We start from the raw sequence: 72,089 nt of genomic DNA on the forward strand, positions 1-72,089 counted from the left end.
GCTAGTTATTTGCTGTTTTGTTTTCTACAGGACAGTATTTGTGTCCTTTTTTGTTTGTTATTTCTTTTGAAAGATTATTATTCTTAAGATTTTTCAAAGCATTTTTATTTATGTTTACTTAACTGTCAAGAGTAACAAATACAAAGAAATTTGTTTGAGGCCTCCTATTTGGAAAATCTTCTCTCCGCTTGTTTCAGTCTTTATAAATATTATGTCAGGCTTTAAGTCCAAATTTTCATCATAACAGTATTATATTTTATGTTTATATCTATCTTTTGAAGAGAAATTTTTACATCTTATCCTATCCTTCAGTTTTTTACAAACTTACACTATCTTAAATAGCTCTAAGACACACTGACTGTGTTTTCACACTGTGATCACTCCACCAATCTCTTAATTTTCATCACTTTCATTCTTGTATTGGCAAGAAAACATCTTCAAAGTTATAAATTACCTTGACATTTGAAATATGGTGGACCTGTGTAAAACTTTCTAAGTTCACATGACAGCAGACATCACATTAGTAACAATTAACGCTAAAATCTCATGGAATGAAATGACATAAAGTGTTACGGTAAAATAATTGAAACTCTAAATTTTACATTCACCTAAAATATCATCCAAGAGTTGTAGCCTAATAAAGATATTTTCAAATAATCAAACCCTTAGACTATACCATTCTGGTAAAAACACAAACAAAAACCACACAAAGATAGATAGATGATAGATCAATAGCGATTAAAATAAAAGTACTAGTAATTGAAAAGTAACTGAAAAAAAAAGAAAACTGAAACCAGAAGGGAAAAAGTGATGGTGCAAAACGCAAGGATTTCTACTTCCAGCCAGGTGGATTAAGAAGGAGGGATTTACCTTCTACCTTAAACAGCTAGAAAACCAGACAAAACGTGTGATATGCAGTTTTAAACATTGTATGACAGGGAAACACAGGAAGTGAATCTTAAAATTTTCCCAGCTTACTGCCTGGGAAAACTTCCAAGCTGCAGCACAGGCAGGAGACACCCAAACAGATCCCCATACCCTTGCTGAGTTAAGGACACTATGCAGAAATGAGGGAGAATAAGCAGGCTAGGATTTGGGGCCTGATATCAAAGAAGGAACTAGACAGAGAAAGAGCTCCCTCTAGAGATCAGCGAAGGACCCCCTAAAGATTTTGTCTAAGAACTGATCTGTGGATAAGTGTGAGAATGTTAGGCAAGGCCAGGGAAAGGCTCACCTGTAAGGCCCAGGAAGAACTACCCCCTGAGGCTCAAAGAGGGCTTGGACTAGTTCATTTTCTCAGTAGCCAATGGGAAAGACATCCCAAAACACAAGGCATTAGGTAAAGTCCTAAATATGGTATTGCATTAGGAGTGAGGGCAAATTAACCCCAGAGCAATGATTTATATGGACCAACCCTAAAAACCTTGAAGGTAAGCGTAGAAATAGCAAAACTCTTTCAAAGTCACTTAATTTCATCCCAGAACAAATCCCAGGAATATTTAGTAAAAGATTTAAAAAATAAACATCAACAAACACGAAATTCATATTGTCCAATATCCAATAAAAAATTATCCATCATGCTTTCTGGTTCTGGGATAAGATATAATAGACACTTCTTCCTATTCTTCCAACAGGATGCAGCTTAAAATAAAACCCTAAACATTATTTATACAAAGAGTCTGAAATGTAGAGAGAAGAAGGCAGACCAGCTTGGGACCTAAGGGGCAATGTACCAGAGAGGCCCATAGGTTTTCCTTTTGCTTAATATATCAAGACGAGGTGAGGGAGAAGCCAGCAAACCAGAAATAATGCCAACAAGTGCAAGCAGACAACAACAACAACAAAAGTGCCAAGAAAACCCTGCTCTTCTTCTCTAGCCAAAGGATCGGGAAAGTGACAGCCTAGTAAAAATACCTTTATACAACCACCACTCTATTCTAGCTAAACACGACAGAAAAAACAACAACAACAACAAAAACCCCTCAGTTTCACATTCACCCTTAGCAAATGCTCAGTTCGAGTCAAGTCTTCCATCTTCACTTGACTGTAATGAGGCCAGGATGCTGTTAGAATTTCTGACTGGGGAGCCAAAAATTTCATCACTGGCTAGCAGTAATGGGTCTCTATTTCCCCATGGTATCAGTAGAGGCCACCTGGAGGGTGGAATTATTTGAGAAAGATTATTTATATTCCTTTTCTTCTTTAAAATGTTGTGAGTAAAGAAGTATGAGAGGAAAAATATAGATATAAATGAGGCATTCCAATATGAATCTAATGTTTTAATATCAATTTTGGTCAGATCAACGATTTCCACCTTTTCAGAGTGAGAACATTCTACTGATATTCTTTAATTTTTAGGAGCTTCATGATGTTTTAAAAATTAAATTCTATAAAGATCAATTTGTTTTAATTTCTAAAAAATGATAATGCATGTAAAGAAGTAGGAAAATGTGACCTGTAAACAAAAAAAAAATAAAATCAATACAACAAAACACAGAAATGACACAGGTGACAGAATAGCATAAAATGAGTTTAAAACAGATACCATAAATATGCTCTATATGTGCAAGAAGGTAGAGGGATCCACAACATGATAAAAAGAGAAATGAAGGATATAAAAAAGACCCAAGTGGAACCTCTGGAGATGAGAAATACAGTAAGTAAAATGGAAAATATACTAGATGGGATTATACTAGATGGGATTAGCTAAAATGGAAAATATACTAGATGGGATTAACATCAGATTATACACTGGAGAAAAAAAATTTATTGAACCTGAATACATAACAATAAAAACTATCCAAAGCCACAGAGAGAAAAAGAATTAAATAAAGTTAACAGAGCATCAGTGATCTGTTACTGATGAACAGATCTGTATCAGTGAACAATATTCAGCAGTGTTAACATCTGTGGAAATGGAATCCCAGAATAGACAGGGAAATAGGTAATATTTTTGGAGAAACAATGAACAAAAAATTGCCAAATATTATTAAAATTAAAAACCAACATATCCAAGGCTCAATGAAGCACAAGCAGAAGAAAAATGAAAAACAGTATGCCAGGGTACATCATAATCAAATTTCTGAAAACCAGTGATAAATTTTTTTTTAAAAGAAGTTAGAGAAAAAAGAGGCATTATATACAGACGAACTACTGAAAGAATGAAAATAGACTTCTTGTCAGAAATGATACAAGGCAAAGACAATGGAGAGATATCTTTAAAGTATTAAGAGAAAAACTTTCCAGAATTCTATACACATTAAAAATAATTTTCAAAACTAAAGATGAAAGAAATAATTTTCAGACAAACAGAAGCTGAGTGAAATCATCACCAGCAGTTCTGCACTACAAGAAATGTTAAAGGAACTTCTTCAGGCAAAAATAAAGTGAAACCACATGGAAATTTGGATCTAAACAAAGGAATGAACAGCGGAAATGATAAATATGTGGTACATATAAAAGACATTTTCTTGTTTCTTTTTAAATCTCATTAAAAGATAATTGATGGTTTAATGAAAAAAATAAAAATGAACTGTGAGATTTATAATATGTAGAAATAAAATGTATAACAGTAGTACAAAGGACTATAGAGTATAAATGGAAGTAACAGTGTTGTAAGACTCTTAGACTATATGTAAAGTAATGTAATATATCTAAAGGTAGAATGCGATACATTAAAAATGTATACTGTAAACTCAAAAGCAGCCACACATACACACACACACACACACACACACACACACACACTAAGGTAATAAGTCAATATTAGTGAGGAACAGAATCATAAAAAAATCTACTAATTCAAAAGAAGGTAAATAAGAGGGGGAAAGGAGCAAAAGTATAGCTCTATCAAATAGAAAACAAACAGAAAGAAGGCACATTTAAACCTAACAGAGACAATGATCAAAATAAATATAAATGGTCTAAATAATCCACATAAAAGGTAGAGATTATCAGATTAGATTTTAAAAATGAGGTCATTTATATGATGTCTACAAGAAAGCCACTTTAAATATAAAGAAGCAGATACAAAAACAAAAGATGGGGTTAACTTCCCCGGTTGTCAGTATCCATGTGAATTGTCAGACATTGACATCAGGAGGGTAACAAATCCTGAGGGCAATGGAAGCTCCACATTTGGAATCCTCCCAGACATTGCCTTATACACCTCTTCTTTCAGCTGATTTAATGTATCCTTTCCCTTTAATAAATCTTAACTGTGAGCGTAATAGCTTTCAGTGAGTTATGTGAGTTCTAGCAATTATAAAACCTGCAGTTGATTCTGGGGATCCCCTCAAACTTTCAGATGGTGTTGGAAGTCTTGGGAAGACTTGGAAGTACAGAGGGTTGTGCTTTCAAACCTCACAATCTGACAACTCCAGGTAACAACTGAGAAGGAAAGGACGGACCAATATTCCTAATGAATATATATGCAAAAATCTTTAACAAAATGTTAGCAAATAGTCTTAAACATATATGGTGAATTGATTTTCAGTAAGGGCACCAAGGCAATTCAATGAAGAGAGAAAATTTTTTTCAACATAAGGTGCTGGAATGATTGAAGCTATTTGCATGAACAAATAAACAAATGCAACATTATCTTTCAGAAGTGAACTTAAATTGTGCCAGATAATCTAATATAAAAGCTAAAACTATATAAAGTCTAGAAGAACACATGGGAGAAAATATTTTTGAATTTACAAAGCATAAACCTATAAAATTGATATATTAAACTTTATCAAAATTAAAGTCACCTGCTCTTCCAAAGACAACAAATGAAAAGACAAGCACATACTGAGAGAAAATACTTGCAAATTATATACTGACAGAGGGCTTGTATCCAGAATATTAAAAAACAATTACAATTTAACAATAAGAAGATGAACAACCCATTTCAAAATATAGGCCAAAAAAATTGAACTGATACTTCACCAAAGCAAATATATGGATGGTAAATAAGCACATAACAATACTATTAATAGGGAAATGAAAATCAAAACAGAATTCAATACTACTACATACACATTAGAATAGATAAAATTGAAAGTCTGACAATACCGAGCATTATTGAGGACCTTGAGCACCTGGAACTGTATTCATACTGTTGTGTAAATGCAAACTGGTACAAACACTTCAGAAAACTGCATAACAATGTTTTATAAATTTAAACATATACTTTACAGGCTAGTTATCAATTTACTGCTTCTTAATTTCAAACTCATCCCTCAGAACCTGCTCTGCAATAGTGGACTGCACTCTTTAAGCATTTCTCCTTTACAGTGAGCCAATGTTAAGCTTGGTCAGTAGAGAGCACTAGAGAAACACTACAGGAACAAGGGGCTTCACTGTTCTGGTCTGATGTGTTTTGTTTTGTTTTGTTTATTCTTGCCTCACAACCCATCAACAGTATTCAGTGGTGTACGTCCCGGCTGCTTGCCCAGAACATGCAACCCCTTAGCAACAGCCAAGGCCCTCCTGAGGTGGACACCATGTTCTGAAGACCTTGTGCTCACAACGGCACTACTGCTTCTGTGTACCTGCCCCACATCTTCAGCTCACTTGTATTCCAGAGCATTGTTTCCTGCTTGCCTGGCAACTATGGACAAGTTCTGGGCACAGGAACCCAGGGAAGTTTCCCACCAATCAGTAGGCTGCAACGATACCTTCTCCGGTGAGATCTAGCTCCAGCTTTGGGAAAGGCCCCCCTCTTCCAACTATATCATCCTGTGGGTATTCTTCCTCAGTCCTAGAGTAGCCTTTAGAGTTCCCTTTACATCTATATATTCCCTCTCCTATCGCAGCTTAATAATTCTTTGTATTATACTTCCACAGCTTAAATTACTATGGTTTCTTCTCCTGACTGAGCCCTGCCTGATATACAACATGACTAGTTCACCCACTCCTAAGTATTTGTCCCATGAAAGAACTGGTCCAGAGTTTTCAGGCTTCTTGAACCTGCATATATTATATGAGTCTTCAGCTAATCTGGACATTTTTAACCATAAAAATCTTCCAACATTTTTTCTGACACATCCTCTTTCTCCTCTGCCTCCTGAACTCCAATTATATATATTTTAGACATTTTGATATTGTTTCTGTAATATGAATATGTTCCATTTTATAACATTTAACTGCTGACAGCTTTTAAACCAAGTTCTTTCCTCTTCCCCTTCTGCCCTACAGATGGCAAAGCTGATAAGAAAGCTTCTCTATAGACACCAGCAACTGATTCAGAGCATTAACCTTTCCTTACTCTATTTAGTCTTTTTCAGATCAGTTCCAGAGGCCTGCTCAGCTCTCCCAAACAGCCTTGTCATGTGAGTAATAAACTTTTTCATATCCTCTTGCTGTGTGTGTGGCAGGGGGGGTATCATCAGTCTTGATATCTGAACCACATTGGGGGTGGGGGGTGTCCATCTATTACTTCAAGATGGCTACAACAGCCTCATAAAGTCTTGTTCATTTTTTTTCTTTCTTTTTTTTCCTCTCTGAGTTGCAGATGATAAAATTTATATTAATCAGTTTTCAAGTAAGCTGACATGTTTTAATTCATATATATGTTGTTAAGACCCTTAAGGGAATATTTTTAATCCAAATATTGTTATTTTTTTCTGTTCTAGATGTTCCATTTAGTTCTTTTTCATAGTTTATAGTTCTTTCTGGAGATTTACTACATTTTCATTCATTGTGAGCATGTTGTCTTTTACTGTCAACATACAGTTCTGTACCGGGTCAAGCTATCTTTCAAAAATGAGGGATAAATAAAGACCTTATCAGTATACAAATATTAAATCATTATGTTGTATATCTGAAACTAATATAATGTTATGTGTCAATTATACATCAATAAAATAAATAAATAAAACTCAGAGATATCTGGGGGAAAAAATCAAAAAAAGTAGAGAGTTTATCACCAGAAGACTTTCAACAAAGAAAAACTTTATAAATTTATGAACAGAAGGGAAATAATCCTAGAAAAAACTCTACAAGAATTACCAATAAGCAAAAATATTAGAAAGTATGTGAAAAAAAAATATTTTAAAAACTGACAAAATGAAGAATAATAATAACTTAACACTTAGTGAGAACTAAAATACTTGTCAACAATTGAATGTAATTTTAGAAGGGGTTGATCATTAATATATTCTAAGATGCTCACATGATTCAGAATTAAAGAATAATTATTAACTAACTTTAGGTTTTGTTAAGAATGCATGTTAAAATAGGTAATGTACTAAAAAAATAGACATAGAATAAGTAATTTCCAAACACGTTGAGGAGAAAATAATTGAATGAAAATAAACAAAAGGAATTAATCAAAAAGAAGGCAAGGAAGTGGAGTTACAACAATAGAAATAGAAAGGAAAAGATGGCTTAATCCAATTTAATATATCAATAGTACAATAAATGTAAATGGACTATACCCTCCAAATCAAAGACAAAGACAGCCAAATAAGATTAAAATTCAAAATATTATATGCTGCATAAAAAAGACATACCTAAAACATAAGGACACAGAAAATTAGAAAGTCTAGTAATGGAAAAAAGATATATCAAGCAAATATTAGTTAAAAGAAGGCTGACATAATCATAGTAACACCAAACAAAACAGACTATAAACACAATACCAGAGATTTAAAAAGTTGCTCAATATTGGTAAGAGGTTCAGTTCACCAAGAAGATATAAAATGTACAAACCTGTGTAAATACTAATAATAAGGCTTCCAAATACATAAATTAAATAATTTTGGTGGATAAAAATATCAACACAGAAATTCAATTGCAAATCTTTGTACCAGTAACAATCAAAAACTGTGATTTTTAAAACATGTCAATAAAATAAATTATACAAGAAACAAAAATGAATTGTACTTTAGAAATAAATCCAACAAAATATATGCATGCTCTTTAGGGTTAAAATTATAAAGTTCTATTGAAACACATTTAAGATTCCTAAGTAGATAAGATATTCCATATTCCTCAAGAGAGTCAGTAACATAACAATGTATGTTTTCCCACAATTAATCTATAAAGGATCCAATCCAAATCCCAACTGGATTTCTTATTGCTGTTGTTACTGTTAAAGTTACAAGTTGATTTTACAATTTATTTAGTAGAGCAAAAGCCCCAAAATAGCCACCAAGTTGGGGAGGAGTCTTAAGCTAGTGGACTTGAAGACTTATCATTGAGCTATATAATTAAGACCCTGTGGTATAAGCAGATAAATAGACATGAACAGAATAGAAAGTCTAGAACCAAATCCATGCAAAATGGATTATAATGATTTATAACAGAGCTGGAACTTTTTATGAGTGGGAAAAGGATGGGCTATTCAAAAAGGTGCTGGCATTTTAGATATTCCTATTAAAAACTGTTATTAGATTTCTTGTATCATACCACACACACGCACACACACATGCACACACACAAATTAGTTACTGGTTGATTGAAAATCAATGTGAGAGACAAAAGCATAAAACTTTTAAAAGGTAATATAAGAAAGTATCTTTACGACCCACAGTAAGAAATATTTCTCAAACAAGATACAAAAAGTATAGTCTACAAAGAAAAATATTTATAAATTGAGCTACATTAAAACTGAATAAGTCTGATGACTAAAATTTACCAAGGAGTAAAAAGATAAGCTCCAAGCTAGGAGAAAATATCTGTAATACACACATAACTGAAAAAGAACTTATACTGAGAATACACAAAGGACTTCTATGAATCAAGGTATAAAAGGTAAGCAACACAATATGAAAAGATGTGGACAGGCACTTTACAGAAGAAAAAAGCAATAGAATATATATAAATATACATATATATTTACTAATAATCAGAGAAACAAAACTTAGCCACAATGTAATATTGTTTTATACCTATGAACAGAAAAACATTTAAGGTCAGACAACACAGGGTTGGCAAAATGTAGAGGAACAAAAACTCCCACATACTGCTGACAGGCAAATAGACTGATATAACTACTCTGGAAAACAGTCTGACGTACCTCATAAATTTGAACGTGTGCCTACCCTGTGATTCAGCAACACCACTAATTAGTGTATACTTGAGAGAAACCGTTGCACATGCATACCAGAACGTGTGTATAAGCATGGTCACAGCAGCATTGCTCATAACTGCAAAACCTGAAATGGGTGTAATATCAATCAACGGTAGAATAGAAAAATAATTTGTTATACAGGCATACCTCGGAGATCCTGCGGGGTCAGTTCCAGAACACAGCAATAAAGCAAATATCGCGATAAAGTGAGTCACATGAATTTTTTGGTTTCCCAGTGCATATAAAAATTATGTGTACACTATATCATAGTCTATTAAGTGTGCAATAGCATCGTGTCTAAAAAAACAATATACATACTGTAATTTTAAAATCTTATTGCTAAACATGTTAACCATCCTCAGATCCTTCAGCAAGTTGTAATCTTTTCGCAGTAGTAACATCAAAGATCACTGACCCCAGATCACCATAAAAAATAGAATAATAATGAAAAAGTTTGGAACAATATGAGAATCACCAAAATGTGACACAGAGACGTGAAGTGTGGAAAAATGACACCAATAGATTTGCTCAACACAGCGTTGTCACAAAACTTCCATTTATTAAAAAAAAAACAATGTCTGGGAAGGGCAATAAAGCAAATTGCAATAAAATAAGGTATGCCTGTATTCATATAATGGAAAATTATACAACAGTAAAAATAAATTAACTACAGCTACTTACATCAACATGGATAAATCTCGAAAACACAACATGGAAAAAATAACCAAGTCTTAGACAATTATATACAATTTGTTTTCATTCTATAAGTGTCATAAACAGATAAACCAATAACATGTTATTGATGTAGATAGAAAAACTATAAAGACAAGCAAGGGAAAGATGAACACCAAAACTTTGACCCTGTTACCTCTGGAAGAAGGAAGAGGTTGGGAGGAGAATGAAATCAAGGAGGATCTAATGAGAATTAAATCAAAGCAATATTTTATTTCATGACCTGAATAACAGGTTCATGATGGCTTTTTATTTTTATTCTTTACACTGGACATAAATTTTTATGTATTCTTTTGTGTGCATAATAAATTTCGCAATAAAAAATACTTTTAAAGATGTAGGAGCTAAGAAGAGAAAACACATTTTGAATAAGAAAAAGGAGAGACTCACCCAATCAGACATTAGAAATGTTATAAAATTATAGCCACTAAAACAGCATAGGAATAGGGTAGGAACAGACAAACCAAAGGAATAGTACAGATTACCTAGGAATAAAACAGAGCCTAGAAATTGTTTCCTATGTATGTGGGAACTTGTTATATGATGGAGGGGCATTGTAAATTTCTGGGGAAAGGATTCAATAATCAGAGGTGAGCAATAAATAGACAAAAAGGGTGGTTAGTTCCTACTCTGAATAACCTGTGTCTCATCCTGCAGAACGGGGAGAGGGAGTGGTGAAGTGCCCCAGCACTGAACTCCGGTGGCCGCATTCCAATCCCCCCTAGGTGGTACACCAGAAGGATGGCCTGGGCAGGTGCCCTGGCCTCTCTGTAACTCACCTCCACATCAGTAAAAAGGGGATGATACAACGATGGTGCTTGCCACGCAGCCTTGTGCTGATTAAGTAAAATAATCCATTTCAAGCGCTTAATGAAGTACCTCCCCTTGGACGAAAGCTAAATAAAAGGTTAGCTTCCAAAATTATTCAACTTCAAGCTCCTGAAATTAAAGATTTTGTGTGAGAAGGGGGCAAGAAGGGTTTTAAAAATCGTCATGTGTTACTTTTCTGTCTCAATTGACAGACTTTGACTTTGAACCGCTTGAGAGTAGCACGTATGCCAATTCAAGTCCGTACCTGACACAGAACCGCCATGTAATGGATGCTTAATAAATATATATTGTGTTGCATTGATTTAAATTAAGAAGGGAAGGGAAAGTAGCATTGTTAGAAAAAGGGAGTCAGTGTGGGTGCTGGAAAATGCCACAGCTTTTCACTACTGTGTGGGGAAAAATAAAGCAGTGTTTTAAAGGCCAAAATTAATGGATTCCCAAGGTTGTGCAACTGTGAAATTATACTACTGTGAAACAGGAATTAGAATCAGTCAATCCAAAATGTAAAATACCATGGAAGATAAGGTAATAAAACATAGTATACTTCAAGTGAATAGTCCAATTAGCCAAACACCAGGGAGAGCTTGAATCAGAATATGTGACTTTACATGAGCAGAACAAGGAGCAGATTAACACCAATGAGTAAAATGGACCAAAAAAATAAGGAGAGCAGTACACTACTTATGTGGTAATATGCCATCTCATAGCCAACTTCATCACTAAAGAAATAATCGAATGCATCAACATAATTCTTTTGTTAGATACTTAAGTATATATATATATCCATAATTAATCCATAATTAAAATAATCGAATCACTAGAAATCAAACCTGATGAAAAAACTATATATTGTCCACCTTCAAAGAATAATATCTGTGCCAAATTAGCAAGTTTTAGAGCAGAATAAGGTTCAGGAACTGCTTGATTCTATATTATATTGGTTATCACTGATTTGAGGTTTCATCAAAATAAAATATAGAAGAAATATACGACTTAATTGGTATTATTGTTACCAAAAACACTTAAGAAAATATATTTTATTTTGAAATCTACATCAGAAACGCTTTCAGGTGACATTAAAAAGTTTCATAATTTTTCACATAAAAAATGTGATATATTCTATATAAAAATGTATGGCAAAATTTTCAAAATACTTTGTCTTCTTTTAGAAATATATAGCCAAGAGGTTTAAATGTCAGGGGAATTATGATGAGATACTTCTTTAGCCTCCAAAAAAGTATATTTTCAATTTCATGACCAAAGAAGTGAATTTGAGGGCTTCCCTGGTGGCGCAGTGGTTGAGAGTCCACCTGCCGATGCAGGGGATGCGGGTTCGTGCCCCAGTCCAGGAAGATCCCACATTCCGCAGAGCGGCTGGGCCCTTGAACCATGGCCGCTGAGCCTGCGCGTCCGGAGCCTGTGCTCCGCAACGGGAGAGGCCCCAACAGTGAGAGGCCCGCGTACCGCAAAAAAAAAAAAAGTGAATTTGAAAAGCTCTGATCCTTTTTGCTTTTTCATTATCATTTCAGAAGTGACTGTATATCAAAACTGGATCTCCCAAGCTATTACATTTCACCATCTGGTTTACCTTGCCAGGAAAGCACTAGAAAACAAACCTCACACATTAGAATTTCATCCACTCTGCAGAGTTATCCTGATATAAAGAGTTGCCCAAAACTGAGATGAATTATTATGGAGACTAGAAGAGGGCTACATTAACTGAATGTGATTGAATTCAGCTAGAACTGCACCTACAACAAACCCTAAGGTATAATACTGCTGGTACATGTGCAGGACAGAAGTGCTGGCTGTTCAGCTCATGTTCACCCAAACAGCATAATATTATATATCCAGACACAAGGACATTTAGAGTTTCTGAGTTTTTAACAATAACTGTGCTTGATTCACAAGGACATCTCAATGTCCTATAACACCTTTCATATATTTCTCCAATGTTTCTGGACCAAATCAGATCTGATGCAAAAATTATCATGATCCTAAAATTATGACAAAATCATTGACCCATAAGTAAAAGAAAAAACTCATGGAAATTGTAGAAGTGAACTGAGATTTAGGGCAAGAACCCAAAGGACTATGCAAACAACAGTCATAGGAAATATACAATCCAGACTGAGAATTTATAAAATGGTCCCAGAAGATGTTACTGGAATTAAGTGGAAGATAGTACCCACCATACGTATACCCTTTTCATCTTTGCCTGTATTACGTGCAGGAAAGAAGTGGTCTTACAAGTGAAAGGTGGCACAAAGAAATTATTTGTGGCCTAAAATATTTGGGGGTAAAACACAAAGAAGGTAAGGTGCAAATGTGATAATAAATACTCACGATGTTTACTTTGGAGAATGTAATTATCGTGGCTGTGGCTTCGACTTTTGGTAGTCTAGAAACTACCTTGTCATTTCCCTACACACAATATGAAATTAAGTTTGGTGCTCTGCCTACAAGAGTACTCCATGTCACTCCTATTACAGCTTTGCCTTTCATTCCCACAGAATGCCAAGAACTTCCAAAACGCATTACCATGCAAATGCCTTGGGTGACTTTACTACACACATTTATATTGCAAGGTAATCAATAAATTATTATTTCAATATTTATTGGAATCTCAGAATAAGAAAGAAGATAGATTATACAAATTCATCTTCTGTGATTAATGGATGTTCCAGCAGAAGGCATACACTGATGGAGTAGGTCAGTATGCAGACTATATTACTGAATATTTCAACCTGGGTTGTAAATATAGTATCTGTTTCTCTTAGGGACTGTCACACTGAGTGCAGTATAAAAGGCAATAAATTTCAACAGATTAATTAACTCTTTGGTTACTGGGGCTGTGTGTCACCTATCCTGGCACCTAATAAAAATTCCTTTAATGCCAAGCCATAAAGAAGGGCCTCTTTGGAAATGAGTTATTAACAGCATTTCGTGAATAGATGGAGAAATTGTAGCCAAGCCATTTAAGTGTCATGAAGTACGGCAAAGGCTGCTGGAGGCCTCTGAGGGACGCCAGGCAATACCATAACAATCAAATCTGAGACGGAAGAGGGATTGAGCTGTCCGCTCAGAATTTTTATATTGTCAAAGAGCAGCGAGGAAATAATGTGATCAAGAAGTGAATTAACCTTGTGTGTGAAAGAAAGGGGATGATCTGATGGAAAAGGCAGTAAAGTAAAAATCACTCCATAATGCCCACATCGCAGGCGAGTCATGAGGGGCTCCTAATGTCTGCAGGCTGTCAGAGAGCTGATCCAGACCTCTAAGCACCATAAACCCATTCCCTGCATTAGCCTGTAATTGGAATACATTTATTCATGCTTTTTTAGTTCTTCAGGGTCTCCGTGTTGTATACCCACCGAGCATTAATTCCCATAAATGTTCTATCTTTGCAGACTCCTGCAAGCCGCTAGACACTGTAGGGTGGGAATTAACGTTCAGCGAGGGAGGAAGAAGGTGCTGTGCACGTAGTACAAGATTTGAATCCATCTCCCATTTTGTACTATGTTGTTTAATTTAGCACCTTGACTGCCTCCCCCCAAATATCCTTTGGATGCTTTTGATGAATGTCTAGTGATCATGTTTTGTCAAGTTTTATATTTCAAGGCAAGAGATCCTACAAGAAGAAAATAATAAAGACTAACCAGTTGATTTTAATGATGCTAGGATAACGATCTTTCAAAATGTAAATTTCACTTTTTTATTTGAGGTTGCATCTCAATATATGATACTTTTCTACGCATAACCCCCATATCATGTAAAAAATAATAATAAAATTTAAATCAATATTTTTTTCCTGGTAACAGTACCTTTAGCCTAAATCACTTAGTAGAACCAAACCCAGCAAATACTATCAAGTAGGTGCCTAGCATACAGAGCATCTACCATAGACGAAGCACTGCTTTAAATGCTTTATGTACATTAACTAAGGTGACCTTGATGACAACCCTATGAGGTGGGTACTTTTACTACTATCTCCATTTTATAAAAATTAGGGAGGTGGAGCACAGAGAGGTTAAGTAAATTCCTCAAGGTCACACAGCTGATTTGAAACCACAAAAATCTGGCTCTAGCAGTCTGGATTTTTAGCCACTTTGCAAATTGTTTCTCCGAGAAATAGTTAATAGATCCAACATACTGCTTAAATTACTCTCCCTAAACAATGGATATTTTATTTGTACTCTAATAATTAAAGTTACACAGGAATGTGCATAAATGTGTGCACTGTTCTCAGGGATTTTACACCTTGGGCTGTCCCTCATTTCTCCTGTATTGTCAATCATTCTCTTCTTCTATGAGGGAAAGTTCCCATTAGCATAGAGATGTGCTCTGGTGTCCTCTGACTTTAGCCTCCATCTCCTGATCCTACATCCCCTTATAGCTACCCTTACCGCCTCAGGGCCAGACTCCAAGGAGTTGTATTTGCATGCTGTCTCTAATCACTCAGGCCCCATGAATCCTTTGTCCTCTTATGAATCCACCTCCTTCCTCGGCATCCTGTGCGAAACCCAAAGGTCACTTATACATCTTCATTTAGTTCAACCTTTTGGCAAAAAGGACACAGTTAACCGCTCCCTCCTTGAAAAATGCTGCCTTTGCGGCTTCCAGGATGCCATCTTCTGCCTGCCCTCCTCTCCCCTACTTACCCGGGTTTCCCTTCACTGGCTCCTCTTGTACCCAGATCTGAGATGTTGAGGTTCTTCAGATTTGGCTGTGGGCCTGCTGTCACCTCTCATCCACTCCCCTGTGGTCAAGTCATCAACTACATGGATTCAAAAACCATCTTTTTGCTGATGACGCTTATATTTTTATCTCTTTTTGCTCCAAATGTAAATAGCCAACTGCTCCCTGACGTCTCAGTGTGTATGTCTTAAAGACATCTCAGATTTAACATATACAGAATGGAACTCTTGATTTTCCCCACATGACCTAAAAAAGAAAAAACAAAAACAAAAAAAACCCAGTACCTTCCAGCTAGTGGCTTAAGCCAGAAATCAAGGTGTCATCCAAAGCCCCTGCCATCTCATCTGCCAGATACTGGTTTATGTGTGATATTTTATTCAGTTCTGGCCACCAACTGTGAGGGAGAGATATTCCTTATCTGTAGAAACACACACAGGAGGAAATGCCTCTCTCGTCCGGGTAATGACTGAAAACTGCTGCTACAATTTTGTGGTCCTGTGAGGGGACATCGCCGACATGGTACAGAGGGCAGAACAGAAAGTGCCCAGCACCTGGGGATGTGACTGCACCACAGAACTGACCAAGCCCCACCTATGGACTTCTTAGTAAGGGCGCCAATAAACTCTTCACTGTAAGATGCTTTTCACTGGGTCTTATGCTATTTGAAGCCAAAAGCAATCTGCCTGACACATCTCTTTTCTATCAGTTATCAGCACAACAAATTATCTCAAAACTTAGCGGTTCCGAACAGCAATAAATGTGGTAGGTCTTAAAGTTTCTGGGGGTCACGAACTCCGAAGTGGATTAGCTGGGTGGTCCTGGTTTGGGGTCTCTCAGGAGGCCGTGGATACTATGTTGACTGCGGCTGAGTCAACTGGAGGCTTGACGGGGCAGGTGGACCCACTTCCAAAATGGCTCATTCCCATGGGTCCTTCACAGGCACAGCCTGGCGCTTGCTCGGGGGTGGGGGGGGGGGTCTCAGTTCCCTCCCACAAGGGATTCTCCACAGGCTCCTAGCTCATGACATGGCAGCTGACCTCTCTCCAAATGATCGATCCAAGGGAGAGCAAACCAAGTGGAAGCTATTTTTTTTTTTATGACCATGCCTCAGAAGTCAGAGCATCACCTCTGCCACGTTCCATTCATTAGAAGAGAATCACGAATTCCAGCCCAGATTTAAGGGGCGGAAATTAGTCTCCATCTTAGGAAAAGATGCGCAGACATATTTTAAAACCATCACATGCACCTTTTCTTACTGCATTCTAATGCCAGTGATCTTTCAGCTTCTAGAATTTGAAGTCCTTTCCACCTCAGAGCTCTAGCACATATGACCACGATTACCTGGATCGTTCCTCCTTTGATTTTCTCTCCTTCAGTCTGGTCCTCCCTCAACACCTTTCTGAAGTTGCTTCCCCACCCCATACATTTCCGTCTTGGCCCCTTGTTTCTTTCCTTCATCACAATTTATTGTTACTTGATCTTACTTTTTTGCTGGTCTGTATTCACCCCTTGGAAATACGTTTCATCTTTTTTTTGTCCACGCAGCATATGGGACCTAAGTTCCCTGACCAAGGATCAAACCCATGCCCAGTGCAGTGGAAGCGCGAAGTCTTAACCACGGGACCGCCAGGGAAGTGGTTACCATTACATCCCCAGCATCTAACAAAGTCTGTCAGGTAGCAGGCACTCAAAAACAGAGCAGATGAATGAATGAGAAAAACTTGGGCATGCGTCCACAAAATGGTTTTGAACAGTGGCATCTACACAACCATTCAGGGGAATATATCTAAGATGATAAGGAGCTCAGGAAGTTCGATATGCAGAGAGATATTATAGCTATCTTTAGCTATAATAAAGCTAAAGATTATATTCATTTGAATATTCAAAGGACTATCCTTGGGAAAAAAGATTAAATTTCTTCTTTCTGATTCATGGAGTAGAATTAGAATGAATGGGTAAAAACTATGGGAAAACAGTTTAGTTCAATAAAAGGAAGACTTTTCGAATGATTAGAGTTACCTAAAAAAAATGAAACCCATTGATCTGTAAGAGAGTAAGCTTCCTATCATTTAAACATATGCTCTAAGACCACCTGCCTTCAATGTCAGAGAAGAAATTCAGATATTGGCGACTGACTGGACCAGAGGACTCTAAGCTCCCTTTGTACATTCTAGGACTCTATAATATAAGCCTTAACAAAATATACATTAAAAACTTTCCTACCAAAAAAATTTTTGAGATGTAATAATGAGATAAACATCCATAAGAAAAGATTTCTCTCTATACTCTCATGCTCTTAGAGATTTTGATTACACAGAAAATGAAATTAAAATAATTTTTTTTACGATTACAAAAGGAGTGCGTTTATTTTCAAAATCTAAATCCTGTCATATATTGATAAAATATTGACTTCAGAGCTAAAGAGGTTTTAATTGAATGTTTCACCATGAGGCATATTTTCTAATATCCTTTGTTTCTGGAAATAATAAACTATATTAGCTACAGTTTTTACTTCTGCATTTACTTAGTCTTTTAAACATCACATAAGGGAAAAAATTATTCTTCAGAAAATAACATAAATGACCTTCAAAATGTGAATGGATAAACAAGCTGTGGTACATTCATACACTAGAATATGATTCAGCAATAAAAAGAAATGAGTTATCAAGCCATGAAAAGATCTGAAAGAACTTTAAATGCATATTGCTAAAGAAAATAAGTCAATCTGAAAAGGCTACATACTGTATGATTCCAGCTACACAACTTCTAGAAAAAGTAAAACAATGAAGACAGTAGAAGATCAGTGGTTGCCAGGGGTTCGTGGGGGAGGGAGGGAAGGATGAATAGATAGGTAGGTGGAGCACAGGGGATCTTTAGGGCAGTGAAACTGCTATGTTAGACGCTTTAAATGGTGGATACAGGATATGTCTTTATACATTTGTCCAAGTCCACAGACACCAAGAGTGAATCCTAATGCAAACTATGGACTTTAGTTAATGATAATGTATCTATATTGGTTCATCAATTGTAATACCTATACCACTCTAATACAAATGTTAATATAGGGGAAACTGGGTGGGGCATATGGGAACTCTTTGTACATCTGCAAAAGTGGATAATAAGAGACTGTGATAATTTGGTGTAACCCATATGGCATTAAGCATTAAGGTATGTAAAGACAGAGAATGGGGAGGAGAATGAAACAATAATGAGGTTAAAACGTATATCCAAAATTTGAAGGATTATAGAATTTGTAAAAAAAAAATTGTAGAAGAGGATACAATCCAGCCTAGTGAAACCAAATGACCGAAGATTCAGAAAAAGAAACACATTAGGGAGTGTATTGCCACTAATAATGAGTATTATAAATATTCATGTAAGATAGCCTTAGCTGAGCTTATGATTTACTGAAATATTGGCCTTAGCTGAGCTTATGATTTACTGAAATATTCAACACATATTTGCTTGGGTAAAACACTGTGATAATTAGACATCAACCCTGCTCTCAAGAAGCTTGCTGGAAACTGAGAATTACATGATTTCATAAAATAAAAAACAGATAAGGAAACTGATCTGGAAATATATTAAGATACCGCTAACATTGGCTGTCTTAGGAGAGGGGAAACTAAACTAGATGAGACCAGGGGTATGTGATCAACTTTTCATCACATGTGCTTCTGCAACTCCTGAATTTTTAACTATGTGGATATATTTCATAATCATAAAGAACATTAAAACTTAAAGAAGACAGTAAACTTAAAATTCTGTAAATATTTAAATAAAGAATCCCGAAATACCAGAATAAAACATGTCTGGGGCATTTTCTCTGACCAGTAGTCTGAAGCATAGCCTATTAATTAAGCACAAAAGAAAAGGAAACAATTCAAGTTGAGTTCAATCCTCAAATTGCTGACTTTCTTCCAAGGTTCAGATCCAGATGAAGACCCACCCGTACATTTACATGAAAGTGGAGGACTAAAATAATCCTTTTGTTTGAGTCTCAAAATCACATTTCTATATTAAATATCACTACCTCTAAATTTGCATACCTTTAGATATTTCAACCATGCAGAATTACATTGTGCATGTATGTTCTCATTGGAGCTTTCAAGAAAATTTAAAAGTATGGCATCGCTGCCCATTTTAGCAATATCAGTAACTAATGTGCTCCAAGATCTAAAGAGATTAATACTCAGAAATCCATTTTTAAAGGTAAGACAAAATAGCTTTCAGACTGTACTCTTTCGTGAACAGCCATAAAAAGTGTTTCTTCCATTGTTGAGGTTCATAATGTGACTGAATGACTGAAAAATTCCAATTATTCTTAATAAGTCACAAACCAATGAATAACACACCTCAGATGTCCAAGGCAAACCCAGCCAATCTGGGAACTTGTAATCTGGTATAATCCCAATGGTAGCTTTGGCAATCATTCACTCAACTAAATTTATTACAGATCATTTGTATTAAATAACGGTACCAACTATCAAGTTACGAACAGAATTGAGTTATTCAAGATACTCTATTCCAACTCCCTCACATACAAATCCGTTCGTTCAGCTCATATGCGTTAAGTGCCCCTTATACAGAAAGTACTACATAAGACAGTAAAGGTAGACAGAAAACATGGTCACTGCCTTCCTAGAGCTCACAGACCAGTAAAAGGAGAGAGAGAGAAGCATGGAAACTGGAAAACACTGTGATTAGTGTTCTAATAGAAGCAAACAGAAGTGAGTATAAAAACTGTGGTGGCACACGAGATGGGATTGTTAACCTACTCAGCAAGGGGACAATGGTCAGGGCTCTTGGGAAGGATGCTACTTCTCAGTTATAGAGCGTGACAGTGGCAGAGCCTTGCTAGAATTCAGATCTCTGGATTTCCAGGCAGTATTCATTTTGCTACCCTTGTTCCCTAACAACTTGATCAAAGGTCATCAATACTGTAGCTATAGCACACAAGTACATGAGGGAGTAATTTAAGCAATGTTTTAAAGCCGTGTCTTGCTAACAATCACCTACTACACAGAGTGAAAACGGATCTTTTAAACAACTCTAACCTTGTACCAAAAGCATTTAACACTCACACACAGGTATAGCGTGATATATATGTGTGTGTACATGTAGTTTCACATAGAAGTTAATAAAAACACATAGCTAGTAAGAAGTGTTATTTCCAAACCACAAGTCCAATTCAGTCTATTCACGATCACTTTGGTACTGAGAGTTTGTTAACTAACCAGCTGTCAGACTGTATTGCTACAAAACTCTTTATCCCAGCAGGATACTTAAATTAGAAGCGAGGATGAATCTTTTCCATATTGGCATCTCTTATTCAACAGAATGTGTTTCAGAGGGATTACCTGGCTTAATGCAGCTAATTCAATACAAAACTGAGTTTGCTACTCAGACTGTCCAAATACCCTATCCTCCTCAAATGTGTGCAAAGCAGTTAAAACCTCTGATGTTATGTTTGATAAGAATTAAAGTACTCCAGCACACCAAATGTTAATTCCCAACGGGTAGCAAAAGACCAAATTTGGCAATGTAATAGATAACTCTCACTATTTCAGATAACTGGAAATTCTGTGTCAATCCACTGGCTTTTAAGGAATGACGACACTGTACTTCCGTCCCAGAACCAGTAGCAATAATAATGGATGATAATCAGTGGGTATTACCCCCAAACCATTTTAATGAGAAGATGCAGCTTGTGTACAACTCTTGGTATTCTCAAAACTCTTTTGAATAATGACCTTTAATATAATATGAGAATGCCACTTTATTTTTTTAAATGGCTTTAAGATAATTCGAGTCTTATCTGCAGGGTGATGTGTACTACATCTCCCCAGAATCGGGTGTTCTTCACCGAGGTTATATTCAGTAGCGTGCCCTTGGAAACAGAGCCTGTGTCTCATGTTTAAGTGCATGTGGTGTCAGCTATTCCCCGGTCCCTATATTGCCACACATGTGAATGGAATTTCTCCTGTTATCGCATAAGCCTGAGAAATACACTGTTTTTATTCCATTCTTCCTAGCAAACTTAAGACAAAAAAATTAGGGGAGAAAGGTAAGGGAAAACACCATCTTCTACATGATAGCATGCCAAAGAGGAATAAATCAAAATGCTACAATTTTTCTCCAAGTAGTTAGTCCCCAGCCTTTTTCCCCTGATGCATCCAGTAGACTATTGTTACAAGATGTTTTAAGTAATATTTCTCTTTCCATTTTAGTCCTATTGCAGATAATTTAAACGTCTAAGTGAATGAAAGCTAGCCATTCTTCTTCAAAAAGAATTTACATTGCAGTTAAGACCTAAATCACATTAAAATAATCACACATAGTATAAACAGAGTAACAGAGCCTTTGTTCGAATTAGATAATCAAATAAATGGATATATATATATCCAAAGAAATGAGAAGCTTATTTTATGAAAGGCTGTTGTGATGAAATTAAACTAAAGGCAGCTGAATCATGGTCACATATTATATAGTTGTAATGAAAACTGATTAAGAGAATTTCAGAGGTGAGGAGGGATTTGCTAAGAGGGTATTGGGGAAAGAGACTTTTTAAATCCAACAGTTCTATTAGCAATTTATGGACTTGATTATACCTTCAAACTGAACACTAACCCAGTAAGAACTCCAGTAGAAAGACTCTAAAATTTTGTGATATGGGGTAATCAGGGTGGCAACCATCAGCATAATAGACATGATCCAAAGAACCAGCAATTCATGGTAAACATAGCTGAGTAACACATTTCTCATAAGAAAAGACAAAATCTCATTCTTAAGACTAATTCAAAGAACGGAGAAAATCCTTCACATTAAACCACATCCTTGATTTATTGGTCATTGATTACAATATTTCAGTTTCAGGACTTTAGCTTTGAAGCTGAAAGAAGTAATTTCCTTAAAACTTATATACAATATCTTAAAAGATTAAAGAAAACAGCCACATCATTTACCTATCCAGGTTTTATTTAACTGTATTTATTCAACTGTAGAAACTTCTCTAGAGTACAGAGAAAACAGAAATAGGTAAAAACCTACCTTTCTGTCATGAATTGGTCCAATATTAGTTACAAAGAGAAATAGAACAGAACAAATTTCCTCCTGGTTCTTTGATTCTTTGTTTCTTTGAAATGCAAAAGTACAATGTATTTAGAAAGCAGTTTCTATGTCAAGTAATGAATATTATTTTACATATTAAGTATATCTATATATTACGCTATTAATTTCTTGGAAGAGTTTCATTATGCATTTTGTAAGCGATTTGAGATTTTTACCTACTTTCTAGTATTAAATATAACACATTGCCTCAACTGCAATTTTAACTAACCAAATATTAGAGTGACTTCCACAAATCAGGCTAATATTGTAATAAAAGCTTGCACCTTATCAGAAGTCAGTAAAAAAAAAAATCTAAAAAACAAACAATAATGTATTTTATGGTCAAATGAAAGCTTCGATACTAACTATAAATTTTTAATTTATTTAATTGTATCAATGAATCAAAACTTATCATTTGCATAAAAGCATCTTGGGCAAAATTTCCTGACAGAGAATTCCTTTTAATATTTCTCCCCTTAGAATAGGTACAAGACTGATTTGCCAGGCACTAGGTTCTGCTAAGTGGTGACTGTTTTATTCCAAAGATGCAGAGTAGCCATCTAACCACTGCTGCAAGGTTGTCTCCTAAGACACCAATGTGAGAGGCCCTGAAGATGTACAGTGTGGTGCCCTGGCTAAGGACATACCCAAAATTATGTCTCTGGAGGACCATTTCTATTGATTTCATTTGAAAATACAAGCAATCAATTTTATTGAGGAATTTAAGTTTAGCTTGCTTTAAAATAATGTACTTCTAACTGTTAAATGGTCACAATCTATGTCCTGAAGACACATGAACAATAAGAGCAAAACTCCACAAGAATAATGTTCACTTTTGGTAGGTCCTAAGCAGCAGATTTCTCATTGGAAACAATGCAAGCAGAAAGAGCCTCTGCCGAAACATCTTTAAAGTATTGAATGGAAAACATCTATCATCCTAAAATTCAAAATCCAACAAAAATAACTTGCAAAAACAAAGGCGAACTAAAAATTTCATCAAAAAAGCAAAAATTAACCCAAAATGGGATCACAGATCTAAATGTAGAACCTAAACTATAAAACTTCTCAAGGAAAACAGAAGAAAATCTTTGTGACTTCGGGTTAGGCAAAGATTAATCAGCTATGACACAAAAAGCATATCCACCAAAAAAATTATAAATTGAACCACATTAAAATTAAGAACTTCTACTCTATAAAAGACGCTGTAAAGAAAATGATAAAGGAAACCTCAACATGGAACCTCAACATATGTTCAGGAACATATTTCAAAATCTCATTTCTGATCGAAGGATTTGCATGTATATAGTATAGATACACATAACTGTAACTATATATAACTATGGATATATAACTATATATATATATATATATATATATATATAACTCCCAAAATGAATAGTAAGAAAACAAGCAAACCAATTTTTTTAATGGGCAAAATATTTGAGCAGACACTTCACCAAGAAATACAGATGATATACAGGATGATATAGGATGCCAATAAGCATATGAAAAGATGTTTGATATCATTAATCATTAGGAAATTGCAAATTAAAACCACAGTGAGATAATACTACACACCTACTAAAATGGCTAAAATTCAAATGACTGACCACACCAAGTGTTTGCAAGGATGGGGAGCAACCAGAATTCTTACGTGTTGCTGGCGGGAACGTGAGATGGTACAACTACTTTGCAACAGTTTAGCAGTTTCTTAAAAAGTTAAATAAACACCTACTATATGACCCAACCATTCCACTTCTAGATATTTACCCAAGAGATATTTACCTCTGTCTACACAAAGACTTGTACATGAAGGCTCAAAAGCAACTTGATGAATAACAGCCAAACCTGGAAACCCGAACAGTCCATGAACAAGTGGAATGATAAAGTGTACAATGCATGCAACTGAATATTACTTAGCAGTAAAAAGGAATTAACTATTGATAAATACAACAACATAGGTGAACAGCAAAATAATTAATCTCAGTGGAAAAAGGCAGACAAAAAATGTATATAAGATAGGTTTCCACTTATTTAAAATTCTTAAAATTTCAGACTAATGGATAGTGATATAAAGCAAATTAATGGTTGCTTGCAGAAAGGGTAGCAGCAGGGTTGGGTCGGGGGGACAGAATATAAACAGACAGGAGGAACCTTTGGAGGTACTAGGTATGCTCATTACCTTGATTTTGGAGATGTCTGTATGTATCTACATACATCAAAACATCAAATTGTGCACCTTAAGAACATGCAGATTGTCGATTATTCTTCAATAAAGTTGTCAAAAAGTATACCATCAATCAAATTGGTCATGGTTCTGAATTGCTCGTATTCTTGCTTTATAACCGTAAATTATTTTGACTTGATTTGTCCTTATTGATTTCATTGCTGTGTGTCTATTTTAATCCTACTGCATGCAGTAATGGATATTTTTGCAACAGTATGTTTAGGCTAAATTTTTAAAACAGTAACATGAGTCTATACATGCACTGCAATTCCAATATTAATCATTCATATCCACAGTTAAATATTGATATGGGGGTTCTAGCTCTCATGGTGAGCCCTGAGTTGACAGCTAGCTGACCATGAAAGTTTAAAAAAAAAAAAGCCAAGAAAATCCCCCAGCCTTATAAATACAATTGTCCCTTTCCCATTCGAGTGCCAGAGCGACCACGAAGATGAATGATTCATCTTCATATTCAATCCACCACAGGTAGGAAGCGCCTTAGTAGCCCTGATGCCATAGCACACCAGGAGGTATCCCTGTCGCCACCTGACTGGTAAGCGACCCAGTTCCAGAGAACTGAGAGGCTGCATTTGAGACTTTCTTCTTACACCAACCTTCCTAGCTTGGTTTTCCCCCAAAGCTTAACCTAAGACAACTGCTTGTGTGCAGCCAGGTCATTTGGGAGGCGATCCTAGTAAGAAGCAGTAAGGGAATGGGGAGAAAGATATAGAAGATGATAACAGAGTGTGTTATTGAAGTTGCTGCTGTAGGCAACCAGAACTCAATTTCCCCAGGACCTCTGAAGAAGCATGGAGAATGGTCTTACAAAACTATCTTGTTACAGGCTGAAAGACAAGAACCTTTACCCATTGGCTACTGTCTCCTGATTGAAAGCTGACCCAGGAGTGTTAACTCACCAACACTTCAAAGCTGTGCATGGCGTGAGCTGAGAGAGCTACTGCTGGCCTCCGGTAGGCAAAGTCAGAAGAGCCTCGGGGCAGAAAGCAGAGCAGCCTGGCAAAATGCAGAGGAGAGAAGCTGTCAGGGAGAAGAGTGGAAGCTTGCGTGAAACTGTCCCCCCAGTGAGTCAGAAACTAGAAAGGATGCTGAGCATATGAGTCAGGACACCAAAGGCTTTTGACACAACAGGACTATGAATTTCTTAGAAGTTATAACCAATTCATAGCTGCACATCTTTAATTTTGTTTGGCAACAAGGGTTATCACAGGGGGAAATGGGCAGCAATGTACCAGTCAGTATTGGTTAAATGCCTCCTCTATAACAAGTACTTCTCCAGATCATCTCTCATACAGCTCATATGTGACCTGTAAAAATATGTCACTGACTGTATTACTTCGCCAGGACTGCCACAACAAAATACCAGATTGGGTGGCTTAAACAACAGAATTTATTTCCTCACAATTCCAGAGGCTAGAAGTTCGAGACCAAGGTGTTGGCTGTGTCTTCACATGGTCTCCCCTCTGTACATGTCTGTATCCACATTTCCTCTTTTTATGGGGCCACAAATCAGATTGGATTAGAGTCCACCCTCGTTATTTCATTTTAACTTAATTACCTCTTTAATGAGCCTATCTTCAAATACAGTCACATCCTAGGGCATTGGAGGCTAGAACTCAACATATGAATTTTGTGGGAGATACAACATTGTCCATTACATTGACCTTTATATTAAAAAATATTTATAATATTTAATTAAAGTACTACTCATTTGATTTAATAAAAAGTTTACCCCGGATTCCTAAAGAGCAATTCCCATAATAAATAAACTCTTTGATTATCAAAAGACAATAGTCATGCTAATCTTTATGATTAGGTTTATGAAAATTACTGATGACTAGTACCCACTTATATATTTATATATATAATTTATTTTATTTCTTGTCTATATATATATATATATGTATGTATGTAGTGGTTTAAAACCTTATGGCAAAGAATTAAATAAACATAACTTTATAATGAAGCACTGTCATAGTTGAAATTGGGATAGTTTTAGAAAGTGAAACTATTCAATTTTCTTCTTTCTTCGTACATAATACCTTTGGACTTCCAACGGGAATTGCAGGGACATTTAATCCAGCTGGTTCTCTGTGCCCTATTATTTTCTTTGTCCTTCATGTATATGAGAAAACTTAAAATGTGTGTGTCACTTATGCTTTATTTAAACATTTAATTCTCTGCTATTTTCGATATTTTCTTTCTCATGGTTTAAAACAAATTCCAACTATTCTCTAAATATATTTCCCAGTCAGTCTGGAATTGACAGTATCTGATGGATACAATCTAAGAAGGATGGGATTTGCTGGTAAAGAGGGAAAGATAAACTAGCCTCGATGAGGCAAAGTGAATTTTCAGAGATGTGCTATTAGCAGTTTCCTATTTTGGTTATACTTTTAGAGGTCAGCATCTAGAACTAATGTAGACTTGATTACTGCCTTGTCTAGTGTCTCTGTTTACTTTGGTTGACTCTGCTCGGACTACCCTTCCCCTCCCTTTCCCCCTTTCCAAACAGCCCCCACCCACCCAGTGTGAATCCTCATCATCATTTAAATTCCATCGTCTAAAGGAAGCTTTCACAGACCACTCCAGGCAACATGTGACTTCTTCTGAATTTCCTTATTACTATCCTAACACTCATTTGGCACTTATTCATTCACCAAGTATTTACTGAGTGCTGACTGTGTACTGCAGCGCTCTGTTCTAGATGATGGCAGTACCGCTGTGAATAAATGAGACAAAAGTCCTGCTCTCATGGGACATTCCAGTAGAGCCAAAGAGGTAAGGGAGACACAGACAACAAATGTGTGGAAAGTGATCATAACTGCTGTGAAGGTATGTAAAGCAGTGGGAGGACAGTGTGTGTGTGTGTGTGTGTGTGTGTGTGTGTGTGTGTATGTGTGTGTGTAGGGTTAGCTCTCCATCTTAGATGGACAGTCTGGGAAGAACTGTCAGGTCAAGTTACATTTCAGCAGCTACGGAGGAAAGTGACAGGGCACGTTCCGTGGGTACCTGGGAGGGCAGTGGTCCGCACAGAAGGAACAGTAGGTCCTGAGTGTTCTGCTTGGTGTGCTTGGACAGGGTCTGATGAACTCTGAACAGCAGCTGTAGATGTGGTTTATCCAGACTGAGCTCTTTCTTAGAAGCCATGGTAAGGGTGTTGAATTGTAATCTGAGTAAAATGGTAAAGGGTTCTGAGCAGAGGAATGGTATATACTGGCAGGTTCTAAAAGGATCATTCCAGCTGCTGAAAGGAATTGGAAAGTAGATAAATAAAGGGGAAGTAGAAAGGTGGGCCAGAAGACTACCGTAATTATCCAGGTACAAGAAGATGATACCTTAGAACACCTCTTGTACTGTAAGTTGTTTTATGCTAACATTTACCTTTTCCTGTGTACCTGTAACTCCTTGAGGGCAGAGAGCTTCTATTTCTAATTTATGGATTACGTGCATGACCCATGTTGTATAAATGCCTAGCAGTAGCATTAAATCCACGTTATCCAGGTAACAGCATGGCATCATTGGAAGGCTACCATTTACTATTTCTTTAGGAAGTTTAAATTCTCTAAGCCATAGTCAACATTTGAAAAATTCGACCTAACAAGGATTAAATGAAAATGCCCAACCAGACCCACCATTTACAATAGGAGATGCCTGGTGTGCTTCCAATTCATTCCTTTCCCAGGAATCCAAAGCATATGCTCTCAAAAAGCTTCCTTCCTTACAGTAATCTTTGTCTTCCATATCATTTTAGTGTTACCCCCAAATCAATTCATCACCGATCCCATCTCGGTTTGTACATCACTGCATCTCAGTAATTGTAGATGCAGCCCTAACTGTAGGGTAAATGTTTAGTTTGGGAGCTGGTAGAGCCGTGGGATTTACGTTCTGAGCAGTAAGTGGCACTGTCCAAACATTCATGAAAAGGACCGGGGATGCTGTAGCCACAAGCTGAATTATTATGTCAGAAGCAACCCAAGCGTTACTTGGATTCACCTTCCCTGAAAAGCAGGTAAAACATAGAAGCAGAGAAAGGTACTGTGACTTTACCCCATCTCATTTGGATCAAGCAGAGGGAACCCCAACGGTGTCTATACTCGGGTTCAACGTTCTCCACTGGGCCTCCTCAAATTCCAGCGCACGGCCACTGGACGGGAAGGCGCCACCTGCGTGGGCGCCCACGGGGACCGGGGGACCGGGCCCTGCAACCTGGGGGGCTGCACAGGCTCAAGGAGCACGTTTCGGAAGATGAGAACACTCCACCCGACAGGCGCTCACCGCCCCGACGCGGCGTTCAGCGCGCGTAGTAGCTCACTCCCGGCACCGCTGGCCCACCTCGTCGGCTCCTGTCCAGCGCCCCGGAGCTGAAGGCGCCTGCGCGAGACGTGACCGCGCCCCCTCCGCCAGAGGCAGGAGGCCGGCGAGGGGGCGGGGCCGCGCGAGTGCGCACGCGCCGACGGACACATAGGCGGAAGTGGCGAGCGGGCGCCGGGGATACGAGCACCTGGCGAGGCCTCGGCTGCTGCGGTGGAACGTGCAGGAGTGGGCGAGGAGGAGAAGCAGGAGGTGATGGCGACGGACCTGGGGAGGGGGAGACGCTCCGTCTGGCTGAGGCGCCCCCTGGGCTGGGGTCCCCCTTTCAGGTGACACTGGCTGGGGAGTGGACGTGCCCCCCCGGGCCTTTCGCCGTGTTTGTGACGCAGACCCCCCCCGCCCCACCCCCCGGAGAACCTTGACACCGCCCATCTTCATCCTAAGGAGAGAGCGGGAAAGGATGAGGTCGGGAGGCAGGGCGCGGGTGACTTCCTTTCACAAAGAACGGAAACCTGCTGGCACGGTTTCCAGGGAGGAGCATCTGCTTGTCCTCGCCCTTCCGCCCTACGGCTGGCGAGAGCTCGCTCAGGCCGGTACTTGCAGGCTTGCAGGCCTGAGACCACCTCTGGGAGGGTCTGGTAGGCTATCCCCAGGGCCTCTGGACAACTGTCAGTCGCCTGGGTCCCCCACAACAGCGTTTTCAGTGAAGAACTACGTCTGGGATCTGCGTTCAGTTGGGTACTGTATGGTACTCCGCTGTTCATTTTTAGTGCAAGGTGATTGTTCTCATCGGGTTAAGTTCTTGTCATGAACTTCCACTGGTAGTTCTTCAAATGCCTCCAGTCTTTGCAGCTTAACTCTCTTGCCCACCGTTTTATTTTCTTAAAGAAATGTTGGAAGAAGGTGGAAGGATTTGGCGTTCTAACTTTTTTTTTTTAATGTTGGGCATATGCATTTCTTCTACAGTAGGATATCAGACGTCAAGAACTGTTTTGGGCATGAATGTTTTCTTATTGGGTTGGTTTGGGACTTGGAAGAGGGAGATGCAGCCTTTGAAAATAATTTAGATAGGTGTTATCTGTAATACTTAATTTCTTAATATACCTGTAAAGTCCTAATTTTAGTTTCTCCCTTAGGAAAAAAAACTGATCTTCAAAAATTAGCACACAGTTTCTTGAACTTTGTGCAATGAAGTGTGTTCAAAGAAATGGGAAGGAATCTTGTTTTTCTGTGTTTTATAATTATACGCCACAGGTCATGATTAATATTCAGAGTCCAGTTAACCTAGCTATATTGGCAACATTCTTTTAATTGTAATGTGGAGTGTGGCAAAATACAGAACCGAGTTTTTTTTTTTTTCAAGGTGCTCACATCGTAGTGATATTTTCCTTATGTTCTACCTTTTTGTAGTGGGAGACTTTTCTTCAAAAGGTTGGGAAAGAATAGGTTAAGAAATTAAATTTTGCTTCAGTTGGTATTTTAAATCAACATTGTCACCAGTCATTTATTTTTAAATTTCAATATGTGCTAGAAATGCTACTTTTTTATTGCATTTTAGCAATTATCTGTAACTTCAAGTAATTAAACGTCTGTGTTGACTTTAGGAAGAGACCTTAGGCAGTGATTCACATCTGTGGGGTTTTTTTAAGTTTCAAGGGTTACATGAACTTGTAAATTAAAGCAAAATGTTAATCGTTTAATTTGAAAGCTAATTTTAATTCTGTGCTTGATTTCTTTTTATTTTTTCCTACATCACAAGGACATTAGACCAGTTTCTTTAGATGATGGTTGGTATCAGTCATTAATGCCTGAAATAGAAGGGATATGGCAGACGTTCAGGATCACAGTTATTGGCTATCAGAGCTCAGAGTCTTTCTTCACCAGTCACATGATCTGACGAGTGATGTACTGATTAATAAAACTTCATTCTAAATGCAGGGGAGGGAGAGGAAGCTTAAAAACCTACATGGGGCCAGATTTATTAGAATGTACACCCATTTATTAGTATACCCACGCCTACACGTATGGAAAATAGTTGCTAACCTTTTTATTTCTTCTACATTCAAACAACATTTAGGTAAGGTCTTTTAAGGCATGCTTTATAAAGAAAGTCGTATCCCAAGGGGATCCTACAGGGTGACTTAAAAAGTCTTAACAGAGATGACACTGATTAAACGTAGCATGGGCAGCAAGAACAATGTGTAAAAGAAGAAATGGGCACAGGAAAGGAAATACAGTAAAACTTCTTGAAATTACGCGTTTTCTATTTAGAAATATGGCAGGTATCATGTACAACAAATGTTCTTTGATGCCTGTGTATTATTGTTAGTTACAAGTTGTAGGCAGAGCCTTGACCCCAAGTTTAAATTACAGAAGGAGACCTACTTAATCTCTGTAAATCAGCAAACTAGAAGCGATCATGAAGAGGTGACTCTAATTCTTGCCATTTTAAATCACCATATGGCAGTTTTGGGGTTTTTTTTAAAGATTTCCAGACAGTTCACTGTCAAAATTATTCTTATCCTCTTCTCTCAACTAGAGTGTAAATTTTAATTCCCACTGGGATTGTAACAGACATTCTTTTCTAGGAAGATAAGTTTTTCTTAGTAAGTTCTGTTTGTCATAATTCTGCACTTTCCTCAACTTTTACATGATTTACTTTTCAGTTTCTATTAATCCAAAGATAAATTGATAGTCATCTATGGAGTCTTCATGATTGTTTTTCACAGACTAACAAAAGATGTGTTTTTCAGCTTTTTACAAACCCAAGAGCTTTATTTCTTTTTTCTAAACAGCTTTATTGAAGTATAATTGATACATACCAAAAAATGCACATGTTTAATAGATACAATTTGATGAGTCTGGGCATATACATACACCTGTGATACCATCTCCATAAACAAGGTAATAACATCTGTCGCCACCAGGAGTGTCCTTGTGTCCCCTTTGTGTGTGTAGTTAAGAATGCTTTACGTGAGATCTACCCTCTTAACAAATGTTTAAGTGCACAGCACAGACACTGTGTCATAGGGCCTCTACAACAGATGGTCTCTAGAACTTCTTCACCTGGTATAACTGAAACTTTATACCCATGGAACAACTACCAAAGACTTTTTTAAATTGCAGAGATTTTTCTCCAAAGGAAAAAAATGTTTTCTTTTAGCCTAAGAGATGCCGTTGCTAAAGCATAGTATCCTTTCTATAATCTTGGTTAAATCTAGCTTTTTGCACAACTTACAGATGTTTGACTTTATTTTAAAATGTCATTAGCAAATAAATTTTACAATTGTCTTGGTAGCTGTAGGAGTTTGGGCTATTCTTTACTCTTTTCTGCAATTAAAGATTGACTTTAATGTTGAAGACATTATGCGTAAACTATTGTGGGCTTTAAAAATTATATCCTCACTGCAAATGGAAACATAATAAAGGCACGTTTACTTTGATGAAATAAATACAAGGTTAGCTTTTAGTTTGTTGCTGTGGAAATAAGAATGGTGTGTATTTAATTTAGTCGTGTTTGGAGACTAAGCATATTGTTTTGGTGGATGGGAAGCTTGAATAGGAGAATTAATATATTACTATCCAGAGAGAATAACCCTTACCTGTGTAATTTTCCAAATGTGACTTGAGATATTATTTGGAGCATAGCACTTTACTTGATGGTCTAAATGTTTTGCTTTAATTGTTTATTTCCTTCTGTAGGGCTTGGCTCAGCAGGCAAAAGAAAGACTGAACAAAGGGGAGGAAACCAACAAAGATAACTTTGGAAGCACTGAATGCTGCAAAATAAGAGAAATGGATCTCAAGTTCAACAGCTCCAGGAAATATATTTCTATCACTGTCCCGTCCAAAACCCAAGCAATGTCACCACACATCAAGTCGATAGATGATATTGTAGTGCTTGGCATAAATCTCAGCAGATTTAACAAACTTACTCAATTTTTCATATGTGTTGCTGGAGTTTTGGTATTTTACCTAATTTATGGATATATACAGGTAAAAAATCAGTCATTTGTTTATAATGTGTTAATTATTTGTAACAAATGAGCTCAACATGGGCACTACTAATAGTTTTGTCCAAGATACTTTCTTTTATAAGATAGCAAGTTTATTCACAAATTTGAGTTTCTTAGTATAGTAGTAGGAAAGAGCTACTTACGATTAAATTGACTGAAAACAGGGACCCAAATTTTAGAGTGAAATATTTTACATGGGGGAAGGGAAGCAAGAGACAATCTTAAAAAATTAAAATTATGAAAAAATACGAAGTGTTATGTTTTGCAAAATGTAGGTAATTGCGACCATGTGGGGTTTTTTTAATATATAAATTTATTTTTGTTTATTTATTTATTTTTGGCCGCGTTGGGTCTTTGTTGCTCCGCATGGGCTTCCTCTAGTTGCAGCGAGCGGGGGCTACTCTTCGTTGCGGTGCGCAGTCTTCTCATTGCGGTGGCTTCTCTTGTGGCAGAGCATGAGCTCCAGGCGCACAGGCTTCAGTAGTTGCACACAGGCTCAGTAGCTGTGGCTCATGGGCTCTAGAGCGCAGGCTCAGTTGTTGTGGCACATGGGCTTAGTTGCTCCGCAGCATGTGTGATCTTCCCAGACCAGGGCTCGAACCCGTGTCCCCTGCATTGGCAGGCGGATTCTCAACCACTGCACCACCAGGGAAGCCCCACCATCTGCTTTTTAAAAGAAAATGGTTGAAGTATTGATTGGTATTTTGGAACATAATTCTTACATGGAATTGAATGATAGCACAAAAGCCACATTCTAGTTCACTCTTGATTCCTGGAGCTCATTAAGAGGTCATTTTGCAAAAGTGTATCAGGATGTTTTCTATTTTTCCAAGGGTGTCTCTTCAATCCTATAATACTTGAATCATCCTTTTCTTGAAGCATCTGTTGTGTTCTCATTCCTGTTGGTTTCCTCTTCTAATTCAACTTTGCCAGAACCTTATTTTTCTGTGATTTTGCCTATGCAAAACATTGCTAACATTGCCAGTTTGTCTTGTATTTGCATTGTTTTATGGGATAGTTGTAAACACTTGACCAGGAAATTCCTGACCTTCAAAGACAAGAGCTGCATGGATGAGGACCCAGGCTAGTGTAAACAGAATGTGTGCATGGGGACTGTTAATTACCAGTTGTCAACTCATCAGTGGGTATTTTCAGCTGTTACCAACTTTGCTTTTTTATGCAACTCCCTAACATGAGAAAATCTTTATAGTTGAAGAAAAGGAAAGTGATGTGTTTTCTGAAAACATAGATAATATCTCTGATATTATTTATAATCAGAGTGATCTTAAAAATTGTTGTATGCTTTTCCTTTGTTTTATAGAGATGAAATATAAAACTAAGTATAAAGGAGAAGACAGAATTGTGACTATTCCTTAGCTTCTGAAAATGCTGTAGGGTGTGTATTAGTGTAAAACAACATGAATTTTAAAATCTTAATATTTATAATTGACTTTTGTACTAGAAGATGATATAAGAATTCAGATACTACAATGAAGAACAATACAAAATAGTAACTTTTATCAAATGTTAGGATCTCTTATTGAGAAATTTTTTCTTTTGTCCTTTGAAATACCATTGTTACCAAATAGCTTGGTAGCAAAGTTAGCCATTTTAATGGAATATGAATTAGAAATTTACAAATTTCATTAAATTTTTTCTATTTGATAAATGATCAGAGATTTTAATTTACAACTAATATGTGCAAAGTTTCTTTTAAAATAAGATAAACCGATTATAATTGTAACATCACTTTGGTGAGAACTGGCATTGCTACTAATTGGATATTAAAATAGGTTAAAGAAAATGGGGTTTTGTAGTAAATTTAGCAATATAGAAAGTGAAATATTTACCTGAGTGCCAGGGTATTAATAAAGCTATTTTTATGTTTTATAGTTTATAAACCAGAAATGTCCTAAATAACTTACAGACTTACTTGAACGTGAAATCTAAATTTGGGGAATTACACAGCATCCTAAATGTACAAACCCAGTTCAGGATCTTTTTAGAGGCTGTGTTTAGTTTTTCTTCGAACATAAGTTTATCCATTAATTTCATCTTTTTAAAATTTATTTCAAATACAGCTGAAATATATATATTTGGTGGATAGTTTGATGCATTCAGTTAAGCCAGATAGCTTTATTAGAATACTTCTTAATGAGATTAAGAATGGCTTTTTAGGGCTTCCCTGGTGGCGCAGTGGTTGAGAGTCCGCCTGCCCATGCAGGGGACACGGGTTCGTGCCCCGGTCCGGGAAGATCCCACGTGCTGCGGAGCGGCTGGGCCCGTGAGCCATGGCTGCTGAGCCTGCGCGTCCGGAGCCTGTGCTCCGGAACGGGAGAGGCCACAACACTGAGAGGCCCTCGTACCACAAAAAAAAAAAAAAGAATGGCTTTTAACAATTAACAGAAACTGTTTTCATGATATAACATTTTTAAGAAGAGTAACCATTTCTCTATAAGGAGAAGTTTTATATAGTCTGTGGCACAAGAATTCTAAAAAATAGCATTAATTATCGATTTGAACTGATAATATTGGAAAACAGGCCTGAGATAATAGACTTCTAATGAAATATGCTTTTTATAAGAGTACATGAGTCCTTGAATCAGCTGCCTTCCTCATTGTTTTGGGCCACTCTTTTAATTTTGGTCTTTTAAAAAAAGAAAAAATCATAGGAGGGGGTTGCTTCCTAGTTCTTCCTCCCCTGCTTTCTGTTCTGCTGATTGTCATACCTGGATATCTACTGTCACTTCTTTGGAAAGGCCTCCTAACTTCTCTAATTTTACCTCTCAGAAACCTTACAGTTTGGATGTTTTTTTGTGCATTTTGTTGTTGGGGGTGAAGCTTGGTTTCTATTAAAATGCTGTGCTTATAGGAATGTGCTGTGAGGTAATTGGTCTGCCCCTGGAACTTAAACAGTGTTCATGTCTCTCTTGACAGGAATTAATATTTTCAGTGGAGGGTTTTAAGCCCTATGGCTGGTACCTTACTTTAGTGCAGTTTGCATTTTACTCCATATTTGGCCTAATAGAGCTTCAGCTTATTCAGGACAAAAGGAGAAGGTATGTGGTTTATTTGTTTTTATTTTTTGGCAGTTAAGTACACGAGTAGTAGTTCATTTTTATTGTTTTATTTTTTGCGCACATGGAATATGTTATACATGAAATATACATTTCCCATTAATAAAACATTTAATACCCAAGAATTTTTATCAGTATTATCAACTTATTAAAAATATTAAATATGGTATTTCCATTATACATTGAAAAAAGTGTAATGTTATCAGATTTTAAAATGTTTAGGGCATTTGTTGGCGGTACAGTGGTTAGGACTGCGGACTTCCACTGTCAGGGGCCGGGTTCGATCCCTGGTGGGGGAACTAAGATCCCACATGCCACGCAGTGCAGCCAAAAAAAAAAAAAAAGTTGTTTCGACTCAATAATAAGACAGATCTTCTTAAAATAGGAGAAAGTATTCAGTTGTACATGTATGTTTTTATAATGGAAATAGGTGTGATTACTGAAAAATTTATGATGGTACTACATAAGAATGGTGATATGAAATATCAATATCTATTTTTATAGTGGTTTTTGAAATGCATAGTTAATGTTTTGTTTTGTAGGATATATTCCACTTAACATCCTCACGTTTGTAATGGCCAGCAGTAGGAATTGCATTCTTGACCATTAGAGAAATTTTATTATGTTCCTTTTTGTCAAAACTAAAAGAGTTTATATAGACAGTAGCTTTTAAATTAGCGACCACCTAGGTTTGAGAAATATCTTGAAATATTGTTAATGGCATATTGAGCAATATGCAATTAAAACCTAGACTCGTATCAGAAGGTGGTTGGGAATTTGAATATAACATTTTCTTGGTAAATTTAAGTGTGGTTATCCTGTCATATCAGACCCTAATATGTGAATATTTCATGTATATATTGAACAGTTTAAATGTAATAAGGAGCTATAATGTTGACATTCTTCATTGATATAAATGTTTAATCCTTCAATGAAAATAAAAATTTTTTATAGCTACTTTTTTTCTTAAATGTTTCTGATGTTTGTATGAAAATAACTATAAAATTTTAAATATTTAAATAAGTAACACCAGTATTTCTTCATGCGTCTAATTTTACCTCTCAACCTCTCTATTGCCAATAAATTATTAGAGCAGCAATGTTAAAAACGTTTGAATCTGAGGAGATCTTTCTTATTTTCATGTTCTGAAACTCTACAAGACTTAGCTTAGCCATAGGTGGTAGAATGGAAAGTAATTAAATGTGTCTGTCAGGACTAATATATATGGAAGCCTGGCTTCCATATATATTCATTATGTATTGCAAACTGCTGGACCTCTGATTGCTTCTAAAATAAAAGAACCCAATGCTGTATTTATTAAATGAAAAAAACACAAAGATGATGCATCTCCTAACTGTTAAATTTTAAAAAGATACAACTCCCTCTCAGCTACCAAAAGATGGGGAGTGAGCCTCCAGTCATGTTTTTCCCAACCTTTAAACCACATAACCATAACATATTTAAAGTCATTTGTGTTTGATTGAAACATGAGTGAAGGAATTAGGTAGAAGAATTTATAGACCTATAGTAAATGTAATTAGAAGTTGAAAACTTTTCATTCCAAGGCACATTAAAAACTTTTTTAGAAAAAGTATAAGTGTATTACAATGAAAATATGCCCAATCCCCTATTTCTGAATTTATTTGAGTGTATATATATCTGAATTTATTTAAGTGACACTGCTCTTTAGACCTTTAATAAGTCAAATTCTTTGCTTAGGTTTTTCTCTCTTCCTATATTTATATGAATATCCATGTACTTGAAGAGTACAGAATTTGGGGTCAGAAAACATGGATTTGAGTCATGTTACTGCCCCCTATTCTGTCAGTACCTCAGGGAAGTTTCTTAAATTCTCTCTGTTTCATTTTGAGGATGAAATATGGTGATGTGTGATATAGCCCATCATAGACTAGGATACCCTAAATATACTCCAAAGTATATTACTCCAAAGTATATATTTCACCAAAGATCATCTTGTAACTTCAGTGTTAATCACTGTATGTGAGTTTTTAATAAGGGAGATCTGTACCAAATTGAAAAGCTAAGGGGCTTATCAAAGTTACGACTTTCCCATCATATCTAAAGTAGTAAGCAATTGGGGTATTCAAATAGAAACAGTGAGAGTCCTAGAGGCAAGATGATGAAATCTAACCTCATTTCACCAGTAAGAAAGCAGACCTGGAGGAGAGCTGGGATTTGCATGAGCTCGTGCCCCAGGCTGCACTCAGAGTTGGAACCTTTTGAATTTAGGTTTCCTGAGTTCCAGGCTGGTTTTCTTTCTTCCTTTACTGTGTTGCTTTTTTAATCTTGTGATTCTTCTGACCGAATTTTTATTTTCTGGCCACTGTTTGCAATTTATGGATGAGGAAATTTGCCTCTTCTGACTTTTATCATTACCTGGAGAAGTGGTGCTGTCCTCCTTCACTGATACCCCACTGAGAGTTAAACCCCATGGACAGCATAAAAACCAGTGTCTGTGTACACTGATGCATAACGGGCATGCCCAGTTATTTCCACATGGATTTTAAATGATGACCACTGTGTTAGTAAAGTGTAAGCAGAGGTCTCAAAATTGAAACGTAAGTGGAAATGATGCATTTTAATTGAACTTATCTAGTAAATTATTTTGCCTTATATGTAGCCGTATAAAAAATGTGGAATTTTGTCACCTTGATTTAAACATGAACACAAATCCCAAAATGGAAACTAGATCTAAAAATGCAACATAATTTAATTATATGAATAGTGCACCAATGTACAAGATTATTGTCTTAGACCGTTAAGTATCTTGTGAGCATATGCTCACAAGACCAGCTCAGAATTATGAAGATACCAAATTAAGAATCTCCTTTAGGAAATCCAGTTAGAGCCCAAGGTAGAAAATCGGGGATCATGAGGAGAGTCAGATTCCTCATCTGAAAGTTGATTGTTTTAACATTTTATAGAATTACAGCATTAGAGATGAATCATAAGACATTATGGTAATAAAAACCATGTCTGGAGTTTTAAACCACCATGTTCTTTTTCTAGAGAAATTCTGCTCAGGTTATTCTAGCAGAATGGATAGATGTATTTTTCCTAATGCTAGATGGAATGTTAGGAAACAACAACAATTTAGAAGTTAATTAACTAAGGTGCCTTTTCCCATTATAGAAGCAAATTTTTTTTAATCAATTTTTTTTTCTAAATTTAGTCAAGATGGTTTTTATATGTAGCTATAACTACTGTTAAAAAACCCTAAATGTAATAGCATTTATACTTTCAGTAAGAATCTAAGTAACTCTCTAATTTACTGCTTTTTCAGACAGTTGAGAGTTCTCACTTACAATTGATTAAATAAAGGTAAATTGTTATTTTCACCAACATTCTTTTATACAAGTTAACACTGTTGTAACTTTAAGAATAGTGATAGTTTACCGATATTTATAGAAATATTAAACAGAAATTAGAAGAGTAATTAGAAATTTACACATTGTCAACACATTCTCTTACAGTAGTATGAATTGGGTCCCAAAATGAAGATTTTAAAAATTGTCTTTTACAGAATACCAGGAAAAACCTACATGATAATAGCTTTTCTAACTGTGGGTACTATGGGGTTATCAAACACTTCCTTGGGCTACCTGAATTATCCTACCCAAGTCATCTTCAAGTGCTGCAAATTGATTCCTGTTATGCTAGGAGGAGTTTTTATTCAAGGTATAGTAATATATTTTCATACTGTTTGAAATTAATAGGATATGTTATGGCATCTAGCATTAGGAAAAACATTAAACTTCAATTAATATCTTTAATGAACAGTCTAGATATTGTAACACTTCTGAGTGATATCTCATTAAAAAAAAAGCTATTATAAAAACACCGATACTTCTGTGATATACCTCAGGATCTGAAATCAGTAATTTGGAGATGGGGAAAAATAAAAATAGTATTTTGTTTTATTCTTTTAATCTGGAACCTACTACATTTCCAGAAATATTGTATTTACATATTGAAGGCCTAACTCAGAAGTACCTGGAAAGCTCTTTTTTTCAGTTCTTTCATTTTTCTACTCTCCAGGGCTCTGCTCTCCACCTCCATTATACAAATGGACGATTCCCACGTTGAAGTAAAGCTTAAGCTGAGCAAGTGTTTGTTAACCAGCTCTGCTGACTGTTGACTCCCTAGGATCCCAACTAAATTACAAGCTATGTGAAAATAGGAGTAAGAGGGGAGGCAGTGATAGCGACAAGCAGTGGAACAAGTTTTTGTTTTGTTCATCTCCCTGTCATGAGGAATATTCATGTTTTGATAATCACCAAAGTTCTTATAAAGCCTGACTTCATTTTATGCATTATAAGCCTTCCCAAAAGAGCCTTTTAAAATGAAAATGTGTATGTCAACTACTTCACATAAAATTTCAGGATAACTGTTCACGCAGGAAAAAACAATGATCCCAATTTCCTATTAAAAATCACATTTCACGTCGTAACTGACTTGGCCTGTATAATATCTCCTTAACAGTCCTTCCAAAAAGTTACGCTATGTGATTTCATTATTTAAACTTGGATGTGCTAAAATAAGTTAATCCTCACCAACCTAGAAGTTATCTGACTATAATATTTGCAAACATATACAGCCTGAATGACTACTCAGGTTTCTTGGTAAACTTACGAAGTGTAAGAAAATTCATAGCCTTATGTTATACATAAAGTAAAAGAGGCACTAGTTTCCACAAACTTTTTAAATGTTCATATTTACTCACTATCGTAAGAAGGATCTCGTATCTAACTTATAAGGACATTTTGGTGCTCACGGGGTAATTTTGATTTTCAAAGCCCTTCTGTGACTGTCTCATGCCTTGACCTAAGCGCTCGTGATCATTTTTGACATTGGATATAAAAGGCAGTCCCTGCTCTACTTGTTTAAACACATAGATCTAACACTGTGCTGAGTGGGTAATGGCGTAATCCGGTTGACTTGCATTTACTTTGCACAGGAAAGCATTACAATGTTGCTGATGTGTGTGCTGCCTTATGCATGAGCCTCGGCCTGATATGGTTTACCCTAGCCGACAGCACGGTTGCACCAAATTTCAACCTGACAGGTAAGGAATTTACTTGTATTCCTAGATTTTGTAGGTGTTTCGGTTTAGAGTAAGAATTTTTACAGTTTCATGAGGGTTTTAAATGATGGTGTGGCATCTGTGATTCTCATATCTAACATAAAACTTTTGGACTTTCCATATAAGATGTAGTAAAAATATCACAACTCTGGAAACATAACAGTTGTTTTTAGTACTCTTGTATAGTATTTTGACCTGACAAGAGGCTGTGTGCCTAGATAGAATCTCCCATTATCAAGTACATGACAGACCAATTTCTTATGAGCTGAATTGGAAATATACACGAGTTATAGGAGGATCACAGTAGTAATTGTTATTCTCATTTTCTTAAAAAAAATGAAACTTGCAAACTTACTTTTCATTGTTTTAGCTTAAAAAAAGAAAATTATGCTGTTCTTTAATATTGAACTGTGTAATATAAATGTGGTCATAACCTTAAAGTGCATAAAGCTTCCACCATAAACACTTTTCCTCATGGTGTGCCACGTGGAATTTTGTAAATTAAATTTAGATCTTTCATGAGGAGAATAGGTATTAAAGTATGTTTAGAAATAAATAAGAATAAAAAATAGTGTTGGAATCTCGTTTTTAGTCTGAAGACCTTACAGAGATTGCTTATTATATATACAGTATTGTCATTCTTAAACTATTGAGTGTCACTCATAAGATTATTTTAGTTTCATCCCATTTCCTAGCCTGATACCTGACAAAAATGTTTCTTTCAAAGGAACTCTGAGAGAACGGGGAGAAAAACAAAGCAAAACAAAATAACAACAAAAAGAGCAGCATATGTAATATATATATACATATATCAGCAGTACAAACTATAATTATTTGTGAGAAAAAAAATGTATGAAGTAATGAAGAAAATCATTTACGTCAACTTTGCTGTTCTTTCTAAGAATCAAAATGTTCCTGACCAGTTGTTAGTCTATGTTTCTTACTAACCTGGTTAATCATGCAAGTTAATGGATTCAGATCAGCATCTTAGAGCAGCCCTTTAAACCAGCCTTTTACAGACGATGCTGATAGAACCTATTAGGTCTGTTCTTTCAGCTTTGATCATCCAGCGTACGAGTGATCCTTACTTCAGTGAGAAAGCTTAGAGTTGCAGATGTTTCTAACATGGTTTAGGTTTTTCAGGAACACTTCATTTTCATGTCAGCAACTGCAAAAGGAAGATTATATTTGAAAACTGAGAGGAAAAGCTGTTTTAGAGGAGTGCTTCACCGTAAAACAGAGATAATGATAATAGCTTGCCTCACACAAAGGTAGTGGAAGGATAGAATGAGATGCTGGAATAATGAACGTGAAAGCACTTGGCACGTGGTGGGGTGAGGGTGATGACAGTGACGGAGACAGCTGGTTTTGGTGGTCTGTAACTTCTCAGTATAACTCAAGTGCTCACCCTTTCTGAGTTCCATGGGAATGTTTCTTAAGGGCATGAGAACCTAACGATTCCTCATCATTGAGAATAATTGATGAGCGCTTATCACAGTCCCTGATCTATGAGTGTATTGTCTGAAGGAGATTAGATTAGCTATTAAGATGGTTACTTAAGGCAGACATAAATAAAACTTCGGATGTATGAAGTGAATATATCAGAATTTACTTATTCAAATAAATGTCCTCCTTTAAAATATTGAGGTAATTCAGATGCAATTCAGGTATTTTCATGCTGTTGCCATTGTTCAGAACGGTTTGGGGATGTCTTTGAATAGCCTTTTAGGAGTTGGGACGTTGTTTTCCAAGTCTTGGATAATAGCATGTCTTTTTCTTTCGAGGACAGATTTGATATTTGAAACAAGGAAAAGAGCATTCAGAATCAAGTTTGGTGAATAAAAATGTATATTTAGGTAATAAATACCAAAGCTAGATGATAAAAAGTCAAATTGAAGAATAAGTATGAAAACTTGAAAATTCTCAATTAAGTGCATACACATGTACATTTTTCTGCTACCTTTTTTTTTTTTTTTTTTTTCTCGCGGTACGCAGGCCTCTCACTGCTGTGGCCTCTCCCGTTGCGGAGCACGGGCTCCAGACGCGCAGGCTCAGCGGCCATGGCTCACGGGCCCAGCCGCTCCACGGCATGTGGGATCTTCCCGGACTGGGGCACGAACCCGCCTCCCCTGCATCAGCAGGCAGACTCTCAACCACTGCACCACCAGGGAAGCCCTCTGCTACCTTTGATTGCTTATATATTTTTTAAAAATAGAGAAAACTTCAAATCTTATCAGACTCACAGATACAACCAAGGTTGCTTTTTTTTGTTTGCTTTTTGTTTTTCTTTGGTAAAGCACCATGACTGGTGGCCACTGTCCTATATACTTGCAGGTAGTAGCGTGCTTCTCAGGTACACATGCACATTTGTATGAGTGTGTTGAATTCCAGATTTGTTCATCTCAGTTGTATGTGTTACTTTAATTATACAATAATTAAATGTTACTTAAGTTATTCAAAAATGAGTTTGAAGAGAGAATTCTTTCTGTGAAAACTAAGTTAATTTTAAACACTTTGACAAGTCAATAAAATCACTGTTGAATTAAGTGTGGGTAAAAATTGGGGGGAAGCATAAAAATATGAAAGGACTCTGTACCCTGATTGTTTCACAAGTTCCTAAGCTTTTGGTGCACTTTTTAAAAACAACTTGGAAATCATAGAGACTGTGTGTTCTGAATGCAGCTTGCACAAAGGCAAGTGCAGAATTTTAGTACAGACCCATACTCAAAGAAGAGGCCTTAACAGCTGCATTATGTTTATGTGTTTTAAATTAAATATTTTAATAATATGGGTACTCTTTTTACGCTTTCCCTCTTCCTTTGATTGTTTGAATTAACTGACTAATCACCAATCCCAATAGATGATCTAAGAATCTCTTCTGTATTTGTTTAATAGTGTTTCTTTCAAACATATAATCTACTTAAAAGCAGAAATGTTATTTGACATGATTGTGAAACACAACAAGGTGACAGCATTAATGCAATTTATTAGTATTAGTTGTTTTGTTTTGTTTTTTAATAATATCACCTACATGCCTGTTACAACTGGTTGTGGATAAAAATACTCAACTTTGCTGAGGAAATGTGATTTAAGGTCTGATTTTGGTTTTTTAGCCCAATTAAATTTCTGATAAGTCTTGATTATCGTTCATATGTTTAAATGAGGAGGTTATTTTTTTCCTTCTGCCTTCTTGAAGGTGTGATCCTCATCTCCCTGGCGCTGTGTGCAGATGCTGTCATTGGAAATGTCCAAGAGAAAGCTATGAAACTTCATAATGCTTCAAATTCAGAAATGGTAAATACTCTAGTGCTTTTTCTTCACATCAGACAGACTCAAAAACGACGATATACTTAATTTTATGACATAATTATGGTATTGAAGACTCGCGTTGCAATTTTAAACTAGTTTATCATCATTATTTTCATAAAAGTAGTACGTTCAAATATTATAGGAAGGTAAAAAGTAAAATATCATTATCACTGCTGATACCTTATTGCACGCATTTAATAAATTTTTTCCTCTTTGATTTATGGAGTTTGGGGCGTGTTAAAAAAAATGCTTTGGGGCTTCCCTGGTGGCGCAGTGGTTGAGAGTCCGCCTGCCGATGCAGGGGACACAGGTTCGTGCCCCGGTCCGGGAAGATCCCACGTGCCGCGGAGCGGCTGGGCCCGTGAGCCATGGCCGCTGAGCCTGCGCATCCGGAGCCTGTGCTCCGCAACGGGAGAGGCCACGACAGTGAGAGGCCCGCATACCGCAAAAAAAAAAAAAAAAAATGCTTTGTTACATCATTTTTCTTCTCTCTTTGTATTTGGTATTATTTTCCATTTAGAAGTTTGTAATTTACATGTAGTTTAGCTTATCTTTTCCTTCATGACTTCTAGCTATGTATTATGATTGAAAAGGGCTTTTCCAACTCTAACATTTAAGAATTTTATGCCCATTGCCTACTAGTTTTATAATTTCCTTATTTATTAAATCTTTGATCCAACCAAAATTTTCTTCCATATGGCTATCCACTTTGCCCAATATCATTTATTGAATAATTCACTTTTCCAATTTTTATTTTAAATACCTTCTTTTATCCTATCTTATTCTAATGCAGGGTTCACAGTTTTGTTCTTTCAAGCTTATTTCTGCACCAGAACCATATAATGACAGCAGCTTTATCACCATACATTTACCATCTGTTAGGACTAGCCACCGTTGTTCCTTTTGTTTTTCAGAATGTTACTACCAGTAGTTATTCTTGGGTGTTCATATCCCCAGATAAACTAGAAACCCATTGGTATTGTGATTGGTATGGCATTGAATTATAAATTAATTTAGGGAGAATGGCATCTATACACTTGATTCTTTCAGTCCAAGAATAAGGTATGACTTTCCTTTTATTCAAGCGTTACTTTTAAATGTCCCTTAGATTTTAAAGTTTTCTTTGTATAACTCCAGTTATTTTTTATTGAAGTTATTGTTAGGTGTTTCATCTGTTTGCCGTTATTACTGCAAATAATGCCTTTTCTTCCAATATATCTTCTAGCTGGTTGGTGTTTGTACATAGGAAGGTTGTTATGCTGTGTTTGCATTAGTTTTGTAGCCCATCACCTTGCTAGACAGACAGAGCACACAGCAGTAAGGATGTGTAGGACTGGTTACTTAGTCAACAGAGTGGGGCATCTTTACAGCGTCCCTAAGAACATAGGAACTTTAATCTTGGTCAGGAGTTTTCTTGATCATCATTACCGCTCTCCCTAGATAAGATAACGATCAGAGAATTAAGGAATTGTAAGTAGGTAGAAAGAATGTAATACAGTGGTTAAGACGTAGGCTCTGGACTAAGATAGCCTTAGTTCTCTACTAGCTCTCCTATTTGAGGAAAGTGACTTAATGTCTCTAAGTTTTAGTTTTTCCATCCGCACACTGGGGAATGATGATTTAGAGTGCCTGTCTCTTAGGTTGGTTGTGAGAAATAAATGGAATAATCCATACAGAGCGTTATTAGCACAATACCTGACACAGAGCAGGTATTTAAGTTTGGTGATGACACTGATTCTGCTTATAAGGAGTGTAATAGAAAGATTGGTAGGAAAATTGGGAAATTAAGCAATAGGTATGTCATATACTGCTTATTTTCATTGTATTTTAATGTACTTTCGAACTTAATGTTTGGGTTTTTTCATGTCTAATAAGTAGTTTTAGAGTATCTTTGTTTTGTGTATGTTTTTAGGACCCCCAACATTAAAATCTGGTTTGCATTCAGTAATTAAACGAGGCAAAAAATGAATAATTAGGTAACCATTTATGAAAGGATTAGTACTGCTGTGTTATGTTGTACCTAAAATAATGTGTAAACTTATAAACAGAATCAACCATCATTTCCAGAAAATTAGGCCATATTGAAACAATGATGTTACTTTTAAAATGGTTTCCTCTACAGATTTAATGAAATAAAGAAATTGAGCCATATATTGAAAACCTTATACCTTTGGTTAAATAGCACTTTTTTCCACTTTATTTTTCTCTACTCTAGGTTTTGTATTCGTATTCAATCGGTTTTCTGTACATTTTATTGGGATTGACATGCACTAGTGGATTAGGCCCTGCAGTAACGTTTTGTTCAAAGGTAAACACTAATCACATTTTTAAAAATAAACATCTTCCATTAATTAGTTTCCTCTGTATTTCTAATTCCCCTTGTCCAAAAAGACTGTTTTATGTAATTTGATAACTCCTTTAATACAATATATGTAAATCAGAAATTATTTCAGAAATGAAATGATTTATATTTAAATTTTTTATCCTTGCTCTTTCCTATAAGTTAATTTTTAAACTATTCATAACGTAGAAGTTGGGGATTTTTCATTTCATCCTCATTTTTCCATTAAATCAGAATCTCTGCTTGACTGCATTGTTGAATGGCTTATTATTGCTCAGAAAGTTGATTAAAATCTGTAGTTTTATTTCATTTATAATACCTCAGGGTTTGTTTTGCATTTTTCTAACAGGCTTTTTTATATTTGCAGGATCCAGTTCGGACCTATGGTTATGCTTTCCTTTTTTCCCTCACTGGGTATTTTGGAATCTCTTTTGTTCTGGCTTTGATTAAAATTTTTGGTGCACTTTTTGCTGTAACAGGTAAGAACGATATGCTTGCTTAGATTATGAAATAAGCATTTAAATTTTCTTTGGTATTCTTTTTCACAAGGTAAGGGCAGCATCTGCTCTTCATTAAAAAGAAAATTGTCGGGAATTCCCTGGTGGTCCAGTGGTTAGGACTCGGTGCTTTCACTGCCGGGACCCGAGTTCAGTCCCTGGTCGGGAACTAAGATCGCTGAAGCCGCACAGCACAGCCAAAAAGAAATTTTTTTTGAAAGAAAGAAAGAATATTGTCACATTTCACCAATTTATTCCTTGGCTTGTGGTATTTCTTTAAAATTCTAAAGAAAATGATGTTTGGTCTGAATTTCTTATTTGAAGGTTTAATTTCTTTTTTTGCGGTACGCAGGCCTCTCACTGCTGCGGCCTCTCCCGTTGCGGAGCACAGGCTCCAGACGTGCAGGCTCAGCGGCCATGGTTCACGGGCCCAGCGGCTCCGCAGCATGTGGGATCTTCCCGGACCGGGGCACGAACCCGTGTCCCCTGCATGGGCAGGTGGACTCTCAACCACTGCGCCACCAGGGAAGCCCTGAAGGTTTCATTTTAAAATCAGATATATGCATTTATCTAGATAGTAACTTTAAGTACATTAAAAGATGTTTTTATTAAAAAGTATGATGGGATGAATACCTTCCAGGAAAAATACTGTATTTAATCACTTTTAATTTATAATGGAAAATGACAGTTTTGTTACACTTAAAACATGACGGGTATATTTTAAGCAAAGGTTTTGGGGCCTTTCGTTTGTACACTTTCTAGAACCTCAACCAGATGAGCTTCCCTTTTCACTAATAATTATTATGCACGTGCTGTGTGCAAGGACTTTGCTCGGCATGTCAGAGAAATGGAGGTTGTTACTTGCTTTGCTTTGGAGGAGTGAGGGGAGCAGGTGCAGGGCTGCAGGTGAGGCCCAGTGAGGGGAGCAGATGACTCCAACTGCTGCCTCATACTGTTTGCCAAAAGAATGGTCCACATGACAAATGCTCCCAGTATCTCCCATCTGGAGAGAGCCCTGGGTGAAGCCCATCAGGATGGGAAGCCGTGTGACCTGCCGTGAGGAACGCTAGGCTGGGGTGTAAGAGAAGGTACAGCCCAGTCCCAGCCCTGACGTTTACTGATACGAGACCTGGAGAGTAAGCCTCTCCTCTTCCCTGGGCCTCGTTTCTCTCTTTTGTGAAGAGATTGGGTTGGACAGGATCATCTCTGTCAGAGATCTGTAGAATTTACACTCATAAGGCGTTTACACCTTACTCATTTACCTGATTTTGATTTTTCACGGTTTTAGAGGAATATTTATTTTAATACCACAGAGTAAATGAAACAAATGAATAAATGCCCCCTCTGTAAAAGTACAATTCTTCCTAACTGTTCTCTTTATTTGCTCACATATGACTCTGCTTTTTAAAGTTTACGTCCCTAGTGGTAAGTAGAGGGAATTTAATTGTAGGTTGGGCCATATCAGCAACCTTCCAAGTCAGCTCATGCTGTCAAGAAAGATCGCAAATGCATACACTTAGCTTGGGTTTCAGTTTTGTTTGTAAGATAGTAGCTGTTCAAAAAGAGTCTGATATCAGTCTGTATGTGTTGATGAGCCCTGTGATTGGTATAAAGAAATGTGAGATGCAATCCTTGCGTTGAAGGTGCAGGCAGGTGTCTTTCTCTCTCACGTGAAACAAATCCAGAGATGGTAATATAACAGCTAACATGTCCATAGCCCTTATTATGTACCAGGTACCATTGTAGCTATTTTACATATATTATTCATCTTAACCTCACAATGATCCTATAAAGTAGGTGCTGTTATTGTTCCATTTTACAAATGGGTAAACTGAGACACAGAGTGGTTAAGTGGCTTGCCAAGTGATCAGCCAGCTAGTAAGTTACAGAATCAGTATTTCAACTGAGGCCGTCTAGCTCCAGACCTGTCCTCTTAACCGTATGCCATGTGCCTCCCAAGCTGGCATGGTAGCTCCAGCTCCTTAGGAATCCAGTCCCGCTTTCTGCTCTGCCATCCTCGTCCTCATTCCAGACAGGGTAGGTGGAGAGAAGATGAAAGACACATTTTTCTCTTTATGGAAATTTCCTACAAATCACACTCCTAGAGACAGCACTTCTGCTCATACTTCGTTGTCCAAACTTAGTCCCGTGACCACACCTGACTGTAGGAGAGACTGGGAAGGTATCCCAGTTAAAAGTAGGGGTCTTTTTACTAAAGTAGTAGGAAAAATAGATTTGGGGAATCAGGCTCTAACAGTTTCCAAAACAGCTTCTTCATCTGGTATTCATTCATTAATTTACACTTTGAAGATTAAGTGCCAGGAACTACAGAGTCTGTGGAAATAAGGACAAGGAACTGAGTAAAGCACACAGTCTAGTGGTGGAAAGGTGTACCGGAGCCACGTGCAGAGTTCCTCTCTGCACCTGGGTGGGACGAGGGAGGAAAGCTTCAGGCCATAATCCTTGAAGGACAGTGTACAGAGGACTGGAAAGATGTCTCATGGTCTTACCCAGAGATGCCCACCACTAGGATGTCCTTTAGATTGCTGCTTTTAATGATACGGAATCCAATCGCATCTTCCTTGGAAAAGTCCTTTCTCTCCTGTCAGACTAAGTACGTCTCCCTAAAGGATGACGTGCCTCCGTAGCCTCATGGCCTCCATCAAGCACTTATTACAGCTGTACTTTAAATGTAACTCTATTATTTAATGTCTGTAACCCTGCTAGCCTATAAATTCCATGGTAGCAGAAGCAGTGACTTTCTGTTTGATTTTCTTCTTTTTTCGCTTTCTTTTGTTTCCTTGGCACCTCACGTAGATCTTGGCACACAGTAGGCTCTGTAAATATTTGTTAAATAAATTATTTCCGAAATATTACCAAGACAAGAGGCGCATTCTAAAACCAACCTTTTTCTCCCTGCAGTGACAACAGGGAGAAAAGGAATGACCATTGTACTTTCATTTATATTCTTTGCCAAACCATTCACATTTCAGTAAGTACTTTTTAATTCGACAAGTTTCTCTACCTTTAGATACTTTTGTTTCACGTCTACTCTTAAACAGCCTTAATTTCTTTGTAAAGAATCCTTTTCATCTTGACCCAAATTTATTGATGTGTCTTCTGCTGTTTCAGAAATGTATGTAATTATTTTGAAGAAATTATTTTGTATACTTAAATTGCCTAACCAGTCCCAATGCACATGTGACCCTGTTTCCAGTATAAATGAATGTGAGTGATGTGGTGAGATTAAGGGACTCCCCTTGCCCTGGTGCAAATATATAAATTTTATATATACATACATATATGGTTTTTAAAATTGTTAAGTTTATTTGCTGTCTCTTCCCACAAAGGATTTGAGTTAGAGTTGTACCCTAATGGTTTTCTTAGTTTGTGGTTTTCGATGGAAGCATTGACTGTTTTCTTTACTGTCTAGTATGTATTTGAAATTGGCATCATTTCAACTTATATTCGTTGGTAATTGAGAAGATTCAGACTTAGAAATTATCAATGTACAGTCATCCCTTGGAATCCATGGGGTACCAGTTCCAGGACCCGCACATATACCAAAATCCAAGGATGCTCAAGTCCCTTTCAGTCAGCTCTTTATGTCTACGGGCTCCACATCTGCACACACAGAGGGCTGACTGTATATTTATTGACAAAATCCACGTATAACTGGACCCGTGCAGTTCAAACCTGCGTTGTTCAAGGGTCAGCTGTATGAGCTTAAAGGTAACCACAAAATAAATGTTCAGCAATGTGTAGTCGGCCTTCTGTATCCATGGGTTCTGCATCTGCAGATTGAATCAACCAACTACAGAGCAAAAATATTCAGAAAAAAAATTCCAGGAAGTTCCATGAAGTAAAATTTGAAGTCCAACTCCTACCAAAAGCCTCAGGAGTATGTTGAAAGCCCGGGACATGTAAACCTGCCAGTGGCCTTCTTAGGAATTCAATTCAGCAGTCCAACTAGTTGGGGTATAATACAGAGAGATAAGAAGGGACACATCCTGAGAAAGTAGGAGAATTGGCATTGATTACTACAATGAATACCTAGTACCTATTTACATAACATCTACATTGTGTTACGTATTATAATAATTTAGAGATGATTTAAAGTATACACAAAGTTGTGCATAGGTTATATGCAAATACTGTGCCATAAATAAAGGACTTGAGCATCCACTGATTTTAGAAAACTCTATTTTCTATAAATTAGTTTCTCTTTCTGCAGGGGCTAAGTAGGTCATTGGCAGGTTTACATGTCCAGTGCTTTAAACATACTCCTGAGACTTTTGGTAGGAGTTGGACTTCAAATTTGCTATTATCCTCAAAGAAATGAACTACATTTAGTATCTTGTAAAGTGCTTTTCCTACAGATATACTTAACATTAAAAATATAGAATTCTATCTAGTGTGATCTAAATATTATTTGTAAAATAAAACAAATACTGTTTTATTTAGTGCTCTTAGTATAGGTACCCAGTAGCAAAATTTTATTTCATTGAGGAATTTTTGTGACATCATCAAATTCTGTGGTTAATGACAAATTGTTACTCTGACATTAATCTTTTTTCCTTATTTATTTTCTCTTAGGTATGTATGGTCTGGTTTGTTAGTTGTCCTTGGTATATTTCTCAATGTTTACAGCAAAAATATGGACAAAATAAGACTCCCATCGCTGTATGATGTGATAAACAAAACAGTGGAAGTGAGGAGGTCGGGGACGTTGGCACAGACTGTCTAGGCAGCGATTCGCTTTATAACATAGAATTAATTCATCAATCAATTAACTTTCCGAAGGGACTTTTATAAAAACCAGAGGCTCTGAAGGCATGCTGTCATTTGTGGATGGATTACATGTGAAGTCGCCCTTTCTTCAGAATCTTTGTTGGACTGTTTAACTTCCAAAGCAATCAAAAGAGCCACACCCGGCACACCTTAGAATAAAACGTCAAGATGAAGGACTGTGACACTTACAGTCTGTTGAGAATTTCACTGGAAATGGACCATGTTGCAAGAGAAATTGGATATCATTATGACATATCAAAGAAATTGATACGTAAACGCAGATTGTTTTCTTTTTTCCGTTCCATTTTGGTGATGTTATTTAAATTGATTCTCTGTTGTAAGAGTGAACTGATGGTTTAAGTCTAGAGAGAATAACTTCATTATAAATAAAAATTATTCTCTGATTTTTTTCTTTAAAAGAATGTGATGGAATTGGGGTAGTGAAGGTTGGATTTTGTTACGAAGATGGGAAGTACAGTGTACATAAACTTTAAAACTTAGGCTTTTCTCTGATCATTTAAAAGTATTCATTAGAGAAAATGTGCTTTACATTTTCTGTGGAATATAGGCAATAGAGTAAAAAGAGTCATCATCCTGTATCCTGTAAGTATGTATCACAAGCCAGATTTCCTGTTATCCATCAAAGGTGCTAAAAGATTTCATGATTTGGATTTTTAAATTGAAGGGAGGGACTTCCCTGGCGGTCCAGTGGTTAAGACTTCACCTTCCAATGCAGGGTGTGCAGGTTCAATCCCTGGTCAGGGAGCTAAGATCCCACATGCCTCGTGGCCAGAAAACCAAAACATAAAACAGAAGCAATAGAGTAACAAATTCAATAAAGACTTTAAAAATGGTCCACATCAAAAAAATCTTAAAAAGTAAAATAAAAATAAATTGAAGGGAAAATAATTGATGTCTTAAATTACTATAAAATAATAAAATTATCATAGTGTTTCTTAAAAATGAAATTTAATTTGACAGCTTGAAGATGAAATTGGATAAATTAAGAAGCACAAGTAGATTTAGCAAATTCACACAATACGTTGCTTGCACAGTTGGTTTTTTTGCGGTACGCAGGCCTCACTGCTGTGGCCTCTCCCGTTGCGGAGCACAGGCTCCGGACGCGCAGGCTCAGCAGCCATGGCTCACGGGCCCAACCGCTCCGCGGCATGTGGGATCTTCCCGGACCGGGGCACGAACCTGTGTCCCCTGCATGGGCAGGTGGACTCTCAACCACTGCGCCACCAGGGAAGCCCGCTTGCACAGTTCTAACTCTAAACTCAGAAAGATTTTGGCCCTGATTTTTTAGCAGTAAGTTTTGGAATTGCTTCCACTGTATTAAAAAAAATCCTATTAATCTTCATTTTCAGTGTAAACGTTGGTTAAAACAGTTTAATATCCATGCTCTTAGTAATATCACTTATATTTTGTGAGTATAGTATACTTGGAATATTCAATCTCATTCTTAAAATTCCACTGTATTCTGCTGGTGACCTAAACCTGTTTTGTGCATATGTGGGTGCAGGAGAGCCCATGATAATTTAAGGATCTAGCCCAAGAAATTCTGCCTGATCTTCATGTGTCATATGTTAAATACTGTGGGTCTTTTTTCCCCCAAATGATAATCATTTTTAAAGTTTTCATATTTTAAAGTGAAAGGAATGTTAATTTGCACTTCATACTACTGCCTTAAACTCTAAGACAGTAAGGATTTGTGCTTTTTTAAAAGAAAGTTAATTTTCCTGAATCCTTGATAAAATATAAATTTATCAAGTCATCCTTTTATCCCCATACTTTTCTAATGTTTTTGCCTCTGACTGCCTGTTACCAGCTCCACATCCCACCTACGCCATCCCCAATTTTAAACAATTTAGCACTGTTTAAAAATCAGTTTGTCAGGGGTTCCCTGGTGGCGCAGTGGTTGAGAGTCCGCCTGCCAATGCAGGGGACACGGGTTCGTGCCCCGGTCCGGGAGGATCCCACATGCCGCGGAGCGGCTTGGCCAGTGAGCCATGGCCGCTGAGCCTGCGCGTCCGGAGCCACGGGAGAGGCCACAGCTGTGAGAGACCCCCCACGTACCGCAAAAAAAAAAAAAAAAAATCAGTTTGTCAGGTTAACCCTTTACACTCCATTTCCTTTGTTGACCTGCCATCAGAAGGAGGTAAACTTCATCTCACTTATTTGTATCCATGGAATAGTAGTAGTCTAAAATACAGAATAATTTCTGTAGTGAAGGAAATCAACATTGGGATGTGTACTTTGTGCCAGATTTAAAATATGACCTTTCATGAATATGTCGTCCCAGCAACCAAAAAAAGTAATAATAAGGGAATTTAAAATATTAATTGCAGGAGTTCCCTGGTGGTCCAGTGGTTAGGACTCTGTGCTTTCACTGCCGAGGGCCCGGGTTCAATCCCTGGTTGGGGAACTAAGATCCCACAAGCTGTGCAGTGTGGCCAAAAAAATAAAATATTAATTGCAATAGCCAGTATTTAAGTGCTTGTTAGGTACCAGGCACTATTATACGTGCTTTATATGCAATAACTTAATCCTCACAACACCTAAGGGTAAGCATTAGCTTCATTCTACAGATGAGGAAGCTGTGACATTCGTAACCTTACATAGCTAGAAAAAGCCAGAGCTGTCAAGCAGTCTGGTTCCAGATTCATGCCGTTAACCACCGTGCTGCCTCTCTAAGTAGATGTGATATTCATGTTTACATTTTTGCGAATACAGAGGTTGAGGACCAGGGTGAATGCTTACTAGCTCACATAACACTACAGCACAGGAGTACGTTTCAAACCCAGTCACACCGTGAGGCGTGTTTTCTGTTCATTGTACCTCACTATGAACATTTAAGTAACCCAAAGTAACATCATGAGTGACGAAGTGTCTTCAGTAAAGAATTTGTGAGACATACTTGAGTGAATAGGTGAGGATCGTTTGATGGACACATTAGTGGAATGCATATAGGTGTCTGTTTCAAGCTGTATGTAGATATAAATTGTTTCTTCATCTGTGTTCACATCAGGTGCCTGTCATACCTATAGTAGGCACTCAGTAAATATGTGTCATACAGAACTAGTCATCAAAGAATACTTTTAGACAAAAAAAAGATACATTCTGAATTCTGCCATATAATGTCCCCTTCTTGGCATACAAGATAACAGTGCAACAAAATAACAATAGCAGAAGTCTTTGTGGATCACTGTGTCAAGATTTGACCTAGAGGTAAGCCAGCCTGGCCAGAATCCTCAGCAAGGCACGTTGTATATAGTAAAGAATTTGGCCAACCTTTGTCCTTGATTTCTGGGAGGGAGCCTCTAGTCCTTGGAGTTTCCCGTGATAGGAATTGTTAGTCTTGGTGGTTCCAGGGTCGGGGCTGGCCTTGCTGGAAAGTCTCACCATGTGACTGTAGGATTAGGGTTTTGAGTCTCAGGATATCGGCCCAACCTTTGGGGAAGGTGAGGGGTTTGGAGATAAGACTGAGTTCCATCGCGTGATCAGTGATTCAGTCAATCATGGCTACATAGTGAGACCCAATAAAACCTCCGGAGACCAAGGTTTGGGATTGCTTCCCTGATTGTAGGTACCCACGGATGTGCCAGGAGGGTGATGCTCCTGAGGGCATGGAAGCGTAGACCTTGCCCCACAGGTCTCTTCTTTTGTCTGTTCCTGATTTGTATCCTTTATGATAAAACTCTAGTGGAATGTATAACGCTTTCCTAAGTTCTATGAGTTGTTCTAGCGAAGTATGGAACCTGAGGGGAAAGTGGTAACGCCCCCAAATTTGTAACCAGTTGGTGGCCTGGGAGCCTCGGAGCTTGCAGCTGGTTCTGAAGTGAGAGCAGGCTTGTGGGGACTGTGCCCATAATGTGTGACATTTGACCAACTCCAAATAGGATTGCACTGCAGGCTTTAGGCTTAACTAATGTTTTTATCTTTTAGCATTCTCTGAACTGTTATCTAAATCTCTTAATTTCCTAAAGTGATTTTTATCTTTAACCCACTATATATTCTAGGTTCTTCCTTGGTCAATAAGTGCAGAATTCTAGTAAAATTTGACCAGCATAATAAACCAACAATATGGCTTAGCATAATGAAAATATTTATGCATCCCAGTGTCACATTTGCTCTTTAAACGACACGGTTATCAAATCATCAGGCAAAGCAGAGCGATGCTCAGAACTTTTTGTGTGCTTCCGTCCTATTTAAGCAAATGACAGTTTGTTTCCACTATGTGTTTGGGCAAAAATGTTTCATTTGCACATGTTCTGCTTTTCATGTGTGCCTATTGAATGCCCTTGTACTTGCCCATTGAACCAACCATCTTAACCTTTTTAACAAATACTGTAACATCACTGACTTGACCGCTCTATTTTTATTTTAACAGCATTTGTTCATTCACTCTCACTGAATCAGATGTGAGCCAGGCATTATACTAGATGCTTAGGATACACAAAAGAATCAAATACAACCCTCACTCCTAAGGAACACCCACTCTAGAGAGGATTTGCCATGATCTCTACACAAAAACACATGAACTATGTTGATTTCCTTCCAGTCATTGGAGTATCTTATTAGCCTTTTCAAAATAATATTCCCCACAATGGTAGTGCTTCTAAAACGTGAATGTGCAAATGAACCACCTGAGGATCTTCTTTAAAAATAGGATTTTAATTCAGTAGGATTGGTTTGGGGCCTGAGATTGCACCAACGAGATGCTGACGCTTCTGGTCCATGGACCACACTTCAGTGTGGAGGTCTTAGCTACAAACTCCGGATGTTTTCAATATCAGGACATCTTAAAATATTCGAATACTTTTCACGTGATTGCCTTCATTTGCTTTCAAACTTAACCATTCTGTGTGGCCTGACCCTATTTAACTTCTCTGGGTCTCTTTGTTCAAACTGAACAGAGATCTTACCATGTTGCAGCGTTGCTGGCATAAGTGAATTCTTTAATCATTGCAGATGTACGAAAGATTTAATATTCATTACTTTCTCCATAAATATTACTTTTTTTTTTTAAATCTTCACGAAAGTAAGATAAACCCATAATTTCCTATCAGTCATGGTCTGTTGTTTTAATTTCATGGCATGTAGTTAGAATACTCCTTATGCTATTTTCTGGTGACATTATGAAGAAAACGTTCACTTCAGTGATTTACTGCTGCTTCTGAGTGAACTGTGTATTACAGGGGGTTCGGGAAGTAGGGCTTAACACTTAAGGGATTCTTCTGAGACTTTAATCACAAAATGTGTTTTATTAAATATCTTAATCCTATGATACCCCCCAAATTTTCTAAAACATAATTAATTAGACCATTTTAATCAGTTTGACATGATTGATAAGATTTAAAATAGATGAAATATGTAAAACGTGGATAATTATTCACAATAGATAATGATAGAATGAGACCTTGGAGTCTAATTGTTATAGATTTCCTTGCAGGTCTCGCTGCCCTTTTTTTTCCCTCCTAATGCCAGTTACAGTGAAAGGAATGAAAAACAGATCAATTCAAGTGTATTTTGTGTTTCATTTCTGACTAAACAGAATATGAACATTTGGGGATTGACTTTTTATATGTTCTGAAAATGGCCATTAATACATATCTTAATTGTGTAGGATATGTTTTTGTATATGTGTCCAGAGAAGACTCATAAAGGCAAGTAATCATTTTTCTCTAGTTTCTAACTACATTTTACTTGGTAGGCTGTTTCTCTGCAATCTCTCTGCTAAACAGCACAAAATCATAAAATCTCGGGACTGTTTTGATGTTGACACCTGTCATTAAATCAAAGAAGTCAATTGAAATGTCTTAAGAAGGTTTGATCTAGGAATTCCCTGGCAGTCCAGTGGTTAGGAGTCCATGCTTTCACTGCAGGGGGCACGGGTTCCATCCCTAGTCAGGGAACTAAGATCCCTCATGCCATGCAATGCCACCAAAAGAAAGAAAGAAAAAAAAATTGTTTAATGTTTGATAGAATAGATGGGGCAAGGCTAGGGGGAATTTATTATAAAATGCCTACAAACACATCGTAGTCAAAGTCAGACAGGTATCCATCTTTATACAGCTAGGAATCATTGTTGGATTCAGGAAAATTGGGGAACCAGAAGAGTGCCAACCTCAGCGGGCGGTGATGGGCCTAGTCTACCATTACGGGACTTGTACGAATGAAAAGACACACAGGCTGATAGTCACACACTGAATAAGGCGATTTATTCTTTTAAATGTCCCAGGTATTTGGTAAATTCTGAAAATCAATCTTATTAGCATATATTTCATTATTTGTTCACTCAGTTCTTTTTTTAACATCTTTATATGTTTATATCTTGGAGTAGAATTGCTTTACAATGTTGTGTTAGTTTCTGCTGTATAACAAAGTGAATCAGCTATACATATACATACATCCCCATATCCCCTCCCTCTTGCGCTTCCCTCCCACCCTCCCTATCCCACCCCTCTAGATGGTCACAAAGCACAAACTGATCTCCCTGTGCTATGCGGCTGCTTCCCACTGGCTAGCTATTTGACATTTGGTAGTGTATATATGTCCATGCCACTCTCTCACCTCACCCCAGCTTACCCTTCTCCCTCCCGTTCAATTCTTAACAGCTTGCCTTTCTCAAAAAACTGAGGCATGAGTAGTAATATTTTTCTTAATTCAGAGGGTTTATCTCTACAGACTTTCTGAAATGGTCTGTTTGATTTTTTTCTTTCTTTTCTGGGACTCCTTTAGATGTTGGCCATCCTACTCCTGTCTCTATTCTTTCATGGCTTCCATCTCTTTACTGTTTCTGGGAGAGTTTCTCGGTCTGATCTTTCAACACATTCTTCATCTCTTCAACCTGCAATTTATTCCATTCATTGTGGTGAGGCTTTTTGTTTTGTTTTTTGCTTTAAAGAAGATGTTGGGGGTAGGAGTTTATTAATTAATTAATTTATTTTTGCTGTGTTGGGTCTTCATTTCTGTGCGAGGGCTTTCTCTAGTTGTGGCAAGCAGGGGCCACTCGTCATCACGGTGTGCGGGCCTCTCACTATCGCGGCCTCTCTCGTTGCGGAGCACAGGCTCCGGACGCGCAGGCTCAGTAGTTGTGGCTCACGGGCCTAGCTGCTCCACAGCCTGTGGGATCTTCCCAGACCAGGGCTCGAACCCGTGTCCCCTGCATTGGCAGGCAGATTCTCAACCACTGCACCACTAGGGAAGCCCTGTGGTAAAGTTTTTAAAAACATATTTCAACAACTATATTTTTGTGCCTACGAGATATTGACAACCACGTGGAGGAAGGCTCTCATACGCCGCTGACAGAGTTGTAAGTTGACAAAGCCACTCCAGAAAGCTATTTGGCATTACCAAATTTGCATATAGGCACACCCAGTGACTGGAAGTTCCACCCACAGGCACGTACAACTGAAATACGTGCACACGTATATAAAAAGACACAAGAATATTCAGGGCAGCATCGCCCATAGAAGCAAAAGCTGAAAGCCATCCAGATACAGTAGTCACCTACAGTAGAATGGGTAGGAAAAATTGTGGTATATGTATATAATGGAATGAAAGTGAGAGACCACCACTCACAGCCACAAGAATAAATTTCACATTCAAAATGTTGCATGAAAGGACATAGATACAAAAGAATATAAACTGTATGATTCCACTTCTACAAAATTCAAAAAAACAAGGGCAAAACAAAACTATAATGTCTAGGGATGCGTGCTTTGATGGTAAAATTGCCAAGAAAAGCAAAGAAATGATAATATAGAAGACAATTGCATTTGAGGGGCAAGGGAAGGAGGAAGGATGGCAGGAGGGGCTTATGTTCTGTTGCCCTGTGTGGTGATTACACCGGTATGCCCTTTGAAATAAATCAGTGAGCTGTATATTTTTATTTGGTACATCTTCTGTATGAATAGTACATTTCAGGATGAAACAGCTTTCTAAAAGAGGAAATGGGAGGGGAGGACAGAAAACATGTTCTTTGGAAGATGACTCAACAGATCTCTAAAAACTGGGGACTCTTAGACCAACCTATAATGCTTTGTCTTAAGTCTTGCTTTCCTCTTCCAGGAAAAGATCCATTTCTTCATTTTGGACTGCATCAGACACTTGTAATAAAATATGAAATTTTCTTCTAACAGTGCCTTCTCTTTATTGGAGTATCTTTAGCAAGCTAAGGGTGCATGCAGAAAGCGTGGTCCTTTGCTTACTGACAGTAGCAACTGCTTAAATGGATGTAACACACACATGCCTACCTACATACACCCATTTATTTTTTCAACCCTTCTTCAAAGGCACCGTATTTGACTGTAGGGCTGTATTCAGTCATTAGATGCTTTTTCATCACATGCTGCATTAAGCGTTTTCCATTCAGAAGACAGATCTAACACACTAGCCTTATCAGTCTTCATTGTGCCATTTAAGTGTAAAATCCTGCCAGTGTTTCCATTCATTAAAGCAGTCTCAGAAACCAAGCACTAATTTCCCCTTGAAGTGGCCATTTCGGTTTTTTTCTTTCTCTTTCTTTCTTTCTCTTCCTTCCATCCTTCCTTCCTTCCTTCCTTCCTTCCCCACCACCCTGCCCCATGGGAGTTGGCCATAGTTATATAAAATGCATGTGCAAACTCCATCTCTGCTGAGACTAAAATAGTTTTTGAATAGCAAATCGTACTATCAGCACAAAGAGTAAACTTTCAAGCATTTCACTAAAGCAAAGAAGAGGAAAGCCACTATATATTCACTATAGGATCATTTCTGACCACTCTATTACTCTTAGAAACAGATTTTCCATCTCTTAAAACACAGCTATAGGGCTTCCCTGGTGGCGCAGTGGTTGAGAGTCTGCCTGCCAATGCAGGGGACACAGGTTCGTGCCCCAGTCCGGGAAGATCCCACGTGCCGCGGAGCAGCGGGGCCCGTGAGCCATGGCCGCTGAGCCTGCGCGTCCGGAGCCTGGGCTCCGCAACGGGAGAGGCCCGCATACTGCAAAAAAAAAAAAAAAAAAAAAACACAGCTATATTATAACACATCTGATAGAGATAACTAGTATCAAAGGACATATGAGAACAGAGAAAACTATAAAGCACTATAAAAGTATTAATTTTTTTAAGTTTCATCTTAAAAAATGGCTCTTCCACACCATCAGTCACACAATTCACTCTGCTTCTACCTGGGCTCCTCTTTTTGTTTCCCATAAAACTGAGGCTTAGCAAAAATATCTTGCTTTCATCAGTTAAACGGGAATTTCTCTTTTAACTTTGATCTTATCCCATGCGGACTCCTGATCTATGAGGAAAAATTATTTTCCATCAAATGGCTAGAATGTGGTCAAGTGACACTACTGCTGGTTGCAATTTGGTGACAGACAAGAGAAATCAGTGTCCCTCTTGGGTACTTCTGGGTTTATCTAGATGCTCATTTATCCCCAAGGACCTTTCTTCCACCTATAGCTTGAGTTGACCCACGACGTATTCACTCTAGGTTAATGGGAGTAGGAAATGCAACCTGGTCCTTGAAAAAAACTCTACGATAAGTAAATAAATTCAATCTGTGACCATTTCCTAACTATGCAAAATAACTTAAACTTCATGAACATATCCTTTCTTCATTTTAAGAAAAACAAAGAGATCTGCCTAAAAATGTGATGAAATCTCTGGCTCAAAATATAATGTTGGGGCAAAACTACAGTGACGGTAAAAAGATCAGTGGTCGCCAGGGGTTGAGGAGGAGAGGAGGGAAAGGAAAGATGGAGAGGTGAAGCACAGATGAAACTATTCTGTTTGAAACTGTAATGGTGGATATATACATTATACTTTAGTCAAAATCCATGGAAGATCCATACCAAAGAGTGAGGCTTAAGGTAAATTGTGGACTACAGTTAATAACAATGTATTAATATTGGAACATTAATTGTAATAAACGCACCACACTAGTGAAAGATTTGTATTTGGTTGTTCCCTTGTCATTGAGTTTTAAGAGTTCCTCATATATCCTGGATACACGTTCTTTATCAGATACATATTTTGCAAATATTTTCTCCCAGTGTGTGGTTTGTCTTCATTTTCTCAACAATGTTCTTCAAAAAGCAGAAGTTTTAATTTTGATGAAACCTAACTTACCATTTTTTTCTTTTGTAGATCATGTTTTTTTATCATTTTCTATAAATCTTTGTCTTACCCAAGATCACAAACTTTTTTCTTCTATGTTTTCTTCTAGTTTTATAGCTTTAGATTTTACATTTAGGTCTAGTTATCCTTTTTGAGTTAATGTTTGCATATAATATGAGGTATGGGTCAAAGTTCATTGTTTTGCAAGTGGATATTCCATTGTTCCAGCACAATTTATTGGAAGGAAGTTCCCTTCTCCACTAAACTGTCTTTGCACTTTTTTTCAGAACTCAATTGACTATATATGCATGAGTCTAATTTTGGACTCTCTATTCTATTCCATCCATCTATGTGTCTATCTTTTTGTCAATATTACACTGTCTTGATTACAGTAATTTAAAAATAAGTCTTAAAATCAGGTAGTATGAGTCCTACCACTTTGCTCTGCTTTTCAAAAATTGTTTAGGCTAATCTAGTTCCTTTGTCTTTTCATGTACATTTTAGAATCAACAGGTCAATTTCTTTTTTAAACACAGATGGATACAGATGTTGAATTATAATGCTGTATACCTGAAACATATAATTTTTAAGAATTGCTGCTAGATTTCTATTGGGATTGAGTTGAAACTATAGAACAGTTTAGGAGAATTGACATCTTAACAATATTAAATTTTCCAATCCACGAATATTGTATTTATCTGCATTTATTTAGGTCTTCTTTGATTTCTTTCATGAGGATTTTTAACTGTCAGAATATATATCTTGCATATGTCAGTAGATTTTTACCCAAGTATTTCATGTTTGGAGTGCTCTTGTAAACTGTATTTTTTGAAATTTCAACTTCTGATTGTTTAATGTAGATATCTAAAAATAAAATTGATTTTCCTCTATTGATTGGTGTTCTATTTTCAATGACCAGTTTCTCCCTGAACATTGCATATAATGTAGAACACTGGTCCTCAAAACTGGCTGAGCCTCAGAATCGCGTACGGAACTGTAAATACAAAGATTCCCAGACCACATGTCCCCAAAGTTCTTACTCTAGTTCTGGGATGAACCTAAGAATTTATGTTTACAAAGCTTCCCTGGGTAATTCTGATCTTGGAGAGGTTTGGGAATCATCATAAAGAATTTGTGGATATAAATGATTTCATAGATAAGGCAGACATAACAGGAGCATAATTCATTTCCCATACTGACACTACTAACCTATGCTCATTGGGCATCTTCAGTTGGATTTCCAGTGATAGATTTTCAGTGATAAGTCTTTTCTGAAACCAAACCACTTCTTTTTAACCAGTGGCATGCATCTATTGGAAACTGTGCCACATTACTAACTGGGGTTGGAAGCTCATTAAAATTTAGTCTATGGCCATGCTTGGCCAGATTAGCACAATATAGCTAACTATTTGAACAACCTATATATACAATTGCTTTGGTGGGGGAAGCAAATAAGGGGACACTGGCTGAAAAAGTAATAAAATGTGGTTAAATTCTAGAATGGTTTGCCAAGATAAAGTATGATGATAAAGGGGTTATTGAGTACAAGGGCTACAAAGTCATATTTAAGTAGTTTGTCAAGAGGGTGGGAATGGCTGTATTAACAGGGCATTGAGATATCTCTTAGAAGAACCCAAAAGCAGGAAGTGCAAACTGGCCTCCCGGGGGACCTGGAGAAGGATAAAGAAAGCCAGCAGGATCCTCGGCGTTTCCTCTTCTCCTTCCATCCACACAGCTGTTTCTGGCTTCTCTCTCTGTCTTGTTTTCTTCCTGCACAGCAGCTTTCTCAGCTCCTTCTCAACCAAAAAAAATCCTTCAAGGAGATCCACACCCTACATCTACATGACTCCAGAAGTCAAATCAATGCCCAACCAAGCAGTTCTCAGGTCAGATTACGAGACTGGCTTCAATTAGATGATGTGACCGTCTCTTAATATTGACTGGTGGTGGCTTTGGGAAAGGATCCTCTGAGAAAGAGATTGAGTGAGGCATGCAATTTGATTAACATCTGCCATATATGGAATCTCCTAAGAAGTACGAACGATGGCCATAGAGTGATATAAAATGCTTCTACCATGTCATGTCATGCTGTGATGATATGTCCCATAGAAGTACAGCTATTTTGAATTTTCTAATAAACAAAGAACAGCCTTTGCTAAATAAAACTCTAATGCTTGTAAAGAAAACATTCTGTTCTCAACACACAGAGTTGAAATGTAGTCTGCTATTTTCTAACCTGAGCATTGCAGAGACAGTACTGGGGTAATTAAAATTAAATTACTTTCAAATAAATGAGTTGACTACATCACAAGGCCATGGAAATAAGGCCATTTACTTGAATACTATGCTTTTTTTTTCTTCTTCTTTTTCATTGCTTCTCAGATTACAGTGGTTTCCAGATTATATCTTGGAGTTCAGTCAAGTTGGGCATGAGGCTTGGCATTCATTACAGAGCTACTTCCATCTCTGTAAGTAATGTAAGGGGAAGGAAGGTTTTTACATGTCACATAGCAAGTGTTCTAGAAATGTTGGAACCAGCATACACACTGTCCAGAATTAAGTCTTAGGTCATAGCAACCAGGCTGTTAGGGGTAGAATAGGGTCCTATTAAGATCTACACCTCACTTTATAGAAGAGGAGGTTGAGGGCTCCGGGGACTATAACGTTGCCTATGGTCTTGCTCTGAGGTACTGGCAGGACTGGTTGGGGCAGAATACTGATTTTTTTTTTTTTTGCGGTACGCAAGCCTCTCACTGTTGTGGCCTCTCACGTTGCAGAGCACAGGCCCCGGACACGCAGGCTCAGCGGCCATGGTTCACGGGCCTAGCCGCTCCGCGGCATGTGGGATCCTCCCGGACCGGGGCACGAACCCGTGTCCCCTGCATTGGCAGACGGACTCTCAACCACTGCACCACCAGCGAAGCCCCACGAATACTGATTTTTGAGTCCCAGCTGAGCTACCTTTTGTGAAACCACGTTTTTCCACTTAAAAGCTCTGAGCAGGAAAAAAATAACAACAGTAAGTTTTTAGGGATTCTGTGAGAACTGTTCCACATGTAGATGTATTTTTTATGTATTTGTGGGGGCCTGTGAGCTCCACGTCCTTCTATTCTGCCATCTTGACCTTCAACAGTAGGCTTTTTAAAACCAAGGCTGTTGTTCACCCCAAAGAAACAAACCTGAACAAGGTTCCTTCAGCTCTCATTCCACTGCTGAGTCCCACATCTATCTCACTGTGTTCCTCTCCTCCAGCATCTGGGTGCCCAGCCTAGATTCCTTATCCACTGCTTTTATTAGAATGTGACTTTAATCTTCAAAGAATTATGTCAGTGTTGCTGGTATTCTTATAAATGCATCTAGACTTTACAAATGATACCTGGCATAATGACTCACATAACTAAAAATATTTATATATAAATACATAAGGCACTAGAAAAAGAAACCATCTTAGTAAGAATTTTAATAACTTAACTTATGATTTAGCTCTTCCCAGAGTTGACACTGATGAGTGTTATGGACTGAATTGTGCTCCTCACAAAATTCATACACTGAAGTCTTAACCCCAATGTGACTGTATTTGGAGACAGTGAAACCGCTAGACGGCATTTTGGGGGGCTCTGAAGAGCTCCGGTTCTTTATGTCTCAGCACAGAAAGAATTCAGTGAGAGGCAAAGTGATTTATTAGAATGGGATGCTTGTGAGGCTTACAAGTGGGTAGGCGATCATTGCACTGCCCTGAGTACTTAGTGGGTTGCATTTTTATAATCAAAGGAAAAGAGGGGAGAGGGAGAAGACCACCTTCTTCCTCGTTCTTCAAGCCTTCCATCATTAACTCCTCCTACATGTCAGGTGGGGGAGTTTTTGACCCTATATGACTCATCTGGACTGTCAGGGAGCTATGGAAAAATTATTTCAGGTCTCAGTATAATGAGGGCCTTTCACTTTGAAATGTCATCTTTCCCTAAATTATTGTTTTTATGTGTGCACAGAGCATGTCCTAGGGGTCGTTAACTTGTTGACATCACTGGGCAGGATTTAGGCCTTATTTTTCCACTATTGTTTTATTGTCTTGAGGTATGACTTGTGCCTCCATTGCATGTTTTTTTAAAAAATTTATTTATTTATTATTATTTTTAACACCTTTATTGGAGTATAATTGCTTTACAATGGTGTGTTAGTTTCTGCTGTATAACAAAGTGAATGAGCTATATGTAACCATATATCCCCATATCCCCTCCCTCTTGTGTCTCCCTCCCACCCTCCCTATCCCACCCCTCTAGGTGGTCACAGAGCACCGAGCTGATCTCCCTGTGCTATGCGGCTGCTTCCCACTAGCTAGCTATCTTACATTTGGTAGTGCATACATGTCCATGCCACTCTCTCAGTTCATCCCAGCTTACCCTCCCCCCGCCCCGTGTCCTCAAGTCCATCCTCTACGTCATTGCATGGTTTGGTTGCTAAGGACATTAGCTTAGTTGTGTTGTTAGGCAAGCCTGTCTGGCTTTGATGCTAAACGACTTGCTCTGCTTCGTAAGTCCAGCAAGCCGACATTGTTTCAGGATTTTTCCCATTACTTTCTTGAGTGATCATTAACTTACTTCAGTCTCCCCAATCCCCCTAAATTTCATGCTCTAGCTATTGTACAATCCCCTAGTGGGATTTCTGGAATACCTATTTGATTATCCTACTCTATCCCTATCGACAGGGCATATAACGAAGTAGTTAAGGTTAAATAAGGTCACCAGGGCGGAGCCCTAATCCGACAGGACTGGTGTCCTTATAAGAAGAGAAAGAGACACCATCTCAATCTCTCTCTCTACACATGCACAGAGGAAAGGCCATGTGAGGATAAGTGAGAGGACAGCCATCAGCAACCCAGGAAGAGTGGTCTCACCGGAAACCAACCTTGGCATCTTGATCTTGGATTCCAGCCTTCAGAACTGTGAGAAAATAAATGTCTCTAGGTCAAGCCACCAGTCTGTGGTATTTTGTTGTGGTCCAAGCTGACCAATACAATAAACAAGGCTGTAGACTATGTTGCAGATGATAAAATGTTTTCTGAACTCCTATGCAGGGCATCTCTAATGAAAGAGTAACATAAGCATATCTCTAGAACTTATTCTAGTATATATTTTTTAAAGTTTATTTTCAATTTCCAAGGTTAGCACTTCAAAACCTTACGAGAATGTAATATACTTGTGTCGCTCCTTTCTACTATAAAACTTTTGCCAGATTTTTTTAGCATGTTTTACTTTTTTTATTTTATATTTATTTCAGATGTATCATTTACCAACACTATTCCATTGGATCACCTTTCATATTATTTTTCCAACAGTTTGGGAATTTCATCAAATATTGTGACCCTTAATCTTCTTTTCCTAAAATCTAAGTACTGTGTTTTAGAAAACCCTATTTTTTCATTATATAAAAATTTTAGTCTGTTTAATTTCTTTTTTATCTTGATCCTTGAAAATGAGCTTTTGTGTCTGTTGCATAAGCCTATTAGATTAAAGAGATACTACCTGTCTCATCTTTCCTTATATCCAGACCCCACTCCTAAATTATAGGAGGATCCATACTGACAATACTTATTTACTTACTCCTGAAAGATACAAAATCTCTAAATCACAGTGCATTCCCTTTTCAGCAATAAATCCTGAAGTCCTACAAAAAGTTGCCATTAGTTGTATTATCTATCCCCAGGGCATTTGTGTGGGAGAGCTGTTAAGGGCATTTTACAGGCTGGTAAATTGAATAGCAAGATTGTGTGAATTTATTTTCAGTATCATGCTGAAGGATCGCAGTGAAATATTTCACTCTTAGTCTCTCTTGTACATTTCCATTTTCCATTACCTGATTGTTAAAAGATGATGCCAATATACCTGATTGATTGAGATCAAGGAGGAAAGACAACGTCCACCAACTTTTCATAGTTCTAACAGGTAAACGTGCTCCAAAAGATCTTTGAATCTACAAATAGGGATTAAAAATACAGAAAAATGTACCAGTTATGATGTTCACATTCACTTTAGCACATGTTATTTTATACAGGGCATTTAAACACATCAGAAATTAGGACAAAACATGATTTAAGGAAGACTGGCATTCGTTGCGATTCTGAAGGGCACAACGTTAATTCTCCACGTCATCATTAGGGGATGTTAGCTACATCGGACAGTAGGACTTTGATTGCCCCCGTTCACACAATCTGGTCTGATTATTTTGACTGCGTGTTATCATGTGCATGAAAGTCATGTCAAATGGGTTTCCCAGAAAAAAACGCCAGAACAAAAACATGAATCTGCAGTGACCACGTTAACTCCCGGCTCGAGTCCTGACTTCCTGTGAAAGACAGTAAAATCCTCCATTAATTTCCCTTTCCAAACTCTCTCTCCCTTTTTTTTTTTTTTAAACCTCCACAGAATCCTGTGCTCTAATCAGGCCTTCCTCCTTCTTCTTCATGTCCTATGAATACGGCATTTGTTCCAGGCTGCTCTCAGAGTAAGGTCTTTACTATAAAGGATTCTTTACTATAATTTCCCTGGTTCTCCAGCCTCATCGCTTACTGTTCTGGCACACACACCCCCTCTAGCCAAACTGAGACATGTGACGAGCTCTCTCTTCTCTCTTTCCTTTTGCTCTCACGGAAGGATTCCATCTGCCTGGAATGTTCTTCCTCTGGCTAATTCCTTCTTGTCTTAAGATTCCTCTTGGGCATTAGCAATGCTGGGAAACTTTTCTGTTGCCTCTTTGTTACTTCCATACAGCCATAAAAGGTTCCTAATACTCATTGGTTGATTTGCCTGAATGGGGAATAAAACACTCTGGAAAAAGGGTAGAGGGTCAACTCCTTCAAAAGAATAATGATCTGTACAAGGCCACGGTACCTTTTCAAAATAAAATAATTCCCTTTGTTTAATATAATCACCATTATCATCATTAGTGTTTTTTATTATTTTTTTTTTATTTACCAAGTAAAACACATCTATCCTGAAGCCAAGAAAAGCAATAATACTAGTGACATGCTTTGAGCGCTTTTATTAGTCAGAACCCTGGTCTATTACATGCCCAAGTCTTTAATATGCATGAAACAATATTCTCTGATGCAACAGAAGATTAAAGAAATACATTAAAGCATTCATTCTGAATGAAAATACATGGACAAGGTAATTCCCAAGACTCAGAGCAACTACAGTGGGGAATATAAGCTGAAGTAAGTCATTTCTCCCGCAGAGGAATTCTATGGAGATTGCTTTCAATTTTTGGTTTTAAATCTAAGAAGTTATGGCATAGAGAGTTGAAAAATAAGATTTCTGACTTGTTCACATACATGTTCTGGTGAGTGTTCTTTTGTTTGTTTTTTAGGGGTGAGGATTATTCGTTGATAATTTCACCACAGGACCTATTTGTGGTTAAAGTGCCGGGAGCCTCCTATGTGCCCTTCTAGGCTACTAGCTGCTTAGGGGCTTTTTTGAACCTCAGTTTTTTAATCTTTCAAATAGGAACAATAAAATCTTCTTTGCTTACCCCAAAGCAAAGAAGTTTGTGGGGTGGAGTGGGGCTGGGAGATCAGATATAAGGAGTTAGACATTTTCAAAGCAAATCCAAAGGCAAGACATTAAGATTCACTTGTTCCCACAGTTTGGGATCCCCCAAAACTGAATTTACAAACATCTGTATTAAATCATGAGACTAGTGCCAATATATGCCTAATGCAGGCTTACAGCAAAACCTGCTTTGCTTATCTACAGGGTGAGGAATTATTGTTGGGCTACCTCACACACTTGGCGGGAAGTATGAAGCCCTGAATTGTATTCTTCTTACAACCAATCAATCAATAAATATATATTCATTAGGTGCTATTCCCAGGCAAATAGAATGGGCATTGTATGCAGTTTTCCCAGTCTCCAGGATCAGAATATATGTTCAAAGACATACGGCATGTATGTTCATTAAAAATCCACCCAATGTAGTTGTACAGGGGTGGGGAAGCGGGGAATCTGGAGGAGAGACTGCTCGAGATGAAACCAGAAAAGGCAGTGGATTCGTTTCCTAAGGTTTCCCTAACAAAGACCACAGGCTGGGTGGCTTAAAGCACAGAAATTTATTTCCTTATGGTTCTCGAGGCTGGAAGTCCGAGATCAAAGTGTCGGCAGAGAGAGTTCTACTGAGGTCTCTCTCCTTGGCTTGTAGAGGCTGCCTTCTCCCTGTGTCCTCATGTAGTTGTCCTTCTGTGTGTGTCTGTGTCCTGATCTCCTCTTCTTGTATGGACCCCAGTCATATGGGTTTAGGACCCACCTTGAAGACCTCGTGTTAACTTAATCACCTCTTTAAAGGCCCGTCTCTAAATAGAGCCACTTTCTGAGGCACTGGGGTTAGCAATTCAACATATGAATTTTAGGGGGACAAAGTTTAGGCTCTAACAAGTATAATTCAGATACTAGAGGGAAGGGAGGGAAGGCATTCCATGCAGGGAGAAGGTTCGGATGCAGAAAGGTGCAGGGGCAGTGAGTAAACCAGCATCATACAACTCAAATCACTAATATGCTTCACAAGCGCCAGGATGCATTGTTTTATTTAATCTCCACAGTAGACATGAGAGAGAGAGACGATTCTTTTCAAATTAGAAAACAGAGATTTAAGTGACTTGCTGCTTACCTCGCTCCTCAAACTTAGTGAACTTGGGGATCTTATTCAAGAGCAGATTCTTACCCATCAGGTCTGGAGCAGAGCCTGAGAATCAGCATTTCTCACAAACTCTCAGTGACGTCGAGGCGAGTGGTCTGTGACCACACTCAACTAGCAAGGGTGCAGGAGACAGAGGGCAGAGTAGGAGGAGGTCATATTTTAACAGTCGGAACTTGACCTTACGGTATTGAATCTGCTGTCTCAGATCATGAGTTAGATTAGGTATCATCTTGCCAAAAAATCATACGTAGTGATACTTTCCCAGTTTAGAAAAAAATTAAGATTTTTGAATTAGGTGGGATTTTCTCCATTAAAATTTTTCTCCCAGAAAATTTTCTTTAAACACTTAACATTTAACTAAAATGAAAATACAAGCAGCAGGAAACTTCCAGAAAAAGAATTTGAAAGTAGCCAATCATGCTTAGTTTGACAGCATGTTCTTAAAATAGATGTTTGCTCATGTCTGTGATTTTGATATTATCTGCAATAGAAAATCTTCCTCCTACAAGTATTATTCTTAGTGTGTTTAATGGAATTAAATACATCATGACTCTACGGTGCTCTTTAAACCCTATGGTGCTCCCAGACCCCTAGCTGAATAAGCTGGGAGTGACTCCGTAGGAGAAGATGGGCCACTGAGGGCTAGAGACCAGGGAGTGGCTTGATGAGAGCAGTGTCTGGGGAGACTGACTATGGAAACTTCTGCAAGATGGGCGAGAGGGAAAGAGAGATAGATAGCAAATGAATGCAGTTATGAAGCTTTGAGCAAGGGTGGTGATAGAAAGGGCAGGATGGAGGCTGCATTGTCCGGATTGGGGGCCTGAAATCAGCTGGAAAATACGACAGGTCTTATGTTTTGAAGGCATGAATGGAGTGCCAACTGGTCATGCTTTTCAAGAGACTTCAATTAAGAACCTGACACCGGGGGAAATTGCCTCATAAGATTTTAAGGTGTATTAACAATTCATGGTTAGCATTAGCCTGGGAAATAAATATAGTGGAAATATCCTTATAAGTAATTGTAAAGATGCTTTCTAAGTACCCATTTCCCTAAGATAGGCTCCATAGAAAAAGGAGTTGGGAGGATTCAGAAGAGGTATCCATGATCAATTAAATGTTAGACACGATAGCCCCTCATCTCTAAAGATGCTCATTCGTTTATT

At 37.5% G+C, this 72,089-nt stretch overlaps 1 protein-coding gene across 2 annotated transcripts; it reads left to right on the top strand.

Moving 5' to 3' along the window:
- Positions 1-29,157: 29,157 nt before the first annotated feature.
- On the top strand, positions 29,158-52,082 carry SLC35B3 (solute carrier family 35 member B3). 2 transcript variants are annotated; one of them, XM_065885253.1, is made up of 10 exons: positions 29,158-29,243; positions 32,694-32,987; positions 35,945-36,066; positions 39,629-39,783; positions 41,063-41,170; positions 44,385-44,482; positions 46,713-46,805; positions 47,206-47,317; positions 50,258-50,327; positions 51,932-52,082. In XM_065885253.1, the coding sequence occupies exons 2-10, from the start codon at positions 32,787-32,789 to the stop codon at positions 52,080-52,082; spliced, it is 1,110 nt and encodes a 369-aa protein (XP_065741325.1). In that variant the 5' UTR covers positions 29,158-29,243; positions 32,694-32,786. The 2 variants fall into 2 exon arrangements, with proteins under 2 accessions (XP_065741325.1, XP_065741326.1); XM_065885254.1 differs by lacking the exons at positions 29,158-29,243; positions 46,713-46,805 and having other exon boundaries at positions 32,787-32,987.
- Positions 52,083-72,089: the final 20,007 nt, after the last annotated feature.

This window comes from Phocoena phocoena, chromosome 10 (assembly GCF_963924675.1).
Source record: "Phocoena phocoena chromosome 10, mPhoPho1.1, whole genome shotgun sequence".
In the NCBI taxonomy this organism is placed as follows: domain Eukaryota; kingdom Metazoa; phylum Chordata; class Mammalia; order Artiodactyla; family Phocoenidae; genus Phocoena; species Phocoena phocoena.

Bases quoted from the DNA above. Each gene is read 5' to 3' on its own strand.
- SLC35B3 (XM_065885253.1), top strand. From the start codon at position 32,787: ATGGATCTCAAGTTCAACAGCTCCAGGAAATATATTTCTATCACTGTC. The intron at 36,067-39,628 runs GTATGTGGTTTA...TGTCTTTTACAG, and splicing joins ATTCAGGACAAAAGGAGAAG to AATACCAGGAAAAACCTACA. The intron at 50,328-51,931 runs GTAAGTACTTTT...ATTTTCTCTTAG, and splicing joins GCCAAACCATTCACATTTCA to GTATGTATGGTCTGGTTTGT.